Raw genomic sequence first — 72,089 nt, forward strand, 5'->3', positions numbered from 1 at the left:
AAGGGGCTCCCTCATGTCCCTACCACCCCTTGTGGCCCATGAAACCAGCAGAAAGGAGGAAGATAAGAATTATTTTGATGAAGACATTTTCACGTAGGAGTTTTATCTTCTACTTTTTAGAAAAAGAAGGAAGATCCCTCCCTGCCCCAGCAACAACACACTAACCACCGCTTGCAGCCAATGAGAAACCATCATGACCTTGAATTCTTATTTTCCTCCAGGGAACTTCTGCTGAAAACAACCTTCCCCAATATCCATCTAAAACCTAATAAAACCTGACCTTCCCTTTGTCTCCTTGGACTTGCCTATGGTTGGCCATAATTTGCTGGTCCCAAATTGCAATTTCTCTACGATTCCTGAATGAAGTCATTTTACTAGTAGAATAACTGGCTATTTTATTTTTAGGATTGCACATTTTACTTATATAACTTTATATTAACTCATGTCTTCCTAGTAACAACCCAAGAGGTGGGTACGATTGTTGCCAATAATTTGTAAATGAGGAAGGAAACAGGCATGTTTGATAAAGATTGGAAATTAGCAACAGGGACTGAAAATAATAGTTTCATGATTGTTATTTTTCTGGAGTCAGTGTCGAAAAAAGCCTTAACAGTAGACCTACAAGTTAACAGTGTTTTCTGCATCTTTAGTAACTAAATCCTTTAGAAGAAATAAAAGGAAATTCAAATTATTCTAAATAGTATTGCAGATTTCTTGTATTTGCTTTATTATCGTCAATTTATGAAGTCACAGGAATTGTAGTGTGTTTAGCACGAAGACATCTAGTTTTAAGGAATGGTGTTTCAATTCAAGTCATTACTGACTAGGGTTCAATGGAAGAATTTCTATTCAACTTGTTTTAATTTTTGAAAGTGGTAGTCTTAAACCAAGAGGTATCCTGCTCGAAGAAAGAGAGACAAAACATACAATTTCCATGAAGGTTATGAATTCTAGGACTCTTCTTTTTCATATACATTAATAAGATCTCATTAATTACAACAGACCTGTTTTTAGCAAAAATGTACAAGCAAGTATATGTCAGAATGATAAGAAGCAAAGAGAAGAGTGGCTTTGCTATAGTTTTGAGTGTTTAAGGGGGAAAAATTCAACCAGAAAAATGGGGGGAAATGTTGACATTAGTCTTTGGCCATTGTGGCTGTACCCATGATTACTATGGCAACAGGTAGCAAAACAATGACATAGTCTTCAGTTTGAGTGCCAAGTTAGGGAACTAGTCACACCCTGCACAACTCAAAGGGCTGCCTCTCCATCCCTCCTTTCCCGGTTAAGTGGCTGTTGAAAGAGGAAAACCACAGAGACACTCATCAGCATCAGAAGCAATATTAATTAATTAATTCATACATTTATTTATTCATTCATTTATTCAGCAAATATTTACAGTCCAGCTACCTAGAAACGCTTTCCCTGTGGGCAAAGTCAGTTCTTAGAGAAAGATTGATGTGCTGCTTGATCTGTTTTTCCCCTAAAGTGACTATCTAAAAATAATGATACTTTTTTTCATGTTTCTTTAAAAAAAAAAAAAGCCAATGAACTTTTAGGAATATGAGAGTAGAGGCTGTCCCTTCCATGTCACTAGGCCACTGGGGCAACACAAATGACTTGACGTTTTCTTTTGGCACCTCTAAGACTATTGAAAGTTGGGCCCCAGCAAGAGTGGAGAGTCTGCTGACATCACCACAGTGACCCGATTCAAGCTCTCTTTAAGCTCTCTGAGGATGATTTTTCTTACCTAGGAAAGCCTTTCAATATAGTCTTTAATTCTAAAGATTAAAAGAGTTTATATTCCCAAGAGCAGAAACCAAAAACAAACAAACAAGGATAACAAGAAGTGACATGGAGAAAAATTAAAATGCAAGAACATTTTGGGAAATCAATTGTATATTAGGCTTGTTATGTACATAATTTGGTGTAATTCCTACAACAAGCATATTAATTAAGGAGTGTATTACCCACATTTTACAGAAGAGAAATATGTTAAATGGGTAGCCCAAGATCTAGTCTTGATTGGCAGAGCCAGAATTCCAATTCTGAGCCATCTGACTTTAAACTCAGGATTTTTCACCACACATAGGTAGAGATCGTTGGTTTATTTTATCTTTTATTTTTATTTTTTTAAGATTTATTTATTTGAGAGAGAGAGCATGAGTCATGAAGGAGGGGGTAGAGGGGGAGGGAGAGAAGCAGACTCCCTCGTGAGGGAGAACCTGATGTGGGACTGGATCCCATGATCCTGTGACCACGACCCAAGCTGAAACCAAGAGTCAGACACTCAACCAACTGTGCTACCCAGGCACCCCGAGATCATCGGTTTATTGAACAATGGTTGTTACTGGATTGCTCAAGGAGAGTCTGTTGAAGTTTGAGTCATTTTGGTATGTGTGTAATTTCACTCCAAATAAGGCAGAGTTAAGATCATCAGAGAAACACAGAAACTCACAGAAACTCAAGTGACATTGGTTCATGGGGAAATGCGTGGGGTCCACAATATATTAATATGATGAAGCCGTTGCCCAGCTATTAAGTGACTCATACTTCCTTCAGAGAATGGCAAAGGTAGTAGTAAGGGTATGATTCTTTAAATAAGAAGGAACTAAGGTTATGTAGAAAATTTTTATGTTGTGCATGGGTATTAGATAATTAGAATAATTCTAGAACTCGTGGTCCAGGAAGGGTCACGGGAACACCCATTCATTTATCCATTCACTTACAAACTTAATAATATTTTTAAATTGAATAATATGTGCCAGGCACTGTTCTAGATGCTGAAGATCTTGCCAAGATAATTAAGAATGTAATGTATTCAAAACTGTCTACAAGCGTCTCTTATATACCACTGTTTTAGGCAGTTGGGGATACTTGAGTGGATAAAAAAGACAAAAATATATGCTCAAGTATATCTTTTATGTTATTACCAGAGATACAACATAAACAAATAAATAAGATGATGATAAGTACTATGGGGAAAAATAAAATTGGACTAAGGGAGTGGAGAGAATGGGACTAAAAGATAGGATTCACATAGGATAGTCCGAGGTCTCACCGAAGAGTGACGTCAACCAAATATTGCAGGAGATGTGGGAGTGAGTCAAGTAAATACCTTGGGAAAAAATATTTCATGCCAAGGGAAGAACAAGTGCAAAGGCTCTAAGGGAGCAGTGTGCTGGGGGGTGTGTGAGGAGGTGTGAGTGCAGTGCGGCTGCAGGGAAGTGAGTGTGGGAGAGTAGCAGGGGAATGAAGCCTGGCTCTACTGAGAACCAGACTGTGGGGGCTTTGTAGGCCAGGTTGAGGATATCGGCTCTCAGTCTTACCGAGACAGGAAACCATTGGAAGACCATGAACTGATGGATGGCATGACCTGACTTACAGTATCAAAGGATCGCTTTGGCTTCTATGATGAGAATAGACTCTAGGAGAGAAAGGATAGAAGCTGGGCACTACTTAAAAGTATCACAGTAAGAGAGTTATCAACAAATAAATGAGCAGTAAGAAAGTTATCAACAAATTTAAAGTCAAAGGAGCAGAGTTTTTTTTTTAATTTTGTTTATTTATTTGTCAGAGAAAGAGAGAGAGAACACAAGCAGGGGGAGCAGCAGAGGGAGAGGGAGAAGCAGGCTCCCCGCTGAGCAGGGAGCCCGATGTGGGGCTCGATCCCAGGACCCTGGGATCATGACCCGAGCCGAAGGCAGATGCTTAACAACTGAGCCACCCAAGCACCCCAAGAACAGAGTTTTTATCAGAGCAAGTGTGTCACTAGAAGAGAGAAGACATTCAAAGATTGAGTGTTAGGATACTGAAACATTTAGTTACAGACTCAATGACAAGGAAATAGTAAAGGATATTGAGAAACAGGTCATTAGTGGCCTTGACTGGTGGTTGTGATAGAGTGGTGAGGTCAAATGTCTGAGCAGAATGGGTTCAAGAGAGAGGAGCTGAGTGAATTTGGAGCTGGGGAGTATAGATTGGGGGGTAGGATTGGTAATTTTTTTCTATAAAAAACCAGATAATAAATATTTTAGGCTTTGTGGACCATATGGTCCCTTTGCAACTACTCAACTCTACTGTTATTGTACAAAAGCAGCTCAGACAATAGATAAATAAATGAGTGTAGGTTTTGTTCCAGCAAAACTTTATTTATAAAAACAGTCAGTGAACTGGATTTGACCAGCAGGTTGTAGTTTGCTGCCCCTTGATCTAGAAAATTATGTTGAGGAGTGGAGCACTGAATTTGGTGGAAGCTGGAGAAGAATGTGGGGGTGGGAGAAGGAGGCCCAAATGAGAGTCTGTATCAGAAGACCGAGGAAAGTAATTGCTGGGGTTATGACCTTTGATAGTATGAGCCGACTCAAGGTATTCCTATTTTGTCAGAGAAAGTTCACAAGTAAAGATAACACAGGAGGTTTGCTGCTGTCTTGGTGAGAGCTGAAGCTATGAGTTTGGGTGAGGTTGCCAAGGAGGATATGTGGCGAGAGAGAAGTAAGTTGAAGACATAACTTAGGGAATGTCTGGCACATGAGAATAAAGAGCCACTAGAGGAGACCTCTGAAGGAGAAATCAGAGAGACAGACAAGAATCAGGGCAGAGCCAGCTTCGTGGGCTTGTCACCTGTGTAGGCACAGACCCTGGGCTTAGAAGAGGCCCCTGCTTGGCTTCACGACCTGCTGTCGCCATCATGAGATGCACAATAATTTTTTCAGCAAGTGGCCCTGCATTTTTACTTGCATAGAGCCCTGCAAACTATGTAGCTTGTCCTGAGACAGGAGAATATAATTAGACTCTCCAGGAGAGTATAATTTCATAAAGGCAAGGGTAAGAAAGAGTTTCAATCAAGAGGAGTTGGGAAAAGAGGGATAAATATAACAAAAAGGCATAATGACATTACTGTCTTTGCCAAATTCCATGAGAACAAAATGAAATCACGATAGAAAAAATATGTCATTCTCAATGACACAAGGAAATTATCACAACCTCAAACCACACATTATGAAGTACACTTTTCAAATATGGTGGACAGTTAAGGAGAAGAGGGAGCATGCTGGGGGCCAGCCTACATATACCACATGAGAATCCAGTAGGATTCGGCCTTCAAAAGCATTCCCAGCAATCCTTGGAGTAGAGTGAAGAGGGCTAAGCAAATACATCTGCAGAGGTGGGATTGGTCTCTGTGGATGCCCAGGTATCATCGTAAAAAGACAAGACCAATAAGCCATTTATATTTTTTATGATAGAGATTAAAACATGGGAGTCTGCATATATATATATATATATATATATATATATATATATTTTGCCTGTATTATATGGCATATATTATACATTATATATTATAAATTTATACATTTATATATTATACTATACATTTGACCTACATACACATATGTTTTTAAAATATAGAAGTTTCACTTTATTTATTTATTTTTTTTATTTATTTATTTTTTTTAGAAGTTTCACTTTAAAAAATCCACATTTTTAGAGTCTATTGAAAAAGAAAAGCTGGCCATAGTGGGCTCACCTAATACCAGACAACAATCAGTTAAACTGAGTAGCTGCCTTCGCCTAGGTTGGGGCACACACTGCAGTTCACCATAGATCCCACCACTCTGTCTTGTCTTATACTTGCCTATGTTACCCATTTATATCAACCACTGTGTCTCTATAAACATGTGGGATCCAAAACCCTGGTATATGACCTAACCTTTTAACCTAGGAGCACCTCTAGGAGAAATGGAATAAAGGAGAGCTTTGCTGAGACCCACATTGACTATAGAGGAGAGAAATTCACTCAGGATAAAAAAAATACTAGATTTGATGTGTTAAGGAAACGAGCAACATGAAGGCTCCATACACAGTGATCACTACAGACTCTCCACCCCATTATTTTCCCTTTATTCTTGAACAAAGTAAATATAAGTCAAAGGTGAATATTAATCTGAAGTAAATCTGCTGGGGATCCATGCATAACATTGTAATTAATCAATTTCTTAGAAAGTCAGGATGAAAATAAGCAATGGGAAGATGAAGTAAATACATCAAAAAATGAATATAAATATAAAGAGATCACCTGTGCTAATTCGGTAAAGGTTTACAGAAATTATAGTCACCATGAACAACAAAATATTCTAAGAATAGATAGTTTAAAGAATTGATTTTAAGATGACAAAAAAAGATGGTAAAGCAAGGTTTCAAAGATCAAGAAAAATATGGAAGGGAAAGATAAATAAACCATATAGACATAAAAACAAAATAAAATAACAATTTAACTGAGATGACTCAAAGAAGAACCATGAAAAAAGACATAAATGCTTGAAGAGATCACACAAAATTATATAAAAAAGAACAATGACATAAAAATGATTATAAGAAAGATGGCAATGATGAGCAAAGGAGAGACAACATTCATAAAATTAGTTCCTGTGGGAGAAAGGAGAACAAACGGTCAGAACACATAGAGAAATCATTTTAGGAAAAAAAAGTTAGTGAGTCTAGATATTGAAATGGCATTCTGTATTGGAAACATCGCTAGAGAATCATAAGCACTAGGATATAACCTAGTGACATTCCTCCACTTCAGTGATAAGCAGGCATTTATATACCCCATCCAAAAAAAACCAGCCACATATAAAGAGGGAAAAATCAGGTAGACTTCAGATTTTCTTCATGGTGACATCTATCGCTAGAGACAATGCAGCTAAGTCCTGAGGAAAAGAAAGTGTAAGCCAAAGGATTTACAATCAGATAAAAGTATATAGGCCACATACATTCGCAAAACACGCAAGATCTTAGAAAATACAGCCTTCGCTAATCTTGTTCTCACTTTATTTATTTTTATATTTATATATGGTATATTTATATATAATCTATAACCTATATTATATATTCTTATATGGCATATATTATACATTATATATTATAAATTTATACATTTATATATTTATTTATTTTTATTTATCTAGTCTTGACTGCGATACATATTTCTAAACAGCAATATTTGCTTTGCTGGTTGCAGTTTTGTAGAAAACAAAAAAATAGATGAGCATTACATGAAGGCCAAAGTGTTACATTAGGCTTGTTTGTCCTCAGTAAATTGGCCACTCGCACTGAAGATCATCCTGGCATTTCTGGGTGTAGGTAGGCGCCAAGGACTAGAGTCAAATCTTTTTGGCTTCAGCATGAGTCAGTAGGTCAGTCTGTTGGAAGTAAGTAGAACTACCATTTTATCTGTATAATTTCAAAGACACTGGAACCTGTCTACAAGGTCTCAGGTGAGTTCACGCCATTGTGGTTACCTTTCAGGGATTTTACTGGGATTAGAATATTTAGTGTTTAGGAGCACGGCCTTTGGGATCAATAAAGGTGGCTTTATAGCTCTGTGTTGTTGGTCACGCAACTTAACCTCTTTAGGTCTCAATTACTCAACCTTAAAATGGAGGTAATGAAATTGCCATCAAATGGTTCTTGTCCACATTAATCAAGTAAATGTATGGAAAATACCGATCAGGGGATTTGAAACATAGATTCTACAGAGAAGGAGTTGCCCTTTTGCATCTTACAACTTAGACTGAGTCTGTAAATTGAATTTGTTTTCACTTTCAAAAATACCAACAATTATTCACGTAAAAGGAAGGCTAATTAGCATATTTTAAAATTCAGTTCTGACCAACAAGTATTTACTGGATGCCTAGTCTATGGAGCCCCTGAGTTAGGTGCTAATGGTACAAAAGAGTAATATGTGATCTCTATCTTCAAAAACCCCTGTGGTCTTATGGGAGAGAGAACCACATACCCAGATAGTTCTAATATAATATGGGGATTGTTAGCAAAGATAGGCACAGAGCTTCTCATCCATGATTCTCAAAGGGTCTTTAGCAGAACCTCTTATTAGACATCTCAAACTGTGCTTAAGGATTATCTCAGGGCCTGGTTAAAAATGCAGATTTTTACCTGCATTTTTAACCACTGATGCAGGAGTCTGCATTTAAGAGCTGATTCTTCTCTACACGAAGGCTTAGTACCCACTGGTTTTTAGCACCCACTGGTTTTTAGCACCACAGATGAAATACTCTTTGTCAACACAGAGGTTCAGTGTGACACCTCAGCTGAGTCTTAAAGGTGAATAAAAAATAGCTATATGAAAAGAGGTGGAAAGTACTCTTAGGGCCACAGTCTCAGAGTGAGCAAAGGTGTGGCTATAGACAGAAATGGGGTGGTGTGGATACATGGTGGGGCACTCGGAATCACTAGAGCTCATGGTGTCATGGGGGCAGAATGTGAGATTGTAGCTATCAACGATGACTTCAGTGAAAGGTTTTTGGCAAATTGTTTCTGTATATTCTTCACCTTTTTCTTATTGCTTCTGTATATTCTTCACCTTTTTCATGTCTCACATATTGAACCCTCTATCAGATCATGCCTCTATCAGAGCTTTTTCTGAATCATTGAGGAATCATAGAACAGCAGAGTTGAAGAGATGCAAGGGATTTTGAAACATCCTGGATTTTCCCTTTTGCTTCTAGATTGGATTTGAGATGCAAAAGAGGCTATCATTCGATGCTCATTGTTTATTTCTTGGTTTAGAATAATCTAGCAGGCCTGTCAAAGCATAGTAGCAGGTGCTAGCCGACCAAGAATTCCACTGGTGATAGCATCAGGTGAGTTAGCATTCTGTAGGTTCTTAGCGCTTAGTCCCTGGGGTGTGGCAGGCCTGCACCTTTTCACTCCTACTGAAATTTCTCATAAGCTGGGATGCCTCAGAGATAGGGTATGTCACGCCTTCGCTTGTTTGGATTGCTTCACTCTCCCATGATCCACCCTCTCTAGTCTGCAGAATTCTCCTCATGAGGAATGACCTCAGTTTCTTTTTAAGAATTAAAATCTATAAGCAAAGGGGCTGTTAGAAGTTATGGTTTCATCAAGAGGAATGGGACACAACCCAAAAGCAAAGGCCAAATTCAATTCTATTCTCTCTTCTAAAAATACCATTGGTCTTTGATCCACAAGGAAGCATGTTTGAGTTGGACACAGCACTTGGCCAGTAAACCCATGGAGGCATTAATCTAAATGATTCCTATCTTGGGATTTGATGAAGAGATAATAATCTCCCAGCTTGGTGAGAAATCCTGTGCTCTATGCAGTGAGGTCAACAATCATTGAATTCCACTGGACGTTACTGAATGGGAAGAGCAACAGTTCAAGATCTCAGTCTTCTTTGCTTATCTACCCCATGTAAACTGGACTTTTCATGCTAAGAATGCCAGAACCAAGGGCTGAGCCATCAATTAACTCTTTGCCTACATCTTCCAAGGTCTCTGGGGATATCTTATTTGTTTCTGTTAAAAATTTTTCAATAAACAACATTAGTAGAATTCAGAAGTTATTTTTTTAATCAATTAATTATTTATTTAAGTAATCTCTACACCCGACATGGGGCTCAAACTCATGACCCTGAGTTCAAGAGTCACATGCTCTTCCTACTGACCCCCCAGCCAGGCACCCCCTTCTAGAATTGAAAAGAGATAAAAAGTTTACCTTAATGATACCCCCAAAATTCTACTATTTATACTATTTATTTTTTATGGTAATAAAACATTATAATTGAGTGATGCCAACAAATGTATAATTCGTGAGTTTTGCTCAGTTTTTATCATATAATAATTATTATATGACATTAATATATTTATCCATATAAATATTATATGGATAATAATATTATATGGAAATAATCAATTTATTATTTCCACACACCCCCCCCCACAAATTATTTCTATAAAGTCTTTATATAGTAATCAGAATTCATGTCACAACTAACAGATTTTGGATCCAAAATAATTTAAACATAAACATTTTTTTGGCTTATCTAACTAAAAAGTCTAACGACAGATTCAGTATCAATTGGTGCAGAATTTCTTTGCCTAGCTTCTCAGCTTTGTGAAGTTCATGTGTGCATGTGGAGGGCTGGGGGCGTGTGGCTGTGTGTTTGCCAAACTCTCAGCTCTGTTGTCATCATCAATGCCTTCATCACATTGATGAGAGTGAGTTTTCTGAATGATTTGGTTTAAGAAAGGAGAATGATATTTCTGACAAAGGGAAGAAGCACATAGAAGTTTGAAACAGCACTTGCTTAGGAAGCTTCAAATAGGTTGGTGTGGCTGGAACACAGGTTTCCTGTGGAGGAGTCATAAGACCATAGATAGACGCCATATAAGGATGTACTCTGCAAGTCTTGATAAAGGACTAGAGGACTTGTGTCAGCAACAGGGAGTCATGAGGGTCTTCAGGCAGTAAAATATTATAAAATTTGAACCTTATTAAGATCATTCAGGTATTAATATGGAGAGTGGATTTGACAAAGTTAAGAAAGAGAGCCAGGATTGCTCATGGTGAAATAATGAAACTTAAAAGAGTCTGAACTAAAATAGAGACAATGGAAGTACAGAGAAGAAGAAAACTGTTAAATATCTGTGACAAGCTGAATATCAAGGGCTTCAGTTAGAAGTGAGAGGTTATCAGTTGAAGGAACAGAAGTTGAGGGAGGGAGAAAAGGCATAAAATTACTTCTGGGCTTCCAACTTGGGTGAATGGTAATATACTCAGAGATGAAAAATTAGAATGAGGAGCAGATTTTTGCCGGAGTTGAGGTGTCTTAATGAGCAGGTAGCCCAAATTGGAGCATCTGGTCATGCAATAAGCCCACGGGAAGTCCAGCAAGCATCATCAGGAAGAGGTTCAAACTCTCAGGCAGAAACAGGTGCATGGGGTGCTCTTTCTCTCAGCATCCTATAGAGAGACATGCTTGGGCTGGGGTGCAGTTGAATACTCTATAGGACTGGGCTCTAGTGGAGGGCTCCTGACCTCCTGAGGCTCTCCGTCTTCATTTGTGCAAACCTGAGAGCAACTTTATGGAAATAATAAACATGGAGGCAGGGGGCAAGCAGTCAGGGCCTCGGTGCCAGTTACTTAAGAGACTGCTGCCAAGTACCAGATGTCCAGGGCCTAGGCTTTAAGGACCTGGGTCCCATGTGAATCTGGGGTTAAATGGAACCCTTAGTTGCAGACAACCTGTTGTGAGGCTACCCAAGATGCGTCCCTAAGGTCCTTCTTTTGCTAATTCTGCTTGTCTCCACACACATTTTCAGTGATCATTTTTAAATATGTGCCTATGGTTCAGAAAGAGTAAGAATATATTTTTGAAGTAAGAATATAGTTTTGAAAGTTATCAGCATATATGTGAATAGTTGACATTTTGGATGAAGATGATATTGCCCAAGGAGAATCCATCATGTGAGAAGAGAAGAGAGACAAGAAAGGAAATATGGTAAAGGCCAACCTTTGAGGGGGAGGGTAGATGAAACGTTCATTAAAGCAATGAAGAGGGACTGGACAGGAGTAGGCACTGGACAGATAAAAACTAGAAGAGAGGGGCGCCTGGGGGGCTCAGTCTGTTAGGCGTCTGTCTCCGCCTCAGGTCATGATCCCAGGGTCCTGGGATCGAGCCCTGAGTCTGGCTCCCTGCTCAGCAGGGAGTCTGTTTCTCCCTCTCACTCTGTCTGCCTCTCTCTCTCTCTGTCAAATAAATAAATAAAATCTTAACAAAAAAAAATTAGAAAAGAGGGGCGCCTGGGTGACTCAGCTGGTTAAGTGTCTGACTTCTGCTCAGGTTGAGATCTTGGGTCCTGGATCTGCCGGGTGGCTGGCTCTGTGCTCAGTGGAAAGTCTGCTTGTCCCTATGCCCTTCCCCCTGCCCATGCTCTCTCTCAAATAAATAAATAAAATCTTTTAAAAAAATAAACACAAAAAAATAACTAGAGGGGAGGGATATCCTAAATGTTAGATGGAATACACTCTGTGAAATGCCACTGAGATACCACTGAGGTAAGGATTAGAGATTATTCATTGACCCCTATTTCCCCATTCTAAAGTGGGTTCACATTTTCACAATTCTAATTCTGAACCACATCTTAGTTCTGAGTCATATAGTCAACCTGCACATTTTTTTCCGGCGTGGTTTCTTTTTCTTGTCCTGATTGGTTATTATTAAATGGATATGTCTGTTGTATTTATAGCACCCTACCAAGAGCTTGAAAAGATAGGATATACAATTGGGGAAATTACCTTTTTTTCAATCTAATTTTATTATGTCATGTTAATCATCATACATTACATCATTAGTTTTTGATGTAGTGTTCCATGATTCATTGTTTGTGTATAACACCCAATGCTCCACGCAGAACGTGCCCTCTTTAATACCCATCACCAGGCTAATCCATCCCTCCACCCGCTTCCCTCTAGAACCCTCAGTTTGTTTCTCAGAGTCCATAGTCTCTCATGGTTTGTCTCCCGCTTTAACGGTGGATGATTTAGTCAATGTTGAATGGATTAAAACAGAAAATACCAAGTCACATGATTCAAGGCAATCAGGGGATAGTTTGTTCATCAAAGGAAATAAATAAAGCAGAGTGACAGAGGTAAATATTGGTGGTGCCCATTTCAACACCTCCCCAGGGGCACTGGGAAACTTGATCCCTGAGCTGAGGGTACAGTTTCACAAGGCCATCCTTGCGAATTCGCTGGGCCCTTTTGGCATAATAAACTTAAAATAGCCAAGTTTATCAAGCTTCAAATTATAATATGGCTTTCCTAGGTATGTATTCCATATGTTGGGTAGAGTAATATAGTGAAATGTATATTTCTTATGTAAATTAATGCTATTACATTTATTCTTGCTTTTGGTTTGCTGGCAAAATTAGGTCTCTAAGTATGTGGGGCTTGGGGTCAGAAGAAGGTGATCATGTCCCTATCCTGGAAACTCCCATGGGAGACAGATAGCTGGCCTCCTATAAAACTTCTCTATCTTCTTGCTTAACTTAGAAATTCTGTCACTATAACTTAAAGGAAAAAAGGCGATAGGTTTTAATACAGGGACAAAACATCAAAGAAACAACAAAACAGATAATAACACCCAAGCTGCCATTTTTATAGAAGTCTGGCCTAGCAAGTGATTAATTCCAGTTTAGGAACTTCTGTTAACTAAAAGACGTGGTCTTTGGGCTGGCCTTTAAATAACTGAAAATATTTTTTCAGACAAAGATGAGATAAAAAGCAAATTCCAGGTAGAAGAAATAGCACACATAAAGACTAGAAATCAGGAAAGAACAATCAGTGCATTTACAGAATGAGCCACTAAGTGAATTGTTATCCAAGTCTAAGGAAAAAATGAGCAGTTCAAGGTGTATTTTTAAAAATATGTCACGACTGGATCCCATTAAGATGTAAATGTTTCAAATAGAAAATAACGATCCATTTTTGAGTAGAGCACAGTACTCTAAGACCAAACTGGAATCTGAAAACAAAAGTGACCTCAATATGATTGGTATCTCTCATATCATCAGTGCTATTTTGATTTAAATTTCAATTATAGATGGATGGTAAGTGGCCAACATAGGACATCAGAACCTTCAGTTTACCTTTTCTTTGAAAGACGAATGTTGCATTTCATGTAGGAAGAGTCCCAGTATACTTAGGATTAGATAATTAGAAAACGTGAGGGCCTTCCTCCTATTTCTGTAACTATGAATTCATTTACTAAATGATATTTTATACTTCTCCTAAGAGAAGGTAACTGGTATTAAATCAAGCTCAATAGTTGTTCTAGAACTTCACAAGTATAAGACCTAATTTTATTTAGCACTTCTAAAAGTGGCAATCAATGCTTTCCTCTCTACTGGAAGGTAAACTAAGATAGATTCATATGAAAAACAGCAATCAGATTATGTTGTTGCCTTTGAATTCCTGAAAAAGAAAAATTAAAGTTTTCTTTTCTTTAGTTTTCTTTTAACTTTGCTTTAAATTACTGATTCTTAAAATATACTTCATTATGGCTGGGGAACTCTAGGCAATAGTCAGGCATTTTGAAGTACATGTTAATGCAATACTCCAACCCATTTGGGGATATATTACAGAACTGAACTTAATAACTCTTTAATCTGTAATTTCTTCTGCTTGTGGTTATATTAGTATCAGATCTTGGTTTTCAAGAAAGCAATATGAAGTGATTTTGATTCTTTTGACTGTTGTAACTAAGCAAATGACAGGTGCATTAAAAAAAAATTCTTTTTCACTTGGTAAATGACTACCACCTCTTCCTTGTGATATGCTGAAGTCTTTAGCTGAGAGTCTATATAGTACCCCCAGAGGAGGACATAAAATGGACTCAATAAATATGAGAGAGAGAGAAAGAGAGAGACAGACTGAGGTCTATAAGGTCTATATCTGGAAGATTTTTCAAGTTTTATCTCAGTGATTAAACTTGAATTGCTTGGACTCCTTATTGGCAAAAATGATTTTCTTTTAAATCATAGGAGTAAAATATACCTGACTGTTTGGGGTGGTGTGAGCCCCACCTACTATTGCATAGTGCATTTGTTGCAATTTTTCATTAGCATAAAAAAAGACTAGGCCCCTTCCCAGTCAAGAGACATGCATAATTATAGATTGGCAGGGCTAATATAACAGGAAAGGTACTGGAAAAGCAATACACCTCAATTCAGCGACAGAGTTACTGAGCCACATAAATTACCTATGTTTTTATTTCTCCTTGTGGGTGATTAATTTGGATGCCCTGTTTGAAGTGTCACAATCCAGTTTAAGCATATTTGAAACATGATTGGTTATTACCCTCATCTGTTTGTAATGGAGGCAAATTCTCTTTTCTCAAACCGGCCCCTGATACCAGCAGATGTTCTCTGTAGGATGGGTTAGCACGGAAAGAGTACTTCCTTATTATGGGGATCAATAAAACGTAGTTAGTATAAACCCTCACAGAGATTCCATGAAGAGTTGTTTTGCTTTTAATTTTTGGAGAATGGAATTTCCTTGTCTAGGAGCTTATGTGGCCATTCAGAGAGCCAGATAATGGATTGTGATTCCTGTGTGTCAAATATTATGCAAACAGACAGCATATGAAATGGGACTGACATTCAAAAGGAATATATGGAGATGAGAAAATAAAGGGGTATGTAACTTAAGGTTGGATTTTTTTTAAAGAACATTCAACTCACTTCACTTACATACTCTTTTCTTTTTCGGTTGATACCCCTTCTGCTCTGAAGAGTGGCAGTGATAGAACCCCTGTTGAGCCCCCCGCTCCCCACCATCAATTCCTGAAATACGAGTAAAAGTCAAAAGACCAAGGGAGACAAAGAGATACTACTTTAACCGTCAATTCCCAAACTCCACTTGGAGTATAAATGGAGAAAAACAAGCTCAGTCTCGTTCTCCTGAACACTACATCGCCTTAACAGAGTAAATAGCTAAGTCAATAGCGTGGGTAACTCTTGAATCTTGTTTGTCATCTTTCACTGACTGTCCACAACTCAGCCTCTTAGGTGTCCTGGAAGTGTCCAATCTCCAAATGACTGTTTATGAAGATGAGATACATCTTTTAAGTAATGTCCCCCCTTAAGAAGAATTATTTTAAAGGTGACTCATTTTTGTTGAATCTTCCTTTCCAGTCGCATCCTTTCCATATAACACTAGTGAGAGGATGCACCATTGATCCTGGTCTACCAGCATCCATTTGGTTTTTTGTGTTTTCCAAAGTAATGTGTGTATTAGACCACATTATAAAGTAGGTAAATTTATGGGAGTTTTTGAAAATTGGACAAGGCCAGTAAAGGAGAAATTTCTAAGGTCTTCGAACAATAACAAATTATGCATATATTAAAGCTACATAGATAATTTTATTTGGGTATTTGGATGGCAGGCCCCTGAAAGGTCTCAATTTTGTTAATCTTCCAAGTTGCGAGAAAGGCTATTACAAGTTCTCTTTTTTAATTTAGCATAGTGCTATAATTCTCCAGCTGATGGATAGAATCAAAGCTTAATGACCTAAATGTATTTTCTAGTCCCTGTTGAATCCTTGTCTAATTTCCAAAATTATTAGCCTGAAAGTCTGATACCAGTTGATATGGTCTTAGGGAATCCACATTAAATTTTAATCTTTATCCAAGCAAGACAGAATTATGGAGGTATTCAACTGGGGGGAAATACACATAATGTGCTATAAAATATGTGAGTTCTAATTGTTGTGATTTCAGGTTCAGTGTGCAACACTGTCTCCCTCTATGAGCAGATAATTAAAAACTTCATGGAAAATGAAATGTGCGTGCATAGTTCACACAAAAATGAAAACTATGTGAGCTTCTAAGTGTGGTGAAGATGATTAGCAAACTCAAGATAAGAAAACTCCCACAAAAAAATACCACTGCAAGATCAGATCTATTTTTTTTTAAAGATTTTATTTATTTATTTGACAGACAGAGAGAGAGCACAAGGGGTCAGGGAGCAGCAGGCTGAGGGAGAGAGAGAAGCAGAACCCCCCCCCAAGCAGGGAGCCCTACATGGGGCTCGATCCCAGGACTCCAGGATCATGACCTGAGCATGACGGGCAGATGCTTAACTGACTGAGCCACCCAGGCATGCCAAGCTCAGATCTATTTTATAAAGATCCTCTGTGTAGAGAATGAAACCAATTAGGCATGTGGTATGGGTTGAATTGTGTCCCCCCACAAATTCATATATTGAAGTGCTAACCCCTACTACCTTGGGATATGAACAGGTTCATTGTAAGCACAATTATTTAAGTTAGGATGAGGTTATCCTACAGTAGGGTGGGCCCCTAATCCAACATAACTGTGTCCTTATGAAAAGGAAAAATCTGGGGACACACATGCTCACAGAACATCATGTAAAGATGAAGCTAGAGGTGAGGGCAATGAAGCAGAAGCTAAGGATATAAAAAAAAAAAAAAAATTGTGAGCAACCCACCAGAAGCCAGGAGAGAGGCCTGGAACAGGTTATCCTTCACAGCCCTCAGAGGAACCAACCTTGGCAACATCTTGATTTTGGATTTCCAGCCTCCAGAACTATGAGACAATAAATTTCTGTTGTTTAAAACACCCAATTTGTAGTACTTTGTTAGGGCAGCCTTAGCAAATGAATACAGCATGCTTTTGAAATTAAAGCGTGACACCTACCTGTCCTAGGAAGCGAGGCAGTTTTCCTCACGTGTTCTCTGTGTCATTTTGGTTTTAATCTCTCTAAATCAGGCGTCTCCACATGTGCCGTGAAGGGTCATGTGGCTCCTCTGAAAAAGTCCATAGAATCCAGCTGCTTTTAGGGCTGTGAGTTTCTTGGTAGTTGATACTAACTGGAAAATGCCATTAAGAAAGGGTTATGCCAACAGCTTTCAAGGACTAAGACTAGGGGCTTCTGGCCATAACCCTGAACTTGGACTTGGGCAATTTTTGTAAGGCAAAGCTTCTTTGTGGCTTACAGGCATTTGAATTCAAAATCCTGAACACAAGAATTCTGCAAGCATGGGAAATGAATAAGAGGTTATATGTAAAGAGAAATAAAAACTGGCCTGAAGTATCTCCTAACATTGAATTCCAGAAGGCCGCAAGGCAATTTTTGAGTCATTTTAATGGAAAAGGATGGGATTTTCCCATTTAACATATAGTAAATTTTTCATATGGCTCAAATACAAAGGTCTAATGTCAATGAACAGAAAAACATCTCAAGAAATTAACACTTGTGGTAGATTTTATTTTCCAACAATGTCTGCAACAGTATTTCCCCTTGAATGGAGCTGGGCTTTTGGCTTGTTTGTAACAATTGAAATGCAGCAAGAGTGATGCTGTGTGAGTTCTGAGGCCAGGAGTTGAGAGGTGAGGCAGCTTCTGCCTTGTTAACCAGGACATTTGCCATGGAACTCTGAGGCCACATGTTAGAAGTTTGACTCATCCAAGGCATCCATGCTGTGAGGAGGCCCAGACCCCATGGAGAGGCAACACACGGGTCTTCCCATTGAGAGCATCATCTGAAAGTTCCAAACTGAGCTGACAGCATGAACTGCCAGACATGGCTTCAGATGGATCTGGACCTCACCCTTTGAGTTTTCTCATCTGAGGTTCCAGAAATGACAGAACAGAGAGAAATCATCCGTACTGTGACATTGTAAGTTCTGAACCACAGAATTGGTGAGCAAGATAAAATGGTTATTTTATGACATGAAGTTTTGGGGTGATTTGTTACATAGCCACAGCAAATGGAAGAGTAGTTTGGCTTCTTGTACAGAGGTACTATGTATGTGCTTTGAGATATTTCTTCCTCTTTAACCTACAGTCTTGCTAGTAAGCAATATATTATTTAGGAGCTACTTATTAACCATAGAGAAAAATGAACACCCCACATTTCCAGTCTTATTCTTCCTTCAGTTAAGAGGTCCTTCTACAATTCACTCCTTTTGAGGGTCTCTCTCAAAGCCCCAACTTTTAAGATCTAAGTCTTCATCACTATAAATCGTTGTCCTTAACTATCATTTCTTACATTTTAATATACATATTATGTATTACTTATTTATTATTTTGGTATAAATACTTTCTTTTTTATTTTCTCAACAGTATAACTTAAAATTTGACTACATGCCAAAAAAAACTATTATTAAATGAATACATCTTGTGTAATTTTCTTCAAGTTTTCCTGATACATGAGTAGCTTAGGATTTTATTTTATTTTATTAAAGATTATTTTAAAAAATTTATTCATTTGACAGAGAGAGACACAGCGAGAGAGGGAACACAAGCAGGGGGAGCGGGAGAAGGAGAAGCAGGCTTCCCACTGAGCAGGAAGCGTGATGCGGGGCTTGATCCCAGGACCTTGGGACCATGACCTGAGCCAAAGGCAGACGCTTAACAACTGAGTCACCCAGGTGCCCCAGTAGCTTAGGATTTTAGATCTCAATCTTCCCGTTGATGTAGTTTCATTTAACAAATTGGTTTTGTTATTAGTAATGTGTAGGGATATTAGGTCATTTTTACCTAAAGTGAGTTGGGTCAGTACTTAGAGCATGGAATGTGTGTTCACTATTAGCTGGTCAATTTTTTCCCCTTATTATTTCAGATGTAAGGCGCTGATATGTGGGTTTCTTCCTTAGTGCTTGAGACACATGAAATATACCCAACATTTAAGAGGCATTAAGAAGAAGTTACAAGACGATGTTTATTTTTAAGTCTTTAATTTCCTTAGCATATCCAGATACAGTAATTAAATAAAATTCACTTTGTTGCAACCAATTTTCCCGTCTACAGTGGAATATCTCTTTTATCTTAGAAGGTATACTCTCTGTCCATATTTATATTCTAGGAAGCCCAGTGCAGTCAATGGTAACTCTTAGTGTAATTTTTTTATTACTATTTACAGATGACCTCAGACTTTTATTTCAGTTCCTTTACAGAGTACAGGACACTAGTACAATTACATTGTGTTTATGTCATTGGGTGTTCTTGAGAAAAGGTCTTAATCAGTCTCAAGTCAACAGATTTTTCCTCCTATACTAGGAAAGGTGATGAGATCAAGAAGAAATCCCAATTTGCAGAGACCAACGCCTGAACCTGATTAAAATCATCTGTGAATATATTTGGTTTATCAGCAATCTGAGGACTAGTAGAGGTGGTCCCATTATGGAGATAAATCAGCAGAAAGTGTTTACCCAGTGGTGGGCTGTTTTCTCTGGGCTTTAAGGCCATTCTGACCTGGTATGTAATGCAGATCTGGGTCAAAGTTAGGTAGATTTTAATCTCTGGGATGCAGAATATGGTGCATTTCATTTGGGTCAATTGGCAGGGTCTCTCACACTTGTGAGCTTATGCTATTTTTTGTAATAATTTACTACCATCTAAGGTTTTGAGAATCATGGTGTGGCTCATGGGACAGCAGCTTCAACGTCACATGGGAGCTTGTTAGAAATGCAGAATTCCAGGCCCATCACAGACCTACTGAATCAGAGTTTGCATTTGAAAAAGGTCCCGGAGTCTCCCCCCATGCACATTAAAGTTTGGGATACACCTGCTCTGAGGTGCACTCCTTTGTGTGAGTGGAGAAGGTCTCATTGTGGCTTTTTCTGTCTTAGTTAGTATTTGAGGCTGTGACAGTGAATGGGTACCCAATCTGTAAAAGCATCAGGATAGTCCCACATTTCTAAATACTTAGCCACCATGCCCTTTATTTTCATTTTTATTTTATTTATTTATTTATTTTTAAGTGTCCTGCTTGAAGACAAATGAGTCTGAAAGTATCAAACCCAAGACAGGTGACATTATGCCATGGATGGAAAGGCAGAGAGACTCGGAGGCCCATTCTTGGAGGAAGGGCAGTGTTTTGTGCCCAGTGTGGGCTATGAAGTCAGGCAGGGCTTTGGTCCTTCAGCCGCACCCTCTCAGCCTAACCAACTGAGCCACCCAGGTGCGCCTATATTATTCCGTTTTTTTTTTTTAATCCATCTAAACCACTCAGCTCTATTAAAGAGCTAACATATTTAAAATACAGCTCTCAAATGATTATTTTCCTTCAAAAGAAATCGCTAGTTGCCAGACCCATTCTATGCTTTACACAGAGGAGCATGCCTGGATCCCCATCACCAAATTCTTTCCCCTTTTGTTCCAATTGCTGAGGAAAAATGTTTTCCTTACCCCTTTAACTAGGGTTAGAAATGAAAGTAATAGTAGGCGGAACCAATGGGAGTGGAAAATAAATGGGCTCATAGATTTCTTGGGGCTTCATAGAAAACTTCAAGAAACTTTATATGAAAAATATTGAACATACGTTTTTACACTTTCGCCTCAGACTTCATTTTGGCTTTGCACAGGTTTCTCACCATCTTTTCGTGGTAAGGCATAGGCAAGCATTATATTTGTTGACCTCTGTCAGGGTTTCATTTGAATAATTCATTTGAATAACAATCTCTGGACACTAGTGTGAAAATCCCAGTGGCTTTGTGTATCTCCAGGAAAACACTCCCATAGTGAAATGGCACACGGACTATGGAAGTATTATGAGAAAAACTTTTCCAGCTCAACAATCATTTTACCTCCAAGGTTTTAATGGTTGTTTTTTTCCTCCTCTACTGAGAATAAAGCCCAGCTAGTTTCCCAAAAGCAAGGATGAGGTAGTAGATATTCCTTATAGACACCAGTACTTTCTATAAAGTGCTAACTGAGATAGTGTAATTTTAGTTTGGCATTGGTTTAGGGATAGCTGTGTAGACATATAAAAGAGGTAACATTATAAATCAGTGGGGAAAAGACAATGTTATCCCCATGGAAAAATAAAACTAAAATTTCACCTCACTGAATACACAAACATAATTTCCTTCAAACTAAAGAAACTATGTGAAATGCAAAGCCTTTTTCTGTTTTTGCAAAAACGCAGAAGAGTAGGAGAGATTTCTTAAAAAGAAAAAAAGAAAGACAAATGCGGTTTGATTTGAGTAGGTTAACATTTAAAACTTCTTTGCTTCAAACAAAGTTGCAAACAAAAGAGAAAGATAAGAGATAAGAGTGGAAGAAGAGATTTGTAATCCGCATAATCAATCTATATAACATCCAGAATGTACTGAAAACCCTAATTAGAAAACAAAAAATAATCACTTAACCTAAGAAAAAACCTAAATGGTCAATTAACTTATAAAGAGCAGCTTAACCTCAACTAGTAATTAGGAAGTACCGATAAAACAATGGGATAATATTTTACACCTGTCAGGCAAACCTAAAGCGCAAGGCCAAGTATTAGTAACAGTGTAGAGAAATGCAAACTCACAATGCTGGTGAGAAGATCAATTAGTCCGTCCAGTTTGGAGAGCAGTTTAGCAATATCTAGAGAAGATGAGGCTTTATCGTAAGCTTCATCTCCGCAATTCCTCTGGTAAGCCTGTCCCACGGAGAAAATCTTGCTCCTGCGTGGGAAAACATATACAAGAATGTTTTTTAAGAGAGAAAGACTGGGTCCACCCCGTGTGTCTGTAAATGGGACATGGATAAATAAAGGTGACAAAATAAAACAAAATGGTCTGCTTGTAATAAGGACTTCATTGTTGTGGCTGTTGAGCTTCCAGTCCTACACACTTCAGCCCATCTTGAATTGGGGTAAACTCGCAATGTGCTTCATCCTGAAAGCAGCCATTAGCTCTCTGTCTGGCTTCCCCTCACTGTTTTGTTCCCACCTGCCCCCTCTGGCACATAAAGACTGCTGTCCAGATTGGAGCAGAGCGATTTGCTCCTTTGCCCAAAGGCTGAAACATGCATTTAAAATGTAATTGACTCCATCACGATTTCTGCCCGGTGTTTCTGAGGACACTGGGGCCTGACTTAGATTCGGGCATTAGTTGGACCAGAATCCAGCTCCTTTGTTATTCAAACAGAAAGTACAAATAATTTCTACAATCTAATCTAGAAACGATAAAATTTTACCTGAGCCACCCAGACATAAATGTCACTGATTCATTCTCCCATATTCTTAGTCATGCGTTTATTGTCTCCTTAAGTCAATCAAGTAATGATTAATAAATAAACACACCCCTTATTATATGCACACCTTCTTTGAGAGCGAATTCTCCAGGCTTTCCGACAAGGATCATAATGACGCTCCTCGGGCAATCGCCTCCAGGTCCTCCCTCCTAGAATGCTGAAAGTCCTCACTTCCTGTTAAATAATTGTACCATAAACAATGCCATGGCCCCAGGGAGGAAGGGCTCCGCTCCTGGGATGCAGAGCCTATTTACCAGGGAAGGCCTGCTGACTCCCATAGCCCAGTAAGGGACAACAGGCTGGTCCCACTCCTGCTGCGGGTCAGCTCTTCCTGTTTTCCGTTCTATTTATCCTGACCTTTCTTGGATACTCCCCTTGCTACTAAAATGCTTCGCAAAAAATTTGTAGTGAAAGAGTATCCCAGGCCCTATTCTTATCTACGTACCAACCTAGCAGATACTGAAGGTTGCAAAACTTGCCATGCTCAAATTAAATAAAGACAGAACTCAAGATGAGAAATGTAGTAATTACTTGAATAGACATGAATAAGAAAATACAGAAGTGTTTCTTAATTTTCCTTGTTCACATTTATTTTCTGCACTATTTCAAATAAGGTACGGCTTTAAAAATACATAACTATGTATGGTGATCAGGATGTTAAGATTTACTGTGGTGATCATTTCACAATATATGCAAATATTAAATCCTTATGCTTTACACGTGAAACTAACATTGTTATATTTCACCTGTATTTCAATTAAAAAAATAAATAAGGTAGGGCTAATTTTGGTGAGTGAATCCTTTGTGTAAATGGTCCAATTTAATATATTGTTTCTGGTACCAAAAGCGAATGTGTAGCAAGTCAAATGTTATATAATATGCTACCCTCTCCAAGGCCTTACCGTAGTTTCTTCACGTGTATAATGAGGAGTCAGACATCATGAACACAAAACTTCCTTCTAAGTCTGGAATTTCGAGCTTTCTGCCTTTTATAAGTGGTACCTGAGGCCAGGAATGGGATGATATAGCCCTCACTCCTAAAAGTAAGTTAGCCACACTCCTCTATGCTAGCACTGGGCTGTATACATCCTTCATAGGGTTAGGAGTTAGTTGGACAGTTAGGTAGTCAGGGTCAGGGTCCCCAACAAGAAAATACGGAGTCAGGATGGCTAAAATAAAACAGCACAGACATCCTGTTTTGCAGCTTAGGACCACACTGACATTCTGTTTTGCAGCTTTTGCAGAAATGACTTTTGCAAAACGTCCTAAATTAAAACAATTCACCACAAAAGCGTTTGTCAATATCATGGACAAGGGGCAGTTAAAGACTTAAGCCCCCAGATGTCAGTAAAAAAAGACCATCAGCATGTGGACTTTAACCTAATAGGTAGACAGATAAGTGATCAAAGCCCTGAATGGCACGGGCACGACTCGGCACACACTGATTGCTTAAGAAAGTTCCTTAAAAGAGCTCATAAAACCCCCTAAACTTAGAAACTCCAAGGGCAACCCTCTCAGGCCCTCCCTCTCTGGGAGCTTTACACTCTTGCTCAATAAACTGCTTTGCTGCCCACCACTCTTCATCGGGTCTACCTCTTCATCCTTCGAAGCGATGTGACCAAGAATGGCAGGCATTCAGGGGACACAAATCCTGTAACAATAGCATTTAACACCTTTTGTTGTGACTATTTTCACATTATTTTTCCTTTCTAGTCTATGGCTTTCTTGACAGACTACTTAACATTGCTCATCTCTATACACCTTACACTATGACAATTTCTAAATGGTTTTTAGATATATAATATATCTAAATATAATTGACCACAATCTAGGACAGGAGTCTGTACTGTGGCCCTATTGGCCAAATACTACCCACAGACTCTTTATATTAAAAAAAAAAAAGCTATTGGAACACTGTGCACTCATTCCTTTACAAATTAGCTGTGGCTACTTTGCTGCTACAATAGAACTGAGTAGCTACACCAGAGACCGTGTCCCTGCAGAGCCTAAAATATTTACTGTCTCTTTCCAGAAAAGTTGGCTGCTGCCTGGTTTAGAGCACAAGAAATGAATTCTTTTCTAAGTAGTGGCCCAGGACCACCAGCAGCCCAAGGTTAATCTGGGCATTTCTACTCTGTTCTCCCACAATCCCCTGGACATACTTCTTTTCCAAAATGTATGACAATATATGTAACCTATCTTTCCCACTAGACTCGGGGGGTATCTAAGCTTTCTGGGACCCTGTGTGATATAGGTCAGTGGTCTCTTTTAGCCACTTACCCTTAGGAGAATTTTGGAAAACCTAGAATATTTTAAAGTTGAGGTCTGACATGTTTCATTAGAAATTTAGATCGGTACAAAGGATATTACAGATGTAAATATTCACACTTTAAAATAAAACTGTTACATCCACAAGAATGCATACCCCAAGTGCTTGACACCCACTGTCATCTGTCTAAAGAGCTTTTGGCTTCCAGTGAGGATGGAGAAAGAGAAAGTCACCTCTACGCTAAGGATGAGAACAAGCAGGGGAATCTACAAGATCACGGGTTTGGGAGTCCATCAGAGAACTGAGGTTGCAAGGCTACCTGGTGAGCGGAGATCCGGAGGTCACACGTTCCTCTGAGGAAAGGCAGGACCGAAACGAGCCTCAGATTGACATTTGACACAACAGTGAGAGAAAAGGGGGTGGCCTGAGAAGTGGAATTCTTTTTTTTTTTTTTTTAAGATTTTATTTATTTATTTGACAGAGAGAGACACAGCGAGAGAGGGAACACAAGCAGGGGGAGTGGGAGAGGGAGAAGCAGGCTTCCCGCGGAGCAGGGAGCCCGATGCGGGGCTCGATCCCAGGATCCTGGGATCATGACCTGAGCAGAAGGCAGACACCTAACGACTGAGCCACCCAGGGGCCCCGAGAAGTGGAATTCTTACTGTTGAGTGAGTTTGGTGTGCCTCCCGAGTGCACCTACCTGCCAGCTCTGGCCTGGGGCGGCTACCTAGTGCTTACAAGGAAGATCAGGGCAGGGGCTGGGGTGACTGCAAAGGGGCACAAGGAACCTTTTGTGGTGGAGGGCCTTTTCCATATCTTGTGTTGGTGATTACATGACCGATAAAATTACCAAAATTCGTCAAAATGAAACACTTAAAAGAAATGGATTCCATTACATGTAAATTATTCCTTAATAAAGCTGAAAAAAATCAGGACACCCAGGTGCCTCAGTTGGCTAAGTGGCCTACTCTTGGTTTCGGCTTAGGTCATGATCTCAGGGTCATGAGATCGAGCCCCATGTGGCCTCTGTGCTTGGCGAGGAGCCTGCTTGAGAGTCTCTCTCTCCCTCTCCCTCTGCTCCTCCCCCACCCCCGGCTCATGCTCACTCTCTTTCTCTTTCTCTCAAAATAAATAAATGAATCTTCAAGAAAATACAGCTGAAAAAACCCGTAAGTTTTTGGCAAAACAAGTAGGAGAATTTTATGAACCATACCGTACTCCTTACGTAATTTTCAAAACATGAAAAAATACAAACTATTGTTTATGGATACCAACATGCACTGGCTGATACTCGCCACACTCAGGGTGGAGTCACTCTGATGGAGGCAAGGGAGAGAATGAACTAAGGAGGAGGGCACAGTGGGCGTTGCCTGTGTTTTGCACTGTTTCTTCAAGCACCCACGATAGCGTTGGGGGATGACCATACAGGTGTTAAGAATATTTTTGTAATTAATGGAATTAATCTGGAATTAGAGGCACATGGTACAGAAAAGTTAAATAAGTAATACTGAAATTGTTTAAGACAAAAAGGGAAAAGTGATAGATGAAGGTCAGGGAGGGGCAGGCAGAATAGCATGTTCATCGTGTGGATTTTTTATGCCTGTGCATCTCAGATAGAATCCTTCTCATTCTTTTCTGTGCCAGTGCACTTTGCCCTTCTTCTTTTGTTAGGAAAACCAGATCTCAACCCCCCAGTGAAGGGTTCCAGTTTTCCTTTGTGAATCTGAAGGGGTTCTAGTGGCCGGGTCTACCAGCTGGCTTCCAGCTTTGAGGAAAGGCACGCATTAACCCTTTGGCAATAAAAAGGCATAACCTCTACAAGCACCCAAAAGAGAGAATGATGATATTTGGACCCTAGTTCCCTGGGTTTCCTAAAACTTGTGTTTTTCACCATCATGCAGGCAGTACAGATGGTTACTCAGCTACATTCTTCTTTTTATTAAACCTTCTTTTATTTATTAAATAAAATTTCCCTCCTGGGCACACTCACCCCCTGCCACTTTTGGTCACTTCCATTTCCTATGAAGTGTGTAGTGTAGACCAGCGTGGAGGAAGCTGCCCGTCAGTAATAAGAGAAACTACTGGTACATCCTCCCTTCTTCCTCTTCCTTCTCTCTGTTCTCCTTATAACGAGAATGGCAATTATGACCTTAGCTAGGCCTGATACCCATGGTCTTTTCCTATTCCTTAGTACATTTTTCCTGAGAATATTACTGCAAAGAACTCCAAAGTAGAAGAATTTGCATTTTCAAATGTTCTGTAAATAGATTTAAACCTATTTTTGAGTCCGTCTCTCACTTTTCTGGTAGAAATTAAATTCCACCCGTTATTAGGGTGCTTCCTCCTCTCATGGGCACGCCCCACCGCCCGGGAGGTCCTGTGGGCAGTGCTCATCAGTCCCACTTGCTGAGACCACAGCTGTGCCAGCAGGGATGGTCCCTCAGCATCGGGAGCCTGCTTGCCTTAGTGCCTAAAGTATGTTAAGCTGGGCACTGACTTTCCATCCCCACAGGGCCACCAGGCAATCCTTTCCTTGAGATCTCAGGGTCTTGTCACCCGCCCTAGATACCTCTGAAAGCAATTAAGTCTTCCATCTTCCACTACACTGAGAAGCCTTTATAATTATGAACAATCTCTACCTGCCCTTCGTTGGTCCTCAGCTATAGTCATTCTCACCTTCAGTTGCACCCAAAGGCCCTCGGTTCTACCTCTCTCTCAGGGGGGGAGCATCATCTCTTCATTGAGCTTAATCATTCAGGAAGAGTGGAAAGAGCTTTTCACTTCAAGCCTCAATTCTTTTCCGCCATGCAAAAATCTCGAGGCAAGCAAATATAAGGGCCTGGCCACCAACTTTAAATGGGGAAAAGTGAAACAACAACAACAAAAAACAAAGGGAAACAAATGTGAGCTAATTGACATTCCAATACATTATCCTGACACACAAACTATAGAAATGATTCCTGGGGCACCTTGGTGGCGCAGTCAGTGGCTGACTCTGGGTTTTGGCTCAGGTCATGATCTCAGGGTCATGAGATTGAGCCCTGCCTCAGTCTCCACGCCAGTGCAGAGTCTGCTTGAGATTCTCTCTCCCTCTGCCCCTCCTGCTCATGCTCCTTCTCTCTCTCTAAAATAAATAAATAAATTCTTAAAAAAAAAAAAAGAAGAGAAATGATTCCTGAAGATAATCACTGTGCATCTTTTAGTAACTCACCCCTGGGTGGGAAAGGCATTTATGAAATTCTTTAGTCTGCTTTAGACAACTACTTTTAAGATCAAACTCTTCTATGTTACACTCCTCTGCTCTGCCACATTCTAGTTCTGACACCTCGGATCCCTCAGGCGGGCACTGTGATGGGCCTCCCAGGTCCCTCTTCAGTGAAGGACCTGTTGCCTCAATGTGGGAGCTTTCTGCACATAACCCTCAGCTATCGGGCCCTTCAGGGATTGCCTCAGCTGCAAGAAATCTCCTCACTCAAGGTGATCCCTTTTCGGCTCTGAGAGGCATTCTGACTGCAGAACTCCCTGGTTTGTGGAGGCCCTCCTCGAGGCGGCACCACAGCTCCTAGTCTTCCTGTCGCTCTGCCCACTACTCTCCCTCTTCTCCCTTGTCCCCTGAGAAAAGGGGAAGCACTGAAATAAAACAACAGCTTTCATTTGGGGTCTTGGAATTACAATGTGCGGGCAACCCAAATCATGTCTCATTGAGGAGTAAAAGCCCGTGGTCTTTGTTAGCAAATTGCAGAAGTATTAGGAGACTTACACATTGTTTTCCAAAAATTATGATTGGCAGATATAATGACATTTGACATCTCATTGGTTTTCTGAGCACATTATGTCAGTTAGTAGGAAAATACCTTTTGGAGAGTGTTCAATTTTTCTCAAGTATGGAGGTGTAGGCAGTCCTTTGTTCAATCATATGCTTCTGCCCAGTTCAATAATTCCATGTGATATTTGTTTCAAAAAAACAGGATAAAGTTGTTAGTCTCAAAATAGAGTCTCTCGTGTTCAGAGGTTTTACACAGGTTTACAGACTAGTGTTGATGACAAGGCGCTCCTAATACACATCTTGCATGCAACACTCCATCTTAAGTCTGCTTCTCGATACAACACTTACTCAATTCAAACCCTTGTTTGTATCACAGTCCTACAGGAAAGAAAAAATGAAATCATATATGTCTTACTCTAGTTCCTAGCATATTATAAGTCCAATAAGTGGGGGAAACCACTATTATTGTAGCTCAAAACTCATTTTGCTCAAGAATGTTCTCAACCAGTCATCCTCCTAAATTTATAGTCAAATCTATATTTATAGTCACATCTGTATTTCTGTCAAATCAGAATCCACAAGTGGAGGGCACCTTTGCATCCAAGAGTGGAAGGAGAGTCTACAGAACCAGCTCATCAGGAGGATACAAAGTCTTTGAAAAAATAATAAAAAAAGAGGATGCAAAGTCTTCCCCTATAGTGGCTGCTAGATTTCTTTGGTGACCATATGTTGCAGCAATTCCACAAACAATGGCTTGAATTATGTTTTCTGAACTAAAGTAGGGCATTCTGGTTGTGATGTGACACTTGCAAAAATGTTTTCATTTTGGTGCCAAGATATCATGAGGAAAAATCCTATACCTTCGTTAATTTTATAGAAAGCAAGAAAGAAATTTATAGAGTGATGGATGACTGAAAGTAGACATCCCGATATCTGAATATGGTTTTGGTTTTGCCATCTTCCCTGAAAGATTCTTGGCCCGTGGTGATGTCCTGAATTTGCCTGTTTTAGATTAGCTCCCTTCCTTCCTCATGACAGGATGAGAATATAGGTAGGGCTTATTGTTCTCCAATGTCGTGTGCTTGGCTATCTGCTTGGGAACTTACTGAGATGGCAGTTCCAGGGTGCCATGCTCATTCATAGTTTCTGATTCAGTTGGTCCAGAGTTGGGGTTCAAGAATGTGCATTTTTTAACAAGTGCCCCAGTAATTCTGATGCTCACTGTGAGAAACACTGGCATAACAAATGGCTGGATTAATCTCCCTGCAATACAGAGATTAAAGAAGAAGGAATAAGATTACAAATACATGAAGTCTAATTTGCCACACCTAGGATTTCAGTTAGCATCCTGTGGAACCTGCATGAGACGCTCTTGAAAGGACTCAAACAAACATCGGTCTCACAGGCTAAACTTGTCATGACACTGTTATTATTGGGTGCTCATTTATGTTGTGAAGCATGGTTTGATCAAGGGTACAGCACTTGCTTTTTTTCTTACCTCAATGACAGCTTTTGCTCAGTCTTGGTGGGATTTTCCCAGCCTCTGTGAGAGTGTATCAGGGCTCAATCCCTCGTCTTCTCACACCCTAGGTTGCTCATTCCCATGACTTTGAACATTATCTATTAAATAATAATTTCTAAATTTATTTTTCTAATCTTAATCCCCTGAGCTTCAGATTCATAGATCTGGCTACTGGGTGTCTCTACTTGAATTCAGAATAGGCATTTCAAATGTAAATTTTTCATCATTGAGATTTAATTTATAGTCTCCTCAGTTCCTCATCCCTTTGACTTATGTATCTTAGCAAATGGTAATTCAATTCATCTATTATCTCAAGACTTTGAAGTCATTTTTGACTCACATTTTTTATCTTCCTTGGGGTCCACATCAAATAGATCTCCAGATCCGTTGGCTCTACTTTCAAAATATATTTGGTATCCAAGACTGGATTTCAGCTGTCTGTTCTATCCCCAATGCCTACTTTCCACCATTGTTTCATTGCTATTACCTTAAAAAAGTTACCTATTTATTACCTGAGTTCCTCACTGGGTCTTCTTTTCTTGACTTTTCTACAATATATTCTCAGCTCAGCAGCCAGAACGATCCTATTAAAACATGTCAGGTCATATTGAGACCCTCCAAAAGTTTCAACTCACTTGAAGTGGAGTAAAACCCGTGTCTTTGCCAGGTGTCTTAGACTGCCTGGCTGCCATAACAGAAGACCAATAGACCTAATGACTTAAACAATGGAAATCTATTTTCTCATTGTTCTGGAAGCTAGAAGTCTGAGTTCATGGTGAGAGCCCTCTCCCTGGCTTACAGATGGCCACCCATCACAGTGGCAGAGAGAAAGAGCAAGATCTCTGGTTTATCTTCTTATAAAGGCACTAATCCCATCAGACTAGGGCCCTGCCCTCATGACCTCAGCTCACGCCGATTACCTCCCAAAGGCCCCACCTTCTAATATCATCACATTGGGGGTTAAGACTTCAACATATGACTTTTTGAGGGACACCAACATTCAGTCCATAACATCATGGCATACAAGACCCTTCACAATCAGAACCTTGACCTTATTTCCTCTTTTTTTCCCCACTTATGCAAATCCAACCATCTCTGTATCTTTGCTCTTTCTTGAACCCACCCAGGCATGAACCTGACTTGGAGTCTTTGCACTGGCTGTTCCCTTTTCCCTCCCATGGCCAAATGGTTCATTCCCTTACTTTATGTAGGTATTTGCTCAACTAAAAGTTCATCAGAGATGACTTATCTTAGCCCAAGAATACCAGAAACACAACTCTGGTCAATGTTGGATTTCTTGGCTTGTTGTAGTGAGAGGAGCAGCACACTATGGGGACCCATGTGGTATACCAGCAAGGGGGTTTGAAAGGGCTCAAGTTTGTGTTATTGGGGGGGGGATTATTTTGGGGGAAGATTCAGTGAAGCATGGTTTTGCTCTGAGGCTGCCAGAAAGTGGGAGTAATTCCATACCTGGGTACCTTAACAACTTTTAACCAGGAGGAATGAAGAGAGAGAAAAAGCTGTAATTGGCAAAGAGTCGATAAGAATTAGTTACTCATGTTAGCTGGATGGAGAGGATATTTGGTTATTTTAGTGATTTGCACTGTATACTTGTTTTTATCTGAACTAAGACATGGTTACTATTTTGTCTTATTCTGATCTTGTTCTAATATGGTTACAAGAGTGGTCTTGTCTGATTTTAGTTTTTTGTAAAATTATGTGTGTTCAACAGGAAGACACAGTGGCCATTTCCAAGCTGACAGTACTCAGGAGATTCTTTGTTTTTCATATTCAGTTTAAAACACAACTTCTCCTTGTTTCTTTTCCCTTAAACGGCTTTACTTTTGCTTGTTATTTTTCTTCACAGAACATGTCGCTCACCACCACAGGACAACAAACATATTGTTTGTTGAAACTTCGTATTCTCCTGGAGCATAATAGATGTTCAACATGTATTTGCTGAATGAATTTATTCAAAAACTTGCCAGTTTTCCTAAACACACATAGAAAAAAAAATGAAGTTATAAAAGAGCCCAAAATCTCATGATCAAATATCTTCACAGTGTATGAAGTTAAATGTAATGGAGACGTAAATGAAGACACACTCACAGATGGGTATCAAAAGACATATAGTAATGACTGCCGTGTTACTATAAATGGTGGTATGACTTTTATAACAATCCAAGTATTTGAGTATTACACAAAATATAACTGGTTTTTTTTTTTTTTTATCTCTGCAAGTAAATTGAGATTAAGTTAGCTATAAAAGTAAATTTCTCAACTGGATAAAATTTTAGAGATTGACTAGTTACATACAGATGAATTATCATGTAATTCATCTAATTTGATAATATACTTTCATATATTTTTTTGCACACCTGTACAATGAAGTTTTCTTTGAGTAATTTTCATAAGTAAGTGAAAGGGGAGAAACTTACTTTTATGGATCACAGACATAACCTATATAAGGCCACTGCTCACAGTGCTTTGCTGTTATGCTGCTTGTTTTAAAATTATGTGTGTGTGCCCACACTTTTACACACGTATATGTGTGTATTCATCCCCTATGTGTGTGCATGTACTCCTCACTTACTACCCAATGAACTGCTTGCTAGTGCAGCAAACAGAACTGAATGCCATCCTGTAGATGCTCCCAGAGAGTGAGTGCTGGAGAGACACCGTCTGGACAGTGTCTGGGTCAGCACAACCTCAGTTAAGAAATTAGCTTCTGTTAAAATTCCTGCAGCCAGAGTTTCCTAAAATATTTCCTCTTTATTTCTGTTTTCCTCTTAAAGTCTCATTATCAGGTCATTTTGACCTGATGTAAAAATTGAAAACATAGGAGGTTAGCAATTAAGGAAATGAAAAATTAAAGCTTTGGTCCTTCTAAACTCTATGTCTCTATGATCAGAGTAAATGGAAGAACTAATCCATGAGATTGGCCAAATCCAAGAAGAAGAAGAATACATACTAGCCATCATGTATTGATACCAGCCTAATGCACTAAATGCTTTCTATTTATTGTCTCCTTTAATTTTTATAGCACTGAGATTTCTAATTCCTATTCTAAAGACCACCCCCCAAACCAAAACCGAAAACAAACACCACCCCCAGAAGATCAGAGATATCAAACTTCACCTTATAAATGGCAAAGTAGGAACATAAACCATGGTAGACAGAACAACGTCCCCAAATTCTCTGTCCTAGTCCCCAGAACCTGTGAGTGGGTTACCTGACATGGCAAAAGGGACTTAGGTAGTTAAGATTTTGTTAGAGGGGAAGATTATTCTGAATCCCACTGTAATCACAAGGGTCCTTATAAAAGAGGAGCGTCAGAATCAGAGAAGAGATGTGACTCCAGAAACATAGTTTGAAGTGATACGCTTTGAAGATGAAGGAAGGGGCCATAAGCCAACGACTGCTGGTGGCTTCTAGAAGCCAGAAAAGGCAAGGAACAGATTTTCATCCAGAGCCTCCAGCAAGAACACAACCCTACTGACACTTGGATTTGAGCCTTGTATAGACTCATTTCAGACTTCTGACCTCTGGAACTATAAGGGAGTAAATTTGTATGGTTTTAGACTACTGAGTTTGCCATCATTTATTACAGCAGCAATTGGAAACAAATACAGAAACCAAGGTCTGGCTCACCCTTCTGCTATATTGTCCTATGATAAGATGTGTATTTTAACTGACTCACCAACTGCTTGACTAGATGAGGCAAATCAGGTGGAGGGAAAGCAATAATCTCCCTCTAATTAACATAGGTCACACTGCCTCTGTGTATTTGGAAATTACTTCATGAAATATGGTCTCAGTTTCTGTTGTATATGCAAAGGAAGTATGTTCTTTTAATGAGTTGCCTGAGATAAAGTTATTTGTACGCTCTGTCCAAAATAGACCATTAACTTATTTAAGGATGAGTAATAAGCTATTGTAATATTGTATTCAGTCATCTGTTTGAACTTACTGTATAACTGCTTAACCTGCTCGTTTTAACATGCATATTGATTTGGCCACTCAAATTAATCCCTTTGTGTGTATATTTTGAAAAGTATGAAGATGAAAACCCAGCTACAGTTAACGCATCATCAAAATAGAGCTACAAACCAGGATAATTATAACTGTCTTTATCAGAAATCTTCCTTCAGCAGGTACCTCATTAGAGGATTAATGTCTTTTCCCAAATGCCCATCCCTCTGGTAAGGGCACCTATGAATCTTCCATCTTCAGGGGAGAGAATCACAGTGCGTTAGTATCTTTCCACTTCAAATAGTGAAGTGAGAGATGGAAACTTTCTGAGGGAAGATGATAAATGCCTCCTTTCATTTATCCAATATTTATTGAACACTTAATCTACATTATAGGAGCTGAGATTACACTACTGTGCAAGCTCGACAAAGAGTGGGGTTTACTTTCAAGTGTGTGAGATTAAAGAAACCCCCACAAACATATGAAAACATAAGGATCAGAAGAAGTTCTATGAAGAAAGAGTGGTAGAATTGAAAGTGAATGCATTTGTGAGACCACCCTCTGGCTTAACACAGAAGAGAGGAAAAAGAATAAGTGGAGAAATCACTATCCCAGAGTTAACTCATTTCATTATGAATAATCATGGGGAGTTTAAATTTTATGTAGAGGAAAAAGAGAAAAACCATTAACTACAGACCTTACGTACTGATTCATCTGTTCACTTGACAGAGCATTCACTAATATTCTTTTCACCACAGACCCTCTGTACCAATGACTGGATCCCACAGGGACAATGGCAGGGAGACAAACACTTCAATGTAACGTGCTAGATTTGTCCCTCAGCATGAATGAGTGTCTTGCCTTGGCTTTTAGTCTCTACCATTCAGTTGCTACTGAACGTTGCCATCGAATGTAGCATGTCCAATAAAAATACATCAACTCAGAAGTTGGCTCTGGTTGTTTGATCATCAGTACTCCTTCCTTTGACATCACTGAAACTAGTCACTGTCTTTCAAAGAGAAGCTCATTTGAGGAATAAAAAAATACATTTGCAGCTGCCAAGTGGAGTTTTATGTCCCCTTCAGCTGAGAAGTGTTATAATAAATATCTGGAAAGGAAGGCTTGCCCTGTTTAAACCTTGCCCATTCTCTAGAGATAAAATTGCAGGTTGTTTATGTACCTCTAAAAATTTGAATATATAAAAACCAGAATTGATTTGTTTTCTATCGGTACTCTTTAATAACATAATATATGACATTTTGGAGGGTTGTCTGACATTTCATCATTAAAGCAAACTGCTAATCAGGATTTTATATATAAGGATACTGTTAGGGGCTCCTGGGTGGCTCAGTCAGTTAAGCGTCTGCCTTCGGCTCAGGTCATGATCCCAGAGTCCTGAGATCGAGCCCCATGTCAGGCTCCCTCCTCAGTGGGGAGTCTGCTTCTCCCTCTGCCCCTCACCCCACTTGTTCTCTCTCTCACATAAATAAAATCTTTAAAAAAAAATAAGGATACTGCTAAGTGGGTTATTTAATATAGCTCCCTGGAGATAAGTAACAATCAAAGATAAGCCTGGTCTTGCATAAAGATGCTAAGAAAATATTTTTTTTTCTTTTTGGCTTTCTTGGTCTTTTATAATTTTTTAAAATTGGTAGGTATCACCTTAGGACTCCTGCCTGAAGTCCAGAATCAATAACCCCCTTGAGGGTTTGTCTGACCCACTAGCATCTTGATCTCTTATGGTCTCCTGGTAGGTTAGGGGGACAGAGAGAAATGTTTGCTACTTTTATTGTTTCACTCAGACAGAATTTAGGGCCCATACTGACCACCCAAACACAATCTGCTTTTTGTTTCTTATTGGGAAAAATAATGGACAACTTTTCCTTTAACTTTTTTCTAGATGTTAAAAGCCCATCTATACATACATACATTAACTTATTTTATAATACTCTCCTAAGCACTAGAGATAAAGCAGTGAATAAAACTAGACAAATCCTTGACCTCATGGAGATTACAATCCAACAAAGACGTTCTCTTTTCATAGGAATTTGCTAATTATACATATTCATCTACTCTTCCTCCTTATTGCAGATAGGTGACATGTCATTTAGGAGGGGTTCGGAGACCTTGGAGAATCCTAGTTGATTGCATCTTGTTTGCTGAGAGAGGGGACAAATTATTACAAAGTAGGTCAGGGAGATCTCTGGGCCTCAATAGAGCATATTCCCAAGGATTTTTCTATAGTAGACAGTTTTCCTTTTATTGCCTGTCATTACTCAGGATTCTGGTTGCAGAAGACAGAAATTAAAATCAAATTAGCTATGAAAAAGGGACAGTTTAGTGCCCGAAAGAATTGAGGGAGGGAATTCTAGGGGTGGATCATGGAGAGACACAGGAGAGGCAAATGATGCTGAAATCTCTCTCTCTCTCTCTCTTGCTTTCTCTCTGTCTTCTGTCTCTCTCTCATCTGACTGGAGATGAATAACAAGACACTGAGTTTAGAAGTGGCCTCTTTAACATCTCAACACCTCTGAGCTATGGAAGACTTTTAGAAATAGAGTATTCAGATCTCTCTGTCCAGACTCTAATCACTTCTGTACATTAGTCTCATTCTAACCTTAGGCAGATAAGCTCCCTCCATGTGTCTCCCATGGGATTTAGCCGAACACCTTACAGAGAATATGTGTCCTTTACCTTTAGAGAATGGGACAAGGTTTGAATGAGGCAAATCTCCATTCTCTGAAAAAAGGAAGTCCTGGCTCCAGAGAAATGTCGGGTTATATCATTTATGCTCAGTGATCTCAGCTGTGCCTGTGTACCAAATGCCTGAAGACCCAAGCTCAGTTTTTGTTATGTGCCTCTCCCGGGACAGATCATGTGCCCATGACCACATTAAGTTGGAAAGACTGGAACCATTCCCAGAGAAACAGATGCTGTTTCTTGCAGAGGTGAAAGTGGGACACTGGGAAGGAGTTGCTGAGCTCCCTCCTACAGTCTCAGTAGGATTCATGGGCAAGATCATCCCTGCAACACATGTATGAGAAAAGGATGGTCCTTTTCACCTTGGTGCTCTTCAAAATAAAATTCCATGAAGATGGGTTCCCACCCTAACCTCAATACCTGGGACACTGCATGGCACTTGGTAGTTAGCAAAAGTTGGTTGACTGAATGAGGAGGAAACTCCTGGAGGATATTGTCCATGCAAATGATAAAGGGAAAACAAGAAAGAGAAAAGCACAAAATCTGAGAAACAGGGGTCCAGGATAGGATGTGGAGGACAGCAATTTCCAATATGATGGTAAAACAGCAGGCATTGAGATCCAGCAACTTAGGGGCAAATCTGAAGGCTTGGAGAGAAACCATAAGAAGATGATGTGTATAGATTACTTAATGTACTTAATGTACTTGAATATATAAAAAGAAGATTTTTGTAGTCAGGGAAGAGTTTTGATAAATTAGTGATAAATACACAAAAAGAAAGATGACAAAGAAAATTAGGAAAATATCTTTGGGATTTCAAAGAACTTGAAAACAAAAAGATAGAAAAAAAAAGAAAAGGTATTCAAGATGTATGAAATGGCCCCACACTCAATAACATCTGTGTCACCATGACAACGTAAACAATGAATTTCAATTTACTCAAACTTTAACCACACTGAGAGGACAGGGACATGGGGTATAACCATGTGTACAGTGAGACCATGGCTAAGGTGGAGAAAGAGCTAAATCATTATGATCCACATCTGGAAGCCAATATGTAGGGCTTAACACTGAAAAATCAAGAAGTAGCAATATATGCATGTTATTTAATGATATGGAAATAAATACAAAAGTGGTCAGCTACATGAGATGGAAGGGTTGCCTCTGAGGAGCAAGAACCATGGTTGGGGGGACAGGAAGTAGGCCTTATATAACTATGTGACGCTCTAAGCCATGTGTGTGAATAACTTTAATAAAAATTACATTAATGTAACACTGCATGTCAACTATACTTTGATTTAAAAAACCAGATTAGGGATGCCTGGGTGTCCGACTCCTGATTTCGGCTCAGGTCATGATCTCAGGGTTGTGAGATTGAGCCCCACGTCAGGATCTGTGTTCAGGAGGGAGTCTGCTTCTCTCCCTCTCCCTCTGCCCCTCACCCTGCTCAGGCTCACGCACTCTCTCTTTCTCGCTCTCTAAAATAAATAAATCTTTAAAAAAAACTACATTAAAAATATCTAGAGTGGTGGGCTCCTGGGTGGCTCAGTTGGTTAAGTGACTGCCTTCGGCTCAGGTCATGATCCTGGAGTCCCGGGATCGAGTCCCACATCGGGCTCCCTGCTCAGCAGGGAGTCTGCTTCTCCCTCTGACCCTCTTCCCTCTCGTGCTATCTCTCATTCTCTCTCTCTCTCTCAAATAAATAAATAAATAAAAATCTTTAAAAAAATATCTAGAGTGGTTATCCCTAAAACTTTTTTAAAAATTAAGAAAATAAATATCCTTTTCACTCTGAAATGATGCTTATATCAAAATTACCACATGCATGAATATTTACTTACTAAATATTGGTGAAAAATAAAATTTGCTCTGTGTTTTTTTATTAGAAAAAAATCTGCAGTGCCTCTTCCCATTGTTGGCAGCCTTTGATACCGATATATTAATTGATAATTTTCAAGCCATGTATTTCTTTTATTCTTGTCTTCCTCCTTCCACTCCCACAAAACAAAAACCATTTTTCCATTTTATAAGAGTCCTATAAACTTTCAAGCCTTCCGCCAGCAAAGGAATGACTGTCTCATGATGAGTGTCAGGTGGTGGGCAGCTAGGGAGGCGATGGTCTGATGCCCACCACCCCCAGGACTCCTCCAGTCACTCCACGTGACTCACCACCTTCCTGATCTGCTTCTAGTAAGGCAGGTTTCCCAGAGAACTGTGGGGAAGTGGGCAGTTTCGATATTGGTTTGGCTCACTGGACACCCTATTTCCAAAAGCCTTTATATATAGCCCAGAGGTTTGGGATGCTCAAGAGGCCACTTCCAGTCTCAATGTCTTCATTCCTCTTCAGTCAAGTTTGACATGCTCCCTATAACAAGGAAGTGTTTTCAGCACATTTTCGTAATAAATGTGCTTAGAACAACTGGTCCTCCAACTTTTTATCTGCGAGGAAAAGGAGAAAGGATAAGGTAGAAAAGCCATCTGAAATATGGCAGATGGACTCAGAGCTGTCTTTGTTGTTTCTGAATAAAGTACAGCATTTCCTTGTTTACAAAAATGAGTATATTAGTTTTCTATTGCTACTGGAACAACTCACCACAAGCTTAGGGTTTTAAACAATACAAATTTGTTATCTTACAGTTCTGGAGCTCATGTCTGACATGGGTCTAAATCTGGGCTAAACCAAGTTACCAAGAGGTTGTATTTATTTCTAGAGGTCTTAGGGGTGCATCTGGTTTTTTTTTTTTTTTTTGCTCATTCCAATTATCAGCAGAATTCAGTTCCTTGTGATTGTAGGACTGAGAATTCCATCTTCTTGCTTGCTGTCAATTGAGGGCCATCCCTAGCTTCTAGAAGATTCTCACATTCCTTGGCTTAAAGGCCCTATTCCTCCACCTCCGAATCCAGCAATGGCAAGTCGAGTACCTTTCATATGGCATCTCTCTGTGATTCTACTTCTATCCTCTGACCCTTCTTTCTTTGTCATATCTCTCTCTGACCAAAGCCAAGAAAGATTCTCTGCTTTCAATGGCTCTTATGATTACACTGGGCCCACCCAGACAATCCAGGAAAATCTCCCTATCTCAAGGTCCTAAATGTTCATCACATCTGCAAAGTCCCTTTTGCATATTCACAGGTTCCGTGGATTAGGATGCAGACATGTTTGGGGGCAATTATTCTCCTTACCACTGTCAGTTTGGGGGCTGAATTAAGATGGTGAGAAGATGAAGGAAGAGAGGGAAAGCAGCTGCTGCTGCAGCTGTGTGTGTGTGTGTGTGTGTGTGTGTGTGTGCAGGAACACCTGCATACTTACAGGTTATCACTATAAATAGCCATCTTTTTAAAGCTTTCAATTGTGCAACAAAAACTTTAATAACAAAAGATTATAAACACTGTGTTGATGTTGGAAAGGATAGTTCCCTTTGCCTGATTCTTTCTTCTTCAAATTTATTGGACTCCAATCCATTGTGTGCACGTGGAGATATTGATTACATGCCATTCTGGCTGAGTCCAAGTGCAAAGAAAATAATCTTTACCCCTACTTCTAAATGCAAGAGCTCTAAATTGAAACTATTAGATGCATCACTTTTTCGGGGTTGAATTTTCTGCGGAGGAAAGAGGTTCAATGAATTTAATTGGCTGTTTAGTGGAGTGAGGGCTATTAAACTGCTAACTCCATGGGGACAGACCTTCTGCACCGCTTTGGCAAGCGTCTTGAATATAGAACGAAACTTTGTTATACTGGATTCCCACTGATTCACAGTGTAAGACTATTTGAATATGTACTACGGAAAAGCGTACCTATATAATATGGGTTCTGGTTGGATTTTGTTAAGCTAATTAATATTATAAACCAGACTTAAAGAAAATATGTGACTGACCTATGGGAAGAAAGTGCCTTATCTTTCACTCAAACAAGTAGCCTAAAAATATAATTGACAGAAGCCATACTCACATCTTTAGTTTCTATATATAAAATTATTGAAGTGCATGTATATAAAGCATGTTTAATAGCCGTGGCGCTCTTAATTTTTAAATCTCATTTTACAGGTTTCAAAAACTTTAACATGGTCAGCTTTCCAAACATTACCTCAAAAATGTTATAAATAATTCGACCTGGCTGCCACCATTCTCTTGCATTGGCTGCGATTACTGAGATTGTCCTGAATATGAATCAGTTGGGGAAATGTTTTCAGTATTCACGATTGCATTCATGGATAAGATTCTAGAAATTATTTTATGCATTCACTAAAGTTTTACTGGCAGACTGATGTTTATGAGACTGGGAATCATGCACAAACCAGACTGTTTCCACGAATACGTTTTAGGAGTTTCACCTGTGAAAGAATCCTAAGTCCTTATGACAATTTCAATAATACAATCGTGGCATTTGCTTTTTTCAATGCTTTCTTTTGCTGATTGAAAAAGTGATTCATCTGAGGAAACATTTTACATGGGTAGAGCTGTCTCTATGAGATCAAAATAGTCGTGATCACCCCAGGTCTTGCGATCTTTTAATTAACCTCTGCCTTTTACTACAAGTAATAGACGCTGTTTGACCACCCACGAATATCAAAAAATAAAAATGATCACGTTTGACATCCCCAGAAAGTAGATAAAAAGATCGTGTTCTATTTCAGAGCTTCCCAAACAATGGGTTACAGAGTCGTTACTCAAGCCCCTCTGGACTTGCACTTGTCAGGTCTTGGGCGCGTGCCAGCTGAGCGGTTCCGGTCAAAACCAGGGCGCACTGCTCCGTGGCGGGAGGGCAGCGTTTATATACAAAGGGGACAGCTTTCTCCTCACCTGTTTCACTTCAAAGGAACTGGCTTCTGCATCCTTTGTTTCCTCTTTTTTTCTAATGTCGGACATTGAGGGTCTGAGGAACTTGAATCCAGACAGTGAAAAGTTCCATTAGGTCGCAACCCTTCATCTTTCTGGTCTGAAGAGAGGGAGAAAACCCAAGATATTAGGAACAGATAGTCTGTCAATGACACAGAAAAGCCTCCTGTGCCTTGTATCACCATGGTGAGAGCCCAAGGGCTTGATCCATATGGAAGCTGAAAAGAACCCACCCCCTGTAATGGCCACACATTCCAGCCCTTGTAAGGAGACTCCATAACTCGAAAAGGGGAAACTAAGATGAGGGATTGCTGTCTTTATTGAGGAAGAACTAATAGAAATGATGAGAGACTTATAAATCCTGATGAGGAAAACAATGAAATGAGGTAAATCTTTTCTAATATTTCAAAAGCAGTGGGAGACATGTGGGAACTCCTTGAATTTTCCACTCAATTTTGCTGTGAGCCTAAAACTGCTCTAAAAGATAAAGATTATTAATGAAAAAATATGTATTTTTCAAGTTTTAAATTTTATATGGAAAAGCAGACTAAGTGTCCACTAATACGTTTTTGAAGTTCATCCACCTATGAAAGAATTCTACGTCCTTATGACAATTTTATTATAAAAAGCTTAGCATTTTGCTTTTTAAAAATGTTTTCTTCTGCTGATAAAAGAAATGGGTCATTTTTCAACAATCTTGAAGAATAAATAAGGGTGGAGGATGTACAATTCATGATTTCAAGATTTACTAAACTATAATAAACAAGATAGTGGGGTAGTGGCCTAGGATTGACATAAAATAATGTAATAGAAAGTCCAGAAATCGGCCCAAACACATATGTCACCCGATTTTTAATAGATGTGCCAAGGTAATTAAATGAAAGAAAAGATAGTATTTTCAACAAATGTTGCTAGAACAACTGTATACCTATATGGATAAAATAAATCTCAAACTTTCCTTCATACCATATTTTTAAAAAATAACTTAAAATTGAGCATAGACCTAAATGTAAGAGTTAAGATCTGAAAAAATATTTGACCTAGATATTTACCCAAGAGAAATAAAAACATTTCTACATTCAAAGACTCATATGTGAATGTTTATAGCAGCATAATCCATAATAGCCAAATAATGGAAACAACCTTAATGTTCATGAACTGGTGAATGGATAAATAATTTGTGAGAGAGCAATTCTGTAGGAACTGCTAAGAAATAAATAGGGATGAAATAAGAATAATATGGAAACAAAAATGAAATGGATTGGGGCATCTGGGTGGCTCAGTCGGTTAAGCGTGTGCCTTTGGCTAGGTCATGATTCTGGAGTCCTGGGATCGAACCCCACATGGGCCTGCTCAGCGGGGAGCCTGCTTCTCCCTCTGGTTCTCCCTCTGTGCTCTCTCTCTCTCAATAAATAAATAAAATCTTAAAAAAAATGAAATGGATTAATTTCGAAAACATTATATTAAATGAAAGAAGTAAAAAACTAATAAAAAAAGATGACATACTGTGTAATTGCATTTATATGAAATTCTAGAGAAGGTAAAACTACACAATGTCAGAAAACAGATCAGCCATTGCCTGAGGCTGAAGGGAAGGGGGAGAATTGATTGGAAACGGACATAAAGAAACTTCAGGGAGTTGGAACTATTTTGTAACTTGATTACATGGAGGTTTCACTACTACTAAAATTCATTAAACTATATGCCTAAAATGAGTAAATTTTATATTATGTAAATAATATCTCAATGAAGCCATGAAAAATGTGTGTGGGGGGGAAGGTGTGAAGAAATCAATCTGAATGGCCATGGATACTCATAACAGCTAATAAATTTACTTGAGTTTCTGAAGGTAAAACAACCAAAGTTCTTTTATCTGATCAATTAACCAGATCTTTAATTTGATTGTTATACTATTAAAATCTTTCTATCTTTTCGATGAAAGAGAAATTTTTATTGCATAGACTCTGCATTTATCCTTCCCACTTTTTCCTCAATAATTGTAATAGTGGCCAAATGAGTGGTTATTAGCAGATCTAAAATGAAAACAAAGTGAAACCTGGTTTCTTCAACACTAGTTACTAAAGTTCTCTGAGATGAGACCGACTAGTTCCAATAAACATAAGAAGGATCGTAACCTCATACCATAAACTTTTGAAAAATGACAAGGAAACCTAGTAGCCTTGAAGATTGTGGTGCAGTGGACAAGGCCCCCAGCTTCACGTCCATCCTCAATCAGCTGACAAAATCACGAGAATTCTCATGAATTCTTTTTACTTGTGAAAAAGTGAATTGAGATGTAAGTGAGTAGGAAGATCTGTAAAAGTTAAGGGAAACAACCTCGGGAGAATAGCTGCTGAAACTTACTGTCTAACAGGTCTGCTGAAATGGGTTAGATGAGAACATATCTACAGGATGCAGTTGCACTTATGGTAGAGAGGACATTGGTACTTGATGTTCCCTGGTTTGCAAAGAGGAAGCTATGGCCAAGTCCTCTTAACAAGGCACAGCTGAATTCTTTCTCTTTCCCACTCTTACTCTCTCTCTGAATGTTCACTAGAAATCAACTCCCAGTCCTTAAATTGAAGTTCATTAAGGTAACGATGACTTGGTGGACAATATGATGTACAGAGTGTCAAAGAGAAATCATTCAAACTATATGAGAGACAAGAGATGGTGTGTACAGCATGGCCTAATTTAAGCATGAGGAAGATACAAAGACATGGCATGACAACTAAACAAAATAAAGGAAGGATCATTGGATATAAAAATGTGATGAGCCCTGTTGGTAAGAAAACATAATCTACAGAAAAGAAGATTATCCTTGAGTGCTTTGTACTGCAGAAGAACATAAGAATATAATTCAATAAAGCAAATGAGAAAATATGGAACAACAGAAGAATGAAATAGAAAAATCAATTTCAAACTAAAGAAAAATGTCTAAATATGATAGAAACAGCAAATAACACATTAGACATGGTTGAAAGACAAATTATTGCCTTAATGCAAAACCTTGAGATAATCATAGGTAATACAGAAGGAAAAAATAGAGATTAAAGAGACTATTTTATTTCTTTCTTTCCAATATGCATGCTTTTTCTTTCTCTATCCTCTGCTTTCTTTCCTTCCCTTTCCTTCCCTTTCCTTCCCTTTCCTTCCCTTCCCTTCCCTCCCCTCCCTTCCCCTCCCCTCCCCCTAGAACTTCCAGAACAATGTTGAATAGGAGTTGTGAGAGGACATCCTTACCTATTCCTGAACTTTAGGGTTTTTTTTTCCTGTGATGAGATTCTCAGACCTCCATGTGAAGCTGTACATTTGGCAGGAGCTATGTGATTTTCAAAGATAGTCAGAGTAAACCATTTTTTTAAAGTTCCCTTTCTGATCATTCCACATATTTCAGATCTAATAGGCCTTCATTTATAAATGGAAGATAAGATGGAGATAAATAGCAGTGATTTTCAGAAAAACTCAAATAGTTTCTTGAGCATTTTATAGGCTTATCTAAGATGACATGTCAAGAGATTAATTATCTTGTTCTTATTTTAATCATTGGAAATCATATGTATACCATTCTATTTCCCCTCTCACCTCAAGAATGCTAAGATCCTTACAAATCCTCAAATTAACTAGACTTTTGATATGTTTCCATAAAGATTTTTTTATTCTACCCCTTTTCATTTCCTGATCATTAAGAGTGTGCAAGCGTGGGACTGAAACATTTTGTAACTAGAACTTGCTCACAGTGGTGGTTTGTTCCAAGGACTGATATAGTTGAGGCTCCACCATCTGTTGTTGCTTTGGGCCCATCGTGACTATCTGGTGGTGGAGAAGACTGGAGCCGTGCTTAGGAATGTATTCATGCTGCTGACCTATGCAAGGAGTTCTAGTCCCCTGTTAGTGTTCTGGTAATGTTGCTATTGATATCTCTGTCCTCGGTCCTGAAGAATAGATGTTGTTTTTCTTTTGTTGCTGTAAGATGACAGACCACACATGTTCTATAGTAATCTGTCATCTGAAGAAGTAGTATTCACCTGTTACCTGCTAAGGCTAAAGCTAATAAGCATTCCTTTCTTTTTCTTCCCTCTGTTGCCCAGTTGTTCTGAAAATAGAAGTCACTGGCAATTCCTTCTTTTAAATTATTCCATATAGCATCTCTTTTACGGACCTGCCACGACCGATACAATCATGGCTGCTCATTTTTTTTCTCTCTTAATCAGATTTGCTCCATCAGAAGATGAAGAATAAGATGGATAATAATGTACTCTTTATTGTTTCCTCCTCAGAAAATTGATTATTTCTGTAATTATTGAAATTAAAAGACCTATTCCAAACCATGTGTATATCTGCAACTACTCATACATTTATTAATTTCCTCCTTCTGGCATTCAATCTATATATGGAGAACTTACTACATGTTAGACACTGTTCTTCAGTGTTAGAGAAATAATAATAATAATAATAATAATAATATTAACCTTCAAAAACATAATTAGAATGGGAAAAATAAACATAAAAATAATGTAAAGGAAATGCTGTAAGTATTGAAATAGCATTAGGAATAATGTGCTACATGGATACAAAAAAGAGAAAGCTTATTTTTAACATAAAATCCAATAAAATACCCATTAAACAAAAGAAATAAAAATGTGTTCCTATAACTCAGTATTTGTAAGTTTCTAAAATGTGTAGGATCACACACCCAATACTAGGAGTCAGAAATATAGCCATACTGTCAACTGCATCTGACTTAAAATTAAATGGAATATTCCATATCCTGACACTTGTTCTTTACAGAATGACATAGGAAAATAACTACTCCATAGACAAGAGAACACTTTTAAATACAAGGATCATTGTAGCCTGGAAGCTGAGGGTCCCTAGAGCTCAGAGTCCCCAGAAACTGTCAAATTTCCCAGGAAATAATAAACCTCTATTATATACTTCAAGTCTTATAGCATCAGCATCATAATTAAGCAAAATAATATGCCTTCTTTTTATCACAGTACATTGCATCCATAGTATGTATGTAATGCTATTCATAAGTATTACTCTAAAAAAAATTCCTATCGACATTACAAAAGTGACCAAACATGAAATAGACATGACAATAGACCCAAGATTATAAATAAAGCAAAGGGAAATTTCAGTAGTTTGCTCAGTTAAGGGAATGGGGAATGTCTGAAAACTTCATTTAGAAAAAAAAATAACTCTTTCTTTTCCAGGAAAGAGAATGTAACCTGAAAGTCACCACCACCGTTCAGTAAAAGCAACAGTACCCATATCCAGTCCCATATTATTGATAAAAGATATTTGAAGGACCATTAAGAATTGGATTCCTTGATTGACTGATTGACTTGGTGATTGATTTAATCAATCTAGAACAATGTGTTTGAAATTAGAAGATGTGTAGTATTGGATAAAACTCTATCCAACTACACAGCAATTTTACTTGAACTTCGCTTAACATTGGTGTATACTATCTGGAACATGTCTTGATGCTGACTTGCATTGTCTGTAGCCTGTGGTAGCATTACATTCTCTTCAAAGGGTTGCTTACGCTCATTACTGGGAAAGAACATGGTTACACTCATCGTCAGAACATACAGTACCTTGGTAACACGAACATCTCTAATTTCTTGTTCAAACAAATATCCTGCATGGTTTGTTTGAAGTCCTTTCTCATGATTACCCGTTCTCACAGAACCTGTGAAGGTGAAGGTCGATATCATGGACTCCTTTCTTCCAAATAGCTCCCTTCAGCTCCAAAAACACTGTATGTTTCTTAGCAAGCAGGAGTAGTAGGGGAGTTGATAGTTACTTTTTGCTTTTTATCATTAAAAAGCATGCACTCACGGTGGGACAGGGTGGGATAACATTTCTGAATGAAAAGAGAAATCTCTTGCTCTCTCACTCTCTCCTTCCAATAAATCCTCAGGGGTAACCACTTAATTTTATAATGTTCTCATTCAGTTATCTTCTATCCACATATATGAGCATATGTCTGCACCTTCATATTTTATTGGCTTATACTTGACTGTGTTGCGTATAGAAACTTTTACCTCTTGAGAAGAAAGTCACAGCAAGTTCAAGTTCAGCATTTCACTGTCAATCATTTTAGCATAAACTCAGAACTTTGAAGTTCTCCAGGTTCATGTAAATGTTTACAATGATAGCGATCAAATCTGATATTGTCACTCCCTTAATGAACAGAGTAAGGACTTTGAAGCAATTGTGCCTGGTCGGAAGCTTGGTGCCATCACTTTCTTGAGAGATGACTTTAGGCAAGTTGCCTTCAAGTTTTGTGCCTCAGTCTCCTAATCTGAAAAAACTGGGGCTATAATCCCATCTGCTTCAAATTGTTGTTGTGCAACTCAGTAAGTTAATACCTCTAACATGTGTAAACAGATATTGACACATACTAAACACTACCTTTTAGTGATCATTCTTCCTATCATTACGGTTCAGTGGCTTCCTACTGCCCTGGGTCTCAAACCAGTGGGATGACTGATAAGGCTTTGCTAGCTCGACTACTGCCTCAGTCCTAGCAAACCACACCCTGTTCACCAGTGCTTGAGCCGGACTGGGCTTCAGCCCTTAGGTCTTTGCATGTACAATTTCCTCTGTCCTCCCTCCTTTTACAGCATCCTTCTCCCTTCTCTGGGTAGCTCTCACAGCCTTATGTCTCCGCTGAACAGTTCCACTCTGAAAAAAGTCCTTGATGGCTCTCAGACTAAGTCAGGTCTCCTCTTATGAAAATGAACAGTAATCACTTAATTTATCATCCAAATGGGGCACTAACGAGAGTGCTCGGAGGCAGTACTAACAATTACTCCAGGACAGTAGGGGTAAATTGGAATTGTTCCGGGCACCCCGGGACCTATGCACTTTCTACCTAGAACACATTGCTATCACACATTTTACTTTTCTTTTATACATCAATTTACAATTGTATTTAATTCACCGTGCAAGTATTTCTTAATGTCTTATTGTTCTGCCAGTCTGTATGCTTAGTGTGTCTTATTCACCACTGTATTGCCCGCTCCTAGCACAGTGCTGTGCACACTGTCCAGAAACTATTGCCGAATGGCTGCATGAGCCACAGTGTTGGTGGTACCAGGATTAAAGCAGGCCCCTCACTCTGCCATTTTAGGCCAGTCTTGGGTGCAGAAGCCTGACCTTTCTCTCATTTGGGTCAATCATTAAGCTAGCTTCTCTCATCCTGGTCTTGCTTTGGCCTTTGCCTGAAACCTACTCAGAAGAGGTAGCATACCCACCATGACGTGACTCTAACATCGCTGTCCAACTCTTGCCACTGTGTCCTTACCCTTGACAGTCTTCCTACGCTGTTTGCAATGGTATATCAGCAAGCATGTATCTGAGGCAGTAAATTAAAGTGCCCACTGTTATTTGTATAATTATAGGAATCTGGGGAAAGGCCAGTGCAGTCTCGGGCTATACACATTTCAATGAGTGGTTCAGGCAACATGACTATTTATATGCAAATAACTGGAACATGGAAATTACAATTGTTGAAATGGAACCAATATTTATACTAGCTTGGCATTTTTACTTCTATAGTAAAGATAGTATTTTAAATGGTCAAATATATTTTTATTTTTTTTAAGATTTTATTTATCTGAGAGAGAGAGAGAGTGAGAAAGCTAGAGCAGGGGCAGAGGCAGAGGAAGAAGCAGACTCCCCACTGAACACAGAGCCCAACATGACACTGGGCTCAATCCCAGGACCCTCAGATCATGACCTGAGCGAAGGCAGACGCTTAACCGACTGAGCCACCCAGGTGTCCTAAATAGTCAAATATATTTTAGAATGCTCAAAAAATTCATGAGTATTTAGAACTATAGATAAAAAGTACATAAGAAAATCTTCCAAATTGTAAAGAACATGCATGTGTATTGACTTGTTTCTCCTGCATTGCCACAGGTAAGACATCCAAGTAGGGTCATGGTGGTAGTTTCCATGTTTGGGTTCTTTATAGATTACTGTGGATGCTCTGTCTGGCTCACTCATTCAGGAAGATTAGGTGTGCAGACTCTCCCTGGATCACATTCCATGGGATTAGAGCAAAGTACACACTCCAGTGAACAGGAAATTGGATCAGTAAATGGAAACCAGTCAGAAAGTGGAATAGAAGTGTACATGCTTTTAGCAGCACAATTTTTTTGCCTCTGGACCTTACTGACCCAACCCCATCCCATTACTTTCTTTGGAATGAATTCAGATTATAATTTTATTTATGTTTCAGTGCAAGAATTTCATTTTGTTAACTGGTTTGATTCCAGAACCATCCCTTTCACCATCAAAGCATGTTAGAGTGTTTCCTTAAAAACACTTTGAAAAATCTTAATGATTCTAGAAACAAATATACGTTCCATTCATGCCATTGATTACTTCATTCCTTCAGCACATATTTGCTAAGAATTGCCTCCTGGATATTAATGGGTCAGTAAACTTTAAAAATGAGAAGGAGCAACTTCAGTTTCTGTGATTTTCACCCTTACTATAAAGGTCTAAGTGAAAGTCCATTTTCTACCATTCCCTATCTATAGTTTCTTCGTTCCTACTCTAATGCTGAGTTTCCTGGGAGAAAAAAGTAATTTTCCTGTTCTTATTTTCTCTCGTTGAGAAGTTTCAGCGCTCCAAATTACTTTGTGATTTCTCTTGACTTTCAATATTCCCAACCTGTCACCTCCAGTTTATGTACGAGTATTCTTAGAGTCCCCTACCCCAATAAAATCTTAACGAATTACACTTCCTTATCATTTTTCTTTTTTGTGACCTAAATGTGAAATAATGCACAAAATCATGAACCGACAAGTAATTATTTGTAGTAATTGTTAGGATTTCTTCTTTGAAACTACAAGAAAAGGTAATGCACATTTTATAATGATGTGAGTGTTCTTTTCTTTTTTCCATTCAAAATGATCTTGATGACAATAAATCACTCAGTTGGAAAACAGATTTTTTTTTTCACAGAGTACAATTGGAATCATTTTGCTGAATCGGTGATGACTCTCTATGATAATAAAAAATCCAGGGAATTTGTTAGAAAAAAATTGAATTTGTTGATTCGCTAATAGCCTTATTCCAGATACAAGTAGCGTTAAAAGCTTTCTCTTGCTTTGTCATCATTTTTCTTTTTTCTGATTGTCCTTAGCTGACTTAAAAATGTGTCCATACAAAGAACATAAGAGGCATATCTGCTTAGTTTTTGCCTCCAGAGTTACAACTAAACATAAGAAAGAATGAGGTTGGAGGTAGGTTGGAAAGGAAAACAAAAGCGAGGGAAAAATCAAACCAAAACTGAGTTTCCTTCTTATTAATTCCTTAGGCACAATTTTTAAATTCATTAGGTGAGGATTTAGACTCTTTATTTGGTCTATTTTTATAATATACTATCAGTAGTCAAATTCAGATCCACTTTTCTGTTCTTCATTTCGTCTGATGGTTGTATAATCAAAAGAATACATATTTTTTCAATTAGACAGAATCAGTCATCTAAGAATGTTAATGCACTCATATATACCTGCCTCCAACTATTTCCATTTAAATATAGGATCTGGGTAAAGTCATCACCATTCCCGTCATTTTAAAAATGATCAAACAATTATAAGAAAAACAAACATAGAATATATGTGTATTTTCTATTTTTTTTCAAAAACAATTATTTCTCTATCATGTCTGGAAGAAATAACGTCTCTTATCCAACTTCATCTTGTTTAAAAACTAGCATCAGAAGATCCAGAAGTTATCTTTGTAATAAAATTAGTAGTTGAGGAACAGCTAGTTTTCCTGGGTTAGTGGGAGACAAGGTTGTCTTAGGGGTATCATGGCTAAAGATATGCCACATTTAGCAATTACTGCACAAGTCACTATGTTATCACACTGTAAGAATTTCAGTAGGGACAATTCTTGACTTCTCTGAATCTTCAGTGGCTGACATTGTTCTCAGAAGTTTGGGAACTGCTTTCTATGACTACAGGGGTCCTGTTGGGCTAAAATTTCCCAGAGTGTTGAGCTTGCTATTAGTGAAGCATGTCTCTGCTGGATGAAATGCTGCCTCTCTGGTACAGGTCAGGCAGGTGTAAAGAAGTCATTCTGGATTTCTTTGTTAAGCTAACAGTATACGATGGTGCTTAATTTTTAAAATCATTTTTGCAACAATTTGGAATGTTTAGGAGTGCGTACAGAAAAGTAGCGTGTGGAAAGGCACAGTGGTCAGAAGTATGCCCTTTAAATTTCCACAGACTGGGGCTGACTCTATCCTGGTGTCATCACCTACTCACTGTGTGTTCTGGAACAAGTTACCAGACAGGCTGAGCTCCCGCATTCCTATTCGTTACATGACACAACCAGGTCTGGGGTAGACATTCTTGGCTGTCTATGCAAAATCCATTCTCCTGCTTCCTTGCTAACAGAGTGACTAATTTGTTCAGGTTTTGGGCATCCTTGCGTGCAGAGAAATCTGGACCTCTTCTCAGCCTCAGGAGGCAAATACTAATTAGATGAAGCCAGTCAAGGAAATTCTATTCACTGTGAGAGCAACTGATAGGGGACTGGACGTGCCAAGAAGTCATGAGATGAATCCATGGAGCAGCTTCTGGGAACTTGCCCTCCTTTCTAAAATGCATCATGTTCTCCCTCTTCTGTCCTTTGGGCTGTGAAGCTCAGAGCAGCTATTGTCAGCTTGAAATCATAAGCTGATAAGCCTTCCACTGTGCCATGAGGGCTGAGCAGAAGGTATAAAGGAAGCTGGGTCCTTGATGGCATCACTGAGCTGCTGAATGACCCATCCTTAGAATCACCCAACTGTGCATTTCTTGTTACTTGAAACAACAGATTTCTTTTATTATTGATACCATTTTGAGTCAAGTCTAACTCTAGCTCTTGTATATGAAAGCATCGGAACAGATACAAATAATTATCTCCAAATAACATAGTTGTTTTGAGAATTAAATGAGATGACCCATAGAATGCATGCCTGGTACAGTGCCATAGATAGTGCTCAAACATAGTTATTGTTATTATGACTGATGTTGTTGATGTTAAAACTGCATGAAGGAGGGCACGTGATGTGATGAGCACTGGGTGGTATATGCAACTGATGAATTACTGAACTCTACATCTGAAACTAATGATGTACTCTATGTTGGCTAATTGAATTTAAATAAAAATTTTTTTAAAATGAAATAAAACGGCTAGTTCTGCCATGGTTCTCCTGTCAGATTTCAGCATTAGTTTCAGACAAAATCATGAGGGCTGAATAGGACAAAATGGGAAAAAAATTCATTTTTGACAGCCTCTTTTTCTCTCTCAGTGTGTCCTTCCCTTCCTTTTGTGCCTCAGTCTACTCAGCCATGCAGCAGAGGGATTAGTGATTGTAGCTCATGAGGATAGGATGTTTAATAAGGCAATTTTTAACCCCAAAGAATCATGCCCTCATTGTAGAATTCCAAATGGCATGTCAAGTTGTTAGGTATGAATTTGGGGTGAAAGTTCACAGTATCTCCAAAATGTGATCACATCATCTTCCACCTACATCTACGGCCAAACCTTCCAGCGTACAATTGGCTACTAAATCTCATCGTGTTTTATCTAGTCACTGCCTTGTACGAAAAGAATTCCCCTCTGTGGCGTAATTGCTAACACTGGATAATGATCAGGTGGTGCCCAGAGCATTCCAGATCATTATCTATTGACAGTGAGAGTACTGTTCCTTTTTCTTTCTCTTTCTTTCTTTCTTTCTTTCTTTCTTTCTTTCTTTCTTTCTTTCTTTCTTTCTTTCTTTCTTTCTTTCTTTCTTTCTTTCTTTCTTTCTTTCTTTCTTTCTTTTTCTTTCTTTCTTTCTTTTTCTTTCTTTCTTTCTTTCTTTCTTTTTCCTTCCTTCCTTCCTTCCTTCCTACCTTCCTTTCTTTCCTTTTTTTGTTCTGCCCCACAATTATTTATTCATTCAATAAGCATTTATTCTGCTCCTGCTGAATACAAGGGCTATGAGGATTCGAAGAAGACAACTTGATTTTATACGGCAAGAGGATATGAGTCATGTTGCAGATTCTGAGACAGCAGGAAAAAAGTGTGAAAGGTGCCACAAAAGAAGGAGGATCAGAGGACACCATGGTTCCCAGCCAGGAACTACTTCAGCTTCATAAACCCGTGTGGGTCCCTCATAACAACGGTGCTGTTTTAATGTTGGTTGATGGGAAAAAAGGATGATGCCAACAGGTACATACGATGAGGGCTCACAGTTAGTGCTTCCAGAACGCCACCTAGGGTTCTGGTTCCAAGCACTGGAACACAGTAAACCATCTCCATCATCACCACCCCAGAAGTCACTCCTCTCACGATCTCCACCTCCCAGATAAGAACACTGAGGCAGAGATTAAGTAATTTGGCCCAGATTCCAAAACTGAGTCAGTCCGGCTCCAAACCCCTCTAATTCCAACACTTTCTGTCTTTGTCCCTCCGCTGGATGGCTCCTCTTCAGCTGCCCTCACATCTAGATGGTTGATGCATCAGTGTGTCACTGAACAGTACAACGGTGTCTCTACATGCCTGGAAGTCAGCAGAGCTTATCTGTATGGGGTGTCGAATGTATCCCATATGGAAGGAAGCACCAGCAGGCGGCCCACAGCTCAGGGAGCAATCGGCTGTCTGAGTGGGGTGACATTTGTGCTGGGTCTTGAGGAGGTCAGCGGGATGTCCATAAGCAGAGGTGGAGGAAGGAAGGCCCAGGTGAAAGGAGCACAGAATAAAGGCTCAGAGAGGAGGCTGGAGCCGGTGGTGGCACACAGGTATCAGCGGGGATCAGGATGAGGGGAACAAGTTCCCCACAGGCCCTGCCTGTGCCCATTCCTGCCCCCCCCAACACTCAGTAGGTGAGACCCGTCAGCTGCCACTCAGTCTTTACTGAAAGTCACCTGTGTTCAGGATTATTCCGAAATTTCAATTAGATGCTTTTCAAATACTCCTTCTCTGCCAGTTAATCGATAAATAATTCATTTATTCTCCTGACACACAACTTTGCATTTTGGTATCAACCAAGTCATTTTTAGAAGTCATAGATTGTTTCATATTTAAATCATACAATCAAAAGGTTTTGTTTTGTGTTGTTTTTCCCTAGAGAGGACTATTCATTTTCAAACCAGTAAGAGAAGCTGTTTTTTTTCTTCATTGCTTATGGATAGCTAGGACTTGTGGGGTTTTTAAACCGGGAAGGTGTGGGACTCCTTTGCATTTCGATGGACTTGGCCTTTACAACTATTTACCATACTAGTGTTGAGAGGAGTTTGCTCATTTATTTGGAACATGACAAGAGATGGGTGTGTGCTGTGCACTGAGCAATAAGAAGCAACCTCATGATTTTTCAACATCGTTTGTTCTGTCAGAGCTCTTGTTTGGTATGAGACATTGCCACACACTTCAAAATGTAGAGCAAGTTATTCGGGGGAGGGCAGCTAGTAGTAGGGAGAAAATGGACAAACTCTACCTTTCACTTCTATCTCCCCTAAGAAAAATGACAGAAATCTGAGCATTTCCTCAAATATCTAGAATACCTTGAGATCAATTTTATGATGGATCTGCTAGGTAACTATAGAGAAAGCAGCTCTCTTCATTCCAGTGTCCCCAAGGGGGGGCTTTCATGGGACTATTTCTTCTGCTGTGTGCTATCTTTATAGGGAGGACCGGCTAGATAATTAGTAAAAGTCACATTAAAGTGAAACACGAGGCCCCTTGTTCAAAAAGTCTTAAGAATTTCAAGACAGTGCCAGCAGAGCACGCTTGAAGAGCTTCAGAGCTGGACCTCCAGATGGACACCTGTGAAACCGGTCCCACGGTCAGAGGCTGATTTTACATATCTCTCTGCCTCTGTAGTATTGGGCATGCGTAGCAACAGGAAGAACATGTAGCAGCAGAAAGAGCACAGCTGAAAGCCCGACTCTTTTCCTTCTAAATGTGTGGGTGTGAGTGAGTTACAGTCTCAACCTCTTGCATTGTGTGGCTCAGAAGGGTAAATGCTCAGAGCATCCACTGCAACACCTTACACAAGAAAGACTCAATGAATAGTGTCAGGAGGCCTGGGTTTCAATTCTGGAAGGATCCAGTCTTTTGTCCAGGTGACTAGGCCCCGTATGAGTGACTGTTAGGTCACAGCTTTACTGTCTTTATTCTGTTCTGTGGCCCAAACCCTAATGTCAGCTTACAAATATCTTGTGAATTGTGGCCACAAGGGAAGCTGGGTGAGTGGTCTTGGCAGGGTCAACGCAACCCACCCTCATATCATGAAAAATAATTCAAAAGGCTCAACAGTATAATATTTGTATACAGTAGATGTCATATTGTTGCCATCACTAATCATGGAACATTGCCTTCCTTTCCTTTCTTTTGTTTTAATTTGTTAACATAGTCCAAGTAGTAAATGGCATTTTAATTTTTTTAAAGATTTTATGTATTTATTTGAGAGAGAGTGAAATTAAGCATGATTTGGGGGGGAAGGGAAGCAGACTCCCTGCTGAGCAGAAAGCCCAATGCGGGGCTCGATCTCAGAAGCCTGAGATCATGACCTGAGTCGAAGGCAGATGCTTAACCAGTCGGTGCCAACCAGGTGCTGTGACATTTTAGTTTTTTTGCTTTGAATTGACAACTGTAATATGTCTCTAGTCAAAAAGACAATGTCTGGATTCTAATTAAGAGAGAAAGAGGGTGCTCCTTTGGAAATCTCCAGCTGAAATAAAATAAAATATCCTTTGTTTGAAATTCATGTCTGGTGTTGGAAAAGTCGTTAGCTCACCTATCTGCTGCTTGTGCTCACCTTTCTAAGAATAAATATAATGAAAACGAAACAGATGAGCAGGAGGGAAACACATCATGTGCAGCACTTGTTCTTGTAAAACTGAATTAAATGTCAAAGATCTACTCTCAAATAACCTGCCCGGATTTCTTGTTATTCTGTGCTTAGGATTTCTGCCCATCCTTGAAAAACAACTGTAACAGGAGAGAAGGTAATTTCCCTTTGGACTTAGATTAGGTCCTTGAATGTTCCCAATTTGATGGACACCTGCAAACACACATACTTTTTTGGAAAGCCTTCTTTTAATAAGTGAAGATATTGCAGCCTGGAGACATGAAATAAACCTGTCGCCTGGGGGTGAGCAGTTTACAGGAATGATGGTCTTTCCATTTTCTCAGAAATGGAAGAGATTGTCTCCCAGAGCAAATGTTTATTTCTCTTGGCGAATAAGGATCTGCCCAATGTATTTACTGCTTGGTTGTGTGTGTGTTCCTTTGTGCTTGTCTCTGTCTACATGGGTGTGAGATTAGATTTTTCAGCTTCCAAATTGTGGGGCTGGTTCTGTCATCTAATAATTCCTCTGAGCCCCTGTGTAAATCTGTAAGCCAGGACAGACTTGGCTTGCCATCGTTACTAGGAATCTAGTTTGAAATTTGGGCCTCTTGTGATATATATGAAACATGAAACCAGCCAGAAACCATAATTTTTACAGTTAATTTTTGACAGCTCTTGCCCTAGACAACGATACCAACTTATAATTAGTGAACATGAGGGAAATAAGAGAATGGAGGGATCAACTACATGGAATAAAGTAGATGGTATTTCTTACATTTCTCTCACAAGAAGCATCGGCTGGCTGTAGGCACCCGCTCCTCCAGATGAAGGAGAGTGGGTGGCCCCACTGGCAAGCCTCCAGCAACAATAATAAATATAAAACCTGTGAGGAATAATTAATAAAACTAAAGAAACATAGGAAGCTTGCTTTTTCTTCCCCAGTCCCAATTTCTACTAAAACTTTGTGATGGATTTTTCAAAGAACTATAACTTCGCTAAAGTTTGAACTAAGTTCAAAATATGTAAGTAACTGACAGATGAGATAAGATGGGAAATTTTGCAGGATCTTTGTGTGGCTGCCTTTGGCCTGAAAATGGAAGCCTTTGATTTGTAGCTATTGGTGCACTCACCCCATAGTGATCAAGCAGTGGTTTCAGATGCATGGCTGTGGGAATGGAGATGGACCAGAAGTTAGGGGGAAGGTAGTGTGTGGATGGGATTGACGCCGTAACAAAGAAGACAGCGGTGATCTGGGTTTGAAATCGGTCAAACTCGGGCCCAATCCAGGCTCTGTCATATGTTCTCCTCAGTTAAGTTATTGATCAGACCTGAACTAGAATTTGTCATCTCTTAGACAAGGTTAAACAATCACACCTATGAGAGAATATTGAAGTACTACAGTGTAGTGGATAAAAGCATCAGGTGTAGGCTCATAGCTTCAGAACCTTGGTTAAGTTCCTGAACCCCTGTGGGCCTCATTAACAATGCAGTTAATGACACCTACTTCATACAGTTGTTTTGAGAATTAAACCTCTTGGCACATAATAATTGCCCAATAAGTGTTAGTTATTATTCATTTCCAACAAATATGTATTCAGTGCCTTTTATTTGTGGGGCACTGCCCAAACCACTGATGAAACCGAATAATGCACACAAAGTGCCTTGGTCAAAGAAGACACCCAAGAAATATTTGATGAGTGGAAGGGAAAGCAAACCTCTTGGTGTGTCCCTAAGTTTTGGCTGGGTTTTGAATATCCGATCCAGTATTCTTTATGTCAACAGACAGTTGGCTGGTTGTTTTTTGTCTTTTTTTCTGGCTGGCATTGCTAATTTAGTGAGTGGGGTCCAATGTATCCCCTTACCCAACAACAGAATTAGCAGGATAAGAGAAATGATTCACTGTACTCTTCTTTCTCTTAGGTCTCTTCTACTGTCTGAGGGCTGATAGGAGCCAAGTTAGCCAAAGGAGAAGACAAATGAAGTGGTCACAGGTATCCTTTTGAAAAGGTACCTGAAGTGGAAAATAAAATCCACATTTGTTTTCAAATGTCTACATCAAAAGCAAGTGCTCTTAAGTAGAAGTCTTGTACAGGATTGGTGGGTAAGAGAACCTTCCACAGTTGTAAGCAACATTTGATGTTTGTGCACTTTTCTGGGGAGAGAGACCAGAGTTTTCAAAAAGTTTTAGAGAGATCTACTGTCCAATAAATATTAAGACCCAGTGGACAATGAAGGTTGAAGACTGAAATAAGGAAATTAAAGTGATTTTGAGGTCAAATTTAGATTTATTACCAAGCTTTGTAAATGTAAATATAAAGGAAAAAACCTGAGTCAGAAACAGGTGATCAAGCTCATTAGATTCCAAAAGGTGTGAAAAATCCATCTCAGGGGAAGCATTCACTGCATATTTGCTGTCAAAAGGCACTGAAGCCTGACGGATCCATGGACCTCAATTAACTACCTCAATTAACTAGGGCTTGGGAAGGTTTTTTGAGGGATCATAATTATGTGTTATGAAAACATAATCTCAACCACAGTTTCAACTTGTTGATATGTTTAGCAGGCTAATTTGCTGGGAATTTGGAACTCTAAAAAAGTAGACTTTGAAAGTAACAACAACACAAAGCTAGCCACGAAATGTCACCGAATTAAGTATTCAGTGCTACCAAAATATTATTGATTGTGCATAAAGACAAAGTGTGACAACATGTATAGTGTGTAAACAAAGCACCATGACATAGGCATATTAGCATTTGGTGAGAACAAATGTCAGGAAACACCTCTGAAGTTTCAGAGGGCTTTTGCAAGAACAGGCATTAGGGAGGATCTGCTGGGGTTAGGATGCACTGGCACCTCAGAAGATTCTCCCTACTGTTAATGAACGAATGAATCAGCCACTTAATTTCTATTCTATCTGAAACATGGGGAATTCCTGAGAAAAGATTTCTTATTAGTCCAACCTGAGCAACAGAGAATATCCCTTGCTTTGCTCCATTTCCCAATTTATTTATTTATTTCTAGTGGTAGTATTATAATAGTCAGAGATAGGAGGAGGAGAATGAGTGCTAAACACGATTTGTAAGTTAAATGTTTTTCAAAGCCTGACTTGGTGGATCATTTGAAAAACAGATGCCAAATAAGACAAATATCTGATAACCCAGTAATTTATTTTCATGATAATAATTTATGCTCATAACTGTGGACATCTAGGTCTGTATAAACCTTGACCTATCTCTCATTTCTGAATATTTATTTATACCATTGTGATTTCTGACTCTTAGCATCCATTTCCCCTTCCAGGAATACCCTTATGATATTTCCTTGTAGATATCTCCATCTAGCCTATCATCTATTAGGTGAACGTGGCACTAATCTCTCAACGCCAGTCTCAACTCGTTTATAGCCAACTCTGGTGGCCCATGACCTAGATGAGGCAATAAGGATATTCTGTCATTTTGGCCTCAATGACTGTCTCAGAGAAAGGTCTGTCCCAAGTCAGACTAATGGGACTCAACTCCAGGACATATGTGCATGTTCACTTTCTGCAAGGTTGCTGAGTTGTCAGGCTATGTATCTGGAGCTTCCAGTCCCTGCTGTAAAGGAGAACTTACCAGAGAATGAAGGTAACACAGAGAAACACAGTGGTGTTTGGGTATATGCTTCTGTCATATCAAAGCAGGAGCTACTTCTAGACTTTGCAATACCTGGGCCAATAAATTCTTAGTTCAGGAAGGAGGTTGTTTCTAAATACAGTGTGAAATGGGTTTCTCTAAAGAACCCATACTGGAATGTACCCTGTTCCTTTTGCTTGGAAAATTTTCTTGCCTTCTCTTTACCTCCCAAATGTATGCTCATTTTTCAAGATCCAGCTCAAACCCCACCCTTTCCAGGAAGTCTTCCTTGAATACCCCAGCCTAATGAGCTCACCCTCCCTTGACCTCTTATACCACTCAATGTTCTTAGTCCTTGTTACTTGGCTCCCAGGGATTGTGGACCTTGTAGTGCTAGTCACTTTTTTCTTTTCAGATAATCTTATTTCCAAAGGGATGAAAAGCCAGTCCTTAAATGTACTATGTCCCTCAGCCTTTGTCATGGAAGGTTATACATAGTAGGTAAGCAATATGTATCTATGACTTTGATTAATGTAATAAAAATAGATATAAGTACATTTCTTATCCACTTGTTAGTCCTTGCATGAAATACATGATTGTATGGTCATAAGGAAGAGAAACAATTATGAGGGGTTGCAGCTATCAGGATGATGCTATCCAGTATACAGGGAAGGGCAAATAGAGAGTATCAGAATTTCAACTTGCCTGTATTATGTGGTGAGCGTCTCTCATTGCTGGTAGAGAAGGGACTCAGGGCTAGTATCTTCACTGTTTCTCAGGCTTCCCTTACAGCATTCTCGGCAGTGGAAAAGCCTTGGGCACAAACGATAAGATATATCATAACTGGGTTTTGAGCTAAGCCTATAAAGGAAACAATATCTCAGTTATTTAAACATCTAAATTCTTAGGAGTCAATGCTGCCACATTTAAGACCATTTCAACAAAATCACCGAGCTTCTGGTCCAAACTTCTACCCTTGCTTCACCAGAGATGATGGTTGTCTGGCTCCCTCAAGCACTCCCAGCTACCGCAGTCTCTTTCCCTGTATTCAGTCTGAGAGTTTTCCCGGCCTCATTCCAGTTTGGCTGCCACCAGTTTGTAAAATGTCTTGACATCAATTGACAAGCTGTTTTAGGATCAAATCGTACAAATTTTCTTAGCCACACTGACTTACGTAAATGTGCTATGTGCCTACTGTGTCCATGGACTGGAGGAAGTCCAGAAGGCTATAAATGAAGGTTCCAACAAACAAAGAATTTTAGGTCTAACAAGAGAAGCAAACCAGTCTTTGCAATGGGAGAGTGGGCAAGGTGAGGGTCCATGTCCCGCAGACTGAGCCTCTTCACAGCCTCTCCCTGGCCCCCACACCCAGCCTGCTGCCACTCCTAGCCCTACACTCTTCCTTCCACCCTAGTGCACTGACTCCATCACGGAGCTGAAAGAGTCTTAAAAAGAGGAACTGGACTGAGATTCAGCCACTCTCTGTTCTCAGCACCAATTGTATTTCTTATTAGATATGGGCAAATGGTTTTCTGATGAGTTCTTTTTTTTTTTAAGATTTTTATTTATTTATTTAACAGAGATAGAGAGAGAGTGCACCAGTAGGCAGAGCTGCAGACAGAGGTAGAGGTAGAAGCAGGCTTCCTGCGGAGCAGGGAGCCCGATGTGGGGCTCGATCCCAGGACCCTGGGATCATGACCTGAGCCGAAGGCAGTTGCTTAACCGACTGAGCCACCCAGGCACCCCTGACGAGTTCTTTTTCATAAGATAGCTCCAAGTCTCTAAAAGAGTCTTTTTTGTTCCTTATTCACATTTTATCCAGTTTGCCTCATGGATGGTATCATGTAACATAACTCCTCAATGTCACCATTTTCCCACACTGATCACTGCAAGGTCACTTGTGAATGTTTATTTTCCTATTCTCACTGGTAACTGGTGACATTTCAAAGTGAAGAAGGTGTTTTTCTTAGTCATGACATATTTGACTAATGCCAGAAATTACTTCCAGTTCTAATCTCATGTTGCTTACCCTGTTGCCTGAGAGATTAAAGTTTGCTACATGAAAATAGCAATTTGAGGAGATGAAAGTTTAACAAATGCTATAAATAGCAACCAACGCTCTTGTCATTATAGTTTACTACAGTTCCACACCCACTTCCTTTTCTAGTCTCTGTCATTAACTATTATATCTGAAGTGAAACTTGTTTCTAGTACAATCAGTAGAATGAACAACTAAACCATAAAGGGATCAAAGGCTTAGTGAAAGAATTTGTTGTCTTTCACACACAGAGATTGAACCTTCCTTTCAGGGATTCATACTGACCAAAACGCCTTTTGAGTTCCCAAGTTTGATGCCTATACCTTCTTCTACTTTCTTCTAAGGAATATCCTAAATGCTCAACTTATGAAATCTTATAAACAAAAGAGTAATCCTGGAGAGGCATTATTTCCTTAGGTGACTGAATGGGTAATTTATCCTATGCTTCCTCTACACATCCTAAGAATATCCACACACCACACAATACTCACTTCTAACGCAGCTTCTTTCCACGGATCTCGGAAAGGTGTTTATGCCAGTGCTACATCTGCCCGCGCTATTAAGAAGGATATTTATAGAGTCGAAATTTTCCAAGCCAAAAGCAAAAGGTATCATTAGAAAGTTTGTGACAATGGTAGGTAGGGATGCTGGCTTATCATATCCTCTGAAATATGTGGCTATCTATTTTGGTTTCTGGACTTGTTCTTTTCCTTCCAAGACTAGGACTGATGTTGTGGTCATTACTGGCCTCCAGTGGGATATCCTTGAGTCTAGGCTTGTGTTCCTGCTGCTGTCTGCACCGAGGTAGTGTGTCCCTCCGACCCTTTGGAAGCACAGGCGTCCCCTGCTGGATCTACGCTCGCTGTGCTAGCTTCTTGTGCGGAGAAGACACACAGGTGTTGGGAACCATGAAGGTGCTGCTCTCTGACAGAGCAGGCCACAGCATTGTTTCCTCTCTGTTGCCACCAACCACATAGGTACAGGGCACCTCGTGAAGTCGTCTCTCCTTGTGCTTCCAATGCAAAGTGGGGCATAAGCTACTGCTTTTTCAAACAACCTCGTCTTGTGTCTGGAAGTTTCTATCATTTCATCACTCACTCTTATCTCACAGTGAGACCCACGGCCATGTGGGAATGGGGTCCCTGAGAAACGGGGAAGCATCTTCATCTCTGTCTTGGGCTCACTTCCATAAAATGTAGAATATGGGTGTTAAGTGCTCTATCTCTGGAGTTCATCTGACTGGGTTTAATGCCTGACTTGTCCACCTACCAGCTGTGTGACCTTGGGCAAAGCTATTTGCTTGTTCCAGGCCTTCATTTACACATCATAAACCATTTTAATGGCATTGACCTCATAGAGTTTCAATGAGGTTTAAGTGAATTATACATGCACAGCGTCCAGAACAGAACCCAAGACATGGAAGGAGTGAACACATAGTGTTGCAAATGTCTGAATCTTACTGATACTCAAAGAAGGGTTGTTTTCTCTGAAGTGCCTCACAAATAGGGCAGTAAATGAGGTCAGTCATAAGCAGCACTTTGATTCTTATGTTATGATAACCTCCTCTCTCTATTAAAGACCACTCAACCAGGAGAATCAAATTCAGTGATATTAGGGATGAGAAACTGCAGTTGTCACATGAAGAAGTGATAAAAAAATATAGCCAAAAATGGTTGAAAAAAAGCATTAGCAAGTATATCAGGTAGTTAATTAATAGGAATATTGTGTTTTCATTCTAAACAATAGATACTTTCATAAATAATTTTACATTTACAATTCTGTATTCTTCTTCTTTCAAAGGGTCCCCAAAGTTTCATCCCCTCTACAAAATCTGAATTTGTCACTAAACTGTTCTTAATCTTTTTTAAAAAATGATAAGCCCATTTAAGAGTTTCATGTACTCCATGGATTTCTCCAGAAAAATGCATGCTTTTCTGGAGTCCTGGGCAGTAGTTAAAGCTTTGGAGGCCTGAAGGGTAAAGACAGGCTGAAGTACTTTAAAACAAACATTACTTTAAAACAAACATTCCTCAGGAGAAAAGTCACACTCATGAGGGGTAAAGAGAGATTAGGATTTTTTTCCTATTGCCACCTATTTCAAAAAACCAATGGCTTCCCAGATGCTCACATAGCAACTCATGTTTATACTTAACTCACCATGCTAATGTGGTCTGATGATTCGTCTCTCTCCAAAACTCTCTCCCAAATCTTTGTTTTGGCAAACAAAGATTATATTGTTTATTATTGTGATTCACGTTCTGGAACATAGGCATTAATAAGTGATTATTGAATGAGCGACTTGAATGAAAAGAAGGAAAAGTAACTAGGTTTCCTTGGCTATTTTTCATACCTGTTGAATAGAATACATAAAACCAAAATATCTTTCCCCAACATAATAACCATAAAGCATCCTGCAGTTCATGATACTAAGATCTTTTATCCCCCTTTTTTTTCCTTCAAGATTTTATTTGTCAGAGAGAGGGATTGAGAGCAAGTACAAGCAGGGGGAGTGGTAGGAAGAAGGAGAAGCAGGCAGAAGGACAGGCAGGCTCCACGCCGAGCAAAGAGCCTGATGCGGCGCTTGATCCCAGGACCCCGGGATCATGACCTGAGCCAAAGGCAGATGCTTAATTGACTGAGCCACCTGGGCATCCCTTTTATTCCTTTTTTATCCCAATACACATATAGCTGGCCAACGTAAACTGGTAGCAAAATCTGAAATGGTATCTGTGAGAAGGCAAAATTTGGGCCGTTGCAACTCAGCAAGATTTATGTTATTTATGAGTTTCTTTTTGCATTCGTTCCAACATTGCTAGTTTGTGGCTACAGGTGCATTGAGACTTTTAATGATTAACATGTCTGGTCACACCAGGAGGTGGCGCACTAAATGGGCTACACCAGAATGCCCAGGACATTCCTCTAACAAAAATTTGGCAGTTTGAAGTTAAAAGCCTGTTTCTCCGGCAAGATCTTCAGCTCCCACTCAGTTGAACTTCATACCCAGATTAAAGATTGTCATTTTGAATGACCAAATGTATGTGTTTATCCTTGGATGGCTACCTTAAGAGCTCATCCTACTGGAACCACTTCAACACTTAGTATTACATCTCCTGTAGTGAGTTTAGGAGAGGGGTTGAGGTGAGTTGCAGAAGGAGCCCCAGAAACCAGCTCTTAATCAGACTGATTTTCATACTTTGTCCTCCTAGGTACTTTAGGCACTAGTGACTGCTAGTTCAGTATGATTTAAAAGCCCTGCTCCTAGGTTCATTGGTTGTCTTTGTTAAGATTACTTTGAACTCACATAATGTGTGTGTGTGTGTGTGTGTGTATGTGTGTGTGTGTGTGTGTGTTGGCTAATAGCTAAGAGCCTTGACTTGGAGCTAAACTTCAGCTGGTTATTTAATCTCTTTGGGCCTTGGTGTCTTCAAGTGTACCATGGAAATAATAATAGAACCTTACTACCTCACAGATTTATTGTGAGGATCAAATGGGTTCATGTATACAAAGCACTTGGAACACTGTCTGGCACTTAAGTGCTATAGAAGTGTTAGTTCTTCTTACCATTTGCATCAATACAGCATTCCATTCTTCTTAGGTTCTGCACATTGGGTTGTTAGACTCAATAGGGCCATGAAGGGCAAGTGTCTAAGTGGAAGGGGATCACTGTGTGACTTATTCCTTGAAATATTTTCAGTTTTGTCATGAAGTGGAGAAACCTCTTTCAGCAGAAACTCGTCTATGGAGATTCAGGGATGGAGAGCACATGGCCCAGCAGCCCAGCTCTCTGCTGGTGATCTACCTAACCATCTGGCTGTAGACCAGAAGTGAAGGAGCAAACTAGGGGAGGTTGGGAATATATAGGTACTCCAGCAACATATTCTAAGTATTCAGTTGTTGTAGAGATTCATGAGTGAGGAAAGTACTCCAGCCTTTAGCTGGAAACCTGAAGGCAACATGTCGGGGTTTTAGCCAATGGAAAGTGATATCATTTACATAATCTGCTTGCAAAACAACCCACAAGAAGCTCATCAGACCCACTTACCTTTCCCTGAGTTCATCTTACTGGACTTTGACTTGAAATACTCTCTTCTCCTGACTTCCAGAATGCCGTGCTTGCCTGCTTTGCTTTGCACCTCCCGGTTCACTCATTCTCAGGGCGCTTTGCTCATCAGCCTCCTCATCTCTGGGTGTGGTAATTCCTCAGGGCTTTGTACTATCTTCTCTCTCCTATACTCTCCCCCTAGCGATTCTATCTGTGCTTATGGTTTTAAATACCATCTAGAGAATAACACATTTCATATTTACATGTTGAGCGTAGACTTCTATTCTGACCACAAACATCATGATATTCTACTTCCTAACTAAACATCTCCATTTCCATGTTTCTAACACAACATGCCTGGAAGGGGACTTCTCATCTCCTAATTTATTCCTTCTCCTGCCATTCTCATCTCAATAAAGGGCAACAGAAATCTGGCAAGTCACCTGGATTATGTCTTCTCTGGTTAGGTTCTATTTTCAAAATCGATCTCGAATACACACTTCTCTCCATCTTCACTGCCACCATCATAACTCAAGCCCCCCGATCTGTAATCTAGAAGTCTGATCGCTTCCCACTTTTTCTTTTTCCTCTAATATATTCTTCATACAGGAACTTGAAAAATCTTCCGAAGCATGCACTAGAGCACAAACAAAGAAACCAAATGTAGAGAGATCAAGTGAACAATGCAAAGTGACTAAGTGAAGAGTTTTTCTCACACAGCTTCCTCCTCTCTCTGATCTCAAGGGGCTGCCGCCCCATCCATATATACTTCCGTACAAAACGGCAGCCATGCTTGGAAGTATGTTTGACTGTCTTTCAGAGTATTTTCACCGTTCCCAATGATGCCTGCTTTCATTTCACTCTGCTCCAATCCCAGTCAGCATGCTCAGACAGTTTGCTCTCATCATTGCTCTTCTGACCCGTGGGTCTGTGAGTTCCCCAACATTTTCCACCCAGAGATCTCGATGCCTACTTCATGTCAGTCACCCGCTCATGTTACCGTAATAATGTTGGCCTCAGCATCACTCAGCAGGGCCCCACCCATGTGTTTCAGCATGAAATTCCTCTCTCTGCTTGCAACCTTCTCTTTTCCTGCCTCTTCCAGTTCCTAATACCTATGGGACCCATTCCTGAGCCTCATCAAAGCCTCAAAGTCATCAGTCTCTTTCTCACCTGCCATTTTATTACTGCTTTCCTGGAAGCAGTCGGCTTTACACAGCCAAGGCTTCATTTCAAGGAGGAGGCCATCCCTTCTCATTCCTCCGACATCACCAAACTTACTAAAAGAATCACAAAGCACCATGGTGGGGTCTCACATAAAATCATGCTTTCACCTTAGTTGTCCCTTTGAAGGTGAGGATTTCTTTGACTTATCTGTTTTTGATATTCTATCGAATTAATCCTAATAGTTGTTTTAAAGCTTTTTCATTACTTAAAATTTGTTGCTTAAAAGTACTTAAAATTTCATCCCATCATACTTATTTTGTTTTTTTTTTAAAGATTTTATTTATTTATTTGACAGAAAGAGCACAAGCAGGGGGAGCAGCAGAGGGAGAGGAAGAAGCAGGCCCCCTTCCAAGCAGGGAGCCCGATGCGGGGCTCGATCCCAGGACCCTGGGATCATGACCTGAGCCGAAGGCAGATGCTTAACCATCTGAGCCACCCAGGCGCCCCCATCATACTTATTTTGAATAGAGTAGCTTTTTAATCCTTTGGTTGAGTAAGTCAAAATAAGTCACACTAGAAAAATTCACTTTCTCTTTATACACAAATTCTCTCTCTCTCTTTCTCTCTCTCTCTCACACACACACACACACACACACACACACACACACACACACACACCAGAATAAAAAGTAAATAAACTATATGCAGTTCAGGATTCTTTAGAAGAAACAATTACATGCAACCCAAACTTTATTTTTCTTTAGATTTCAATCTGTAAAGACATGCTTTTCTCAGTTTTCATATTACAAGCAACCACATCGAATATTATTCGAACTTACTCTCCATCTTTAAAAAGGTGACATACTTAATTAACATATTATTAAAGCCAGACCACAAGCAAATTGTAAAAGCAAAAACTCAGTTTTCATGATCAGATTGATGCCTCATGCACGCAAAAACCAATAACACCATCACCCTTCTAAGTCATAATCATTTTGTAAAAATCAATTTCTGCAGAACTTTATGAACAGCTTTAAGTAATTTTGATAAGATTTATCCCATTATAATATTAGGGTAATTTTTTATTTTATTTTATTTTATTTTTTTAAAAAGATTTTATTTATTTATTTGACGGAGAGAAACACAGCGAGAGAGGGAACACAAGCAGGGGGAGTGGGAGAGGGAGAAGCAGGCTTCCCGCGGAGCAGGGAGCCTGATGTGGGGCTTGATCCCAGGACCCTGGGATCATGACCTGAGCCCAAGGCAGATGCTTAACCGCTTAACCACTTAATTGACTGAGCCACCCAGGCAACCCTAGGGTAATTTAAAAAAAAAAGAGGATTTAAATTTTGTATACAGTGTCCTCATCATCAAGACAATACTATACTTAACCAATGACAGAATATATTTATAAAAAGACCATAGCTCAAATTTATTTCACATTTACCATATGCTAAAACTAAGTACCTTACATATTATCAATTCTTTTAATCTTATGACTAAGCCAATTAGAAGCATACAATTATTATCTCCATCCTATAGTTAAGAAACTGAGGGTAGGGTTACTTGACCAAGTTTACTCAGCTTGAGCACACGCTTTTAACTACGAAACTTTATATCTAATCTTGTTCATCATCGTATTATTGAATATATTATGGTATCCTACATGTAAATCAGAATGAAAAGCCTAATATTGAAAACCAAGCATATAGTAATTGCATCAAATTAATGCCCAGAGGTCCAACTCAAAAAAAAAAAAAAAGTGGGGGGGACTTATTCAGAAAAAGGACTTGCACTTAGAATTTAATTATCTGTACTCACAAAGCCAATCTAAACAATCAAACACATACATAGGTTAACAATTACGTCAGTGTAGATAATTATTGAAGTTTATACCTGCTCAGTTTATCAGAAGTTTTTGATACTTAACTTGGGCCGAGCTGTTGGCTGTAAAAACTTCCTCCCGGTAATTAAAATAAAGTATTCTAACATTTGCATTTATACCTAATACCTCATCCACCGGACTACTAATTTTAACTTATAATTTTGAATACATTTAGGGTAAAGTGATTTAATTCACCAAAGTCCTAGTAAGATTTGCCATTGCAATTCATCTCTTTCTTACTGCTCAGCGAGTTAATGAGTTAACATGCTGGGCTTGAAGTCTGAAGATTCAGTTCAAGGCCTCACTTTCCCCTGAATGGATGTTTGACCTCAGGCAAGCCACTGAGGTTCCCTGAGTTTCACTTTTCTCATCTGCGAAGTGAAGATAATGGTAGCTTTCCTGGCTGCTCCACAAGGCAGGGAGAAGGGTCGAGCGAGATAAGGTGTATGAAAGTGCTTCTGAACTACTAAGCCCAGGAAAATGCAGGGTGTTAGTCACCTGCCATTGGATCCTTCACGCGAAGGCGATACTGTCCTCCCCGAGGAACAAGGACATCAAACTCGGAACTGGGGTAACATTCTTTAAAGAATGTAAAATAAAACGTAAGGAAGCCTCTACAATATTAAAAATTGTTTAATGTTTTTACTTCTGACTGTACTAATTTGGAGACATGAATTTGCTTTTGCCAGTTGTTTTGGCAAAATAGAATTAGTTTAGTATTAAAGAAGTTCGGGGCACACGACTGGGAGGTTTTTGCAAAGATTGTTTTATCTATGGCATGGTCATAAGAGAGAGGCAAAAAGAAAGAGAAGCCTAAAGAAAATACATTTCTTTGTCCATGAAAGAGTAAGTTCTCTTGTTGTTGTGGAAGGTACATAACGGTAAGCCAGTATTTAGATGTCCCCTTGACAAGTTCTTATTTTAAAGGAATTCTTTTCCTGGAATTCACATATTCTTGAGAAGCCATGTGCATTGTTTGGCCCACAGAGAGTTCTGCCACCGCCATTAACAGTGACCAGGAGACAGGGTGCCGTATCTCATTCTTTTGAAAGTCATGATAGGGAAGAGGAAGTCATTGATCAACAATGGAAAACATGAAAAAAGTAGCATTGGATGGCAGGCAGAAAAAATGTATCTTCTGTATCGCTTACTCTTTACCAGAGAACTTAGTGTTCTTATTCCTATCACCTTCCTAGCAATACAGCTGGGAATTACAGCCCAAAGCCACAGAGATATTATTCCATGATAGTGTGTGTAATCAAAGTGAACTCAGACTTAAGAGATCAGTTTGACAAATGTCAACATATTATCTTACTTAGCAACTTTTGTAATAGGGGATCTAGGAGAAGAAATGGTTCTATTTTGAGTGAGGATTACCACGTGATTTTGATTGAGTTGAAGTAGAAAGAGACCCAATTAGGAGCTCTAAGGATTACTAGCAATGAGAAACAAGACTTTCTCTCACCAAATGACAACGTGGTATCCTCTACCATGATGGTAATTACGCCTCCTATACTTCCGTTGATCAAATGAAATCTCATTCATTCATTCATTCATTCATCAAATACTGGGCACCTGCTGTATTTAAGAAAGTAGGCTAGACATTGTGGCAGATTTGGTGCTGTTTAAAATCGCCTCAATTTTAAAACGAACTTAAAATCTAAGATGATGATCAATGACATCGACACCAAGAACACCAAGCTGAATGTGTTAAGAGCCAAAAGAGGCTGAAATAACATGATACAGAAATTCATGTCATGAGAAAGTGCTTTGAAACTGTAAAATGCTATACAGGTGCATAATATCAATAGAGTTCAGGATATGCAGAAAGTGAGGGGACGTTCTTGATGGCATATTCCTGGGAGCATTCCCTTTCCCCCTTATTTACCTTGCTTAATAAAATAGGATAGAAATCAATTACCTAATACAGTGTCTTCCAAACTCTATATGCTCAGTAAATATTTGTTGAATAAATGAACGCTTAACAATCTCCTTCTCAATGTTATTTGAAGGAAGACTCAGTAAAATTTATTCTAGTTGGATACACAGAAGCACCACTTAAATTATTTCTAATTAATAATTAGAATAATAGTGCTATTTTAGAATCTTTTCATCGAGTGTATTTTATGACATTGCTTCAGAAGAGCCCATCTCATCAACACCTTGTGAAATACAGATGCAGTAAGAAACAGTAGAAAATGCAGCAGATTTGCGACCCAGAACCTCTGCCTGAGAATCATTGTTCTGATACCCACTGGCTTTAGGAAACTACAATTTCATACCTCAGTTCCCTGATTTGTAGAAGAACAGACTAAAAGAGGTGATGTGAAGATCCCTTCCAGCTTTAATATTTTTGTGCCTCCACACAAGAGATATTTAACAGAAGACATTTAAATTTTACAAAATGGACTTAAGTTACAGTGGGTTATCACCAGGTTTTAAAATACTACCATATTTTTTGATTGACAACTTGTGTTAAATCTATAAGATTAACAAAACTTCAAAACAACATCAAGATAGTCCAATGTAGCTAGAAGTACTAGTTCCGCACCCTCAGCCTGCCCACCGCCACACACACACTTTGGGCCATTTGGGGAGTATGATTAGTTCTACACAGCTAAGGCTTACCAAGAGACATTACTTTTAAGTGAATTGGAGTGGTTCTGGATAATCAAAGAAGAAACTTTAAGTTCTTTAAGGACACACCCACTTTTCCATTCCGCTTAGACTTTGTTTGATGAGTGACAAAAACAGCCTGGCCAACCACTTGCCAAAGCGGTACATTCAAGCAATTTTATTGCTAGTAAATTCAGGGGATTAATGATGCATCAAATGTGTCACACACTAATCACAAGTCTGTAATCAAAACGGTCTTTTAGACAGTGTGGATGTGACAATGTTTGAATGAGCCTTTCTAAAGGTAGGAGGCCTCAAGCATCCCAAAATTGTTGAAATAGAAAGACAATGTAGTATTTATGAGGTGTCTGCACTGTGTGTGACTCTTTGTTGGACTGTTACATACATTTACTCGTTTTCAACCTGGTC

The sequence above is a fragment of the Eumetopias jubatus genome, unplaced genomic scaffold (assembly GCF_037043125.1).
Source record: "Eumetopias jubatus isolate StellerSeaLion01/CBP00866 unplaced genomic scaffold, mEumJub1_p1.0 scaffold_2, whole genome shotgun sequence".
Lineage (NCBI taxonomy): Eukaryota > Metazoa > Chordata > Mammalia > Carnivora > Otariidae > Eumetopias > Eumetopias jubatus.